General features: G+C 31.3%; 8 protein-coding genes and 2 long non-coding RNA genes across 10 annotated transcripts; 6 read left to right on the top strand and 4 right to left on the bottom strand.

The window, feature by feature from the left end:
- Positions 1–1,049: 1,049 nt before the first annotated feature.
- LOC136987021 (uncharacterized) lies at positions 1,050–5,013 on the bottom strand. The gene is made up of 2 exons (XR_010882571.1): positions 4,955–5,013; positions 1,050–1,198 (listed from the first exon to the last, which is right to left on the bottom strand). It is a non-coding gene; the product is annotated as an uncharacterized lncRNA (long non-coding RNA).
- Positions 5,014–10,617: 5,604 nt separating this feature from the next.
- Positions 10,618–13,330, top strand: LOC136987037 (uncharacterized). The gene is made up of 2 exons (XM_067284674.1): positions 10,618–10,875; positions 12,180–13,330. Exons 1-2 carry the CDS (start codon positions 10,673–10,675, stop codon positions 13,225–13,227), a joined length of 1,251 nt encoding a protein of 416 aa, XP_067140775.1. The 5' UTR covers positions 10,618–10,672; the 3' UTR covers positions 13,228–13,330.
- Positions 13,331–18,372: 5,042 nt separating this feature from the next.
- Positions 18,373–19,320, bottom strand: LOC136987068 (sulfotransferase 1C3-like). The gene has a single exon (XM_067284705.1). It carries the CDS (start codon positions 19,318–19,320, stop codon positions 18,373–18,375), a length of 948 nt encoding a protein of 315 aa, XP_067140806.1.
- A 1,693-nt stretch (positions 19,321–21,013) lies between these two features.
- LOC136987067 (sulfotransferase 1B1-like) lies at positions 21,014–21,979 on the bottom strand. The gene has a single exon (XM_067284704.1). The coding sequence runs from the start codon at positions 21,977–21,979 to the stop codon at positions 21,014–21,016; it is 966 nt and encodes a 321-aa protein (XP_067140805.1).
- A 3,052-nt stretch (positions 21,980–25,031) lies between these two features.
- On the bottom strand, positions 25,032–27,999 carry LOC136987030 (uncharacterized). Its single transcript, XM_067284666.1, has 11 exons — positions 27,795–27,999; positions 27,603–27,686; positions 27,482–27,526; positions 27,380–27,397; positions 27,253–27,270; positions 27,125–27,145; positions 26,942–26,962; positions 25,557–25,577; positions 25,444–25,473; positions 25,309–25,359; positions 25,032–25,195 (listed from the first exon to the last, which is right to left on the bottom strand). The coding sequence occupies exons 1-11, from the start codon at positions 27,861–27,863 to the stop codon at positions 25,094–25,096; spliced, it is 480 nt and encodes a 159-aa protein (XP_067140767.1). The 5' UTR covers positions 27,864–27,999; the 3' UTR covers positions 25,032–25,093.
- A 3,832-nt stretch (positions 28,000–31,831) lies between these two features.
- Positions 31,832–33,409, top strand: LOC136987022 (uncharacterized). The gene is made up of 8 exons (XM_067284655.1): positions 31,832–31,953; positions 32,038–32,108; positions 32,204–32,263; positions 32,343–32,372; positions 32,457–32,522; positions 32,905–32,937; positions 33,026–33,064; positions 33,223–33,409. The coding sequence occupies exons 1-8, from the start codon at positions 31,893–31,895 to the stop codon at positions 33,301–33,303; spliced, it is 441 nt and encodes a 146-aa protein (XP_067140756.1). The 5' UTR covers positions 31,832–31,892; the 3' UTR covers positions 33,304–33,409.
- Positions 33,410–41,966: 8,557 nt separating this feature from the next.
- On the top strand, positions 41,967–43,224 carry LOC136987112 (uncharacterized). The gene is made up of 8 exons (XM_067284780.1): positions 41,967–42,027; positions 42,097–42,161; positions 42,251–42,319; positions 42,460–42,486; positions 42,595–42,663; positions 42,748–42,777; positions 42,860–42,901; positions 43,052–43,224. The coding sequence occupies exons 1-8, from the start codon at positions 41,979–41,981 to the stop codon at positions 43,139–43,141; spliced, it is 441 nt and encodes a 146-aa protein (XP_067140881.1). The 5' UTR covers positions 41,967–41,978; the 3' UTR covers positions 43,142–43,224.
- Positions 43,225–47,373: 4,149 nt separating this feature from the next.
- LOC136987036 (uncharacterized) lies at positions 47,374–49,621 on the top strand. Its single transcript, XR_010882574.1, has 4 exons — positions 47,374–47,442; positions 48,148–48,174; positions 49,443–49,508; positions 49,592–49,621. It is a non-coding gene; the product is annotated as an uncharacterized lncRNA (long non-coding RNA).
- Positions 49,622–64,409: 14,788 nt separating this feature from the next.
- Positions 64,410–65,339, top strand: LOC136987066 (sulfotransferase 1B1-like). Its single transcript, XM_067284703.1, has one exon. The coding sequence runs from the start codon at positions 64,410–64,412 to the stop codon at positions 65,337–65,339; it is 930 nt and encodes a 309-aa protein (XP_067140804.1).
- Positions 65,340–67,081: 1,742 nt separating this feature from the next.
- LOC136987065 (sulfotransferase 1C3-like) lies at positions 67,082–68,130 on the top strand. The gene is made up of 2 exons (XM_067284702.1): positions 67,082–67,132; positions 67,220–68,130. The coding sequence occupies exon 2, from the start codon at positions 67,222–67,224 to the stop codon at positions 68,128–68,130; it is 909 nt and encodes a 302-aa protein (XP_067140803.1). The 5' UTR covers positions 67,082–67,132; positions 67,220–67,221.
- Positions 68,131–69,416: the final 1,286 nt, after the last annotated feature.

Genomic DNA, 69,416 nt, shown 5'->3' with positions numbered 1-69,416 from the left:
GACTACACTAAGGATGTACCGATAAGCCAAATGGCCGATTACTGATTAATCGGTCACGCATTATTGGCAGATACTAATTAATCAGCCAATTAGTGTTAATAATTTATTGTATTAACAGATAATTAAATTATGATTATTATTGCATAAAATTATATATTCTTAATAAAAATATAAAATTTCATGCAATAAAAATAATTTTATAACAATTTGTTATAAAAATAATTTTCAATATGAAGCTTTTTTTTTTTTTCTTTTACTGTAGAAGCCAGCAACCGAGAAACCACCTCATCTTCAATAATTCACACAATACAGACTCTGAAGTTATTCTTATCATCAAAAACAAAGAGCAGTAGTTCCTTTAGTGGCATTAATAGGACTAGAAAATTAAATAAAAAAAAGATTTTCAGCATATATAGAAAACAACTCTATGCTTGTCATCTTTATTACATTCAAGATTCAAAATAAAATTTCAAAAAGAAAAAAGAAAAAATATGGTAGAGGAAATAGAAAGATGGACAATTCATAGCTTAGATAATGTTGATAATTCAAAATCTCAAGAATTAAATCCTGAAGCTTCTATTTCTGGAGATGATCAAGATGGGAGGAGGATCTCCAAGTTTTTCTAATTTATTTCATGAATTAGCCTCTGGTAAATGAAAAAATGAATAAGAGCATGTTTTTAAAAAGGAAGAAAATACGAAACAAACGAACAAACGTTTCGATCAAGAATTAGAAAAATATTTACATTTACCTCTTATACAAAGTGACCCATTTTTGTGGTGAAGTTCAAAAGAACTCTTTCCTAATTTTAGCAAAATAGCTATGAAATATCTAAGTGCCCCAGCATCTTTCATTGAAAGTGCAAGAATTTTCAGACACTGGAGGTAAAGGGCGTCGCCAGGGCAGAATGGCAGCTGCTCCTCCTCCTAGAAATTCGAAAAAATTATTTTAAATGCTAAGTTTTAATTTAAAAATAATCTTCTTAGGCTTCTTGTAAGTTAAAAAAAAAATATCTTAATTAAAACATTTCTTTTCTGGTACACAGTAAATGATTAAAACTTTATGAATCGTTTTTATTTTACCTACATACAATTCATATCCTCTATCAATTTACATCATCTTGCCCCCCTGGCCCATTGGCTGGCGTTGTCCTTGACTGGAAGTAACATTTATGAGCCGGCAAGAAACAGGCTATGCCCTGAAAATGATGAAATTCACATGTTTTTGCATCACAATTTAAGGGTTCTAAAGTTTGAATATTTAAATATATAAAACCAATAAAAATTTAAGTTTAAGCTTTAAATAAGAGAGATAGCTTTGAATAGGTTCTATTATTACCTTATAATATGTATTGATAAAAGAAATAACTTAAATTTTTTTTAATATTCAGTTTGTCATGTGATATATAATAAATATATAACAGAAATTTATTAATTTTTATTACTAGCCTTATACGTGACATTCTAACAAAAATATTAAAATGCAAAATTGGCCGATTATTTAAACCAATTGATCAGTGAAATGGCCGATACCAATTAATCGGAGAAATGGCCGATTACCGATTACTTACCAATTAATTGGTGCATCCTTAGACTACACTATTTAAGACAGTCAATACAGATCTATATTTCTAGAGCTACATGGTCGCATAGTACCCGGATCCAATAGGTGCGAGGCCCGATTGAATTTTTTTTGCGGGGCCCCTCAAACTTTAGAATAACAAAATTAATTAACTGTTAATTTACATATTGAAATATGTTTTGGGTTTTTTTTTAATAATAATATACCTAGATATTTATTTTTGTAACATGTACTATTTTTAAATATATAAGATTTTGACGTGGATGCAGGGCCCCTTCAAACGCGGGGCCCGATTGGCACCAATCGCTCCAATCGCGCTTGAAATGCCGGCCCTGGCCACCCTCGCCCGATTATGTGAATCACGAGCAGACTAGATCAACGGCGGGCAACCCGCGGGTCCAGCTACGGCTGGCGAAAAGTTTCTATCCGGCCCGCGAGATCTTTAATAGATTATTAAATTGGAAAAATAACTAATTAATAGTTATTTTTCCAATTCTTTGTAATTTTCGAAAACGATAAGAGAAATAAATGTAGTAATTAACTTTTTATTTATTTATTTCATATTTGCAGACTAAAAAAATTACGAGTCACAAGAAGGCGTCAATTAACTACTCACGGACGCGGAAAAAAACGTAAAATTTATTCTGGCCCGTGTTATAAAAAGGGTTGCCCACCCTAGACTAGATTTATAACAACCCAACCGATAGGAGTTTACTGGCACGTTTTTATCGATAGTTCTGTATAGTTGACAGGAGTTTAAAAAAACTCCATTAAAATATTTTGATATATTTATTCCTGCGTTTATTCCGCTTCTCCCATCTTATATTACTTACGGATTTCAATGTTAAACCGGTGAATATTACGATTTAGTATGTCCCATCTGTAAGGGGATGCAGAAAAAACATGTACAATTCTAGTACAGTGTTAAAAAATTAACTGTTACTTTGGCAGCATCATTTACAACCAAATTTAATGAATGAGACAGTACAGTACATACAATGGTACAAAAAAAAAGCTCTAGAATTTATTTTCCTTAAATTTACGATTTATATATCCGTTGTCATAAAAAATTTGTCTTTCCACTGTTTTTCCGAAGACTGCAGATATTCAGGTACAAAGTAACTGGTTTCGACTTATTTCTACTTAAGAAGTGACTAAATAATTAAGAGATTAGGGAATGGGGACATAAATAAAACCCTGTTGAAAGAGCCAGAATTTTACTTCAACAAAAGCTTAACAGAACCAATCACTGGCTCAGTACAGTGGGAAACTGATTTCCGTGTACACCTGGTATTAAAACGAATTAGTTAGAAAACGAATGACTATTAAGTTTAACATAGTTAGATTTTTACAGCTACGGTGAGAAACGTTTAAAATTTACAACAGCCCTGTGGCGTCCTTTGAGATATACTAGTGATGCGACAAAAGAGGCATTCTGACATCGACCGGTATCGGCACCCTCGGGATTTGGCACGCACACACTCACTACACACCTACCTGGACCGGCACTAGTTCCATCCATTAGCTACTCGTATCAAGATATTTGACTAAGTGGATTGTTTTAAGATTTAAAAAGTAAAGAATATTTTATGTTATTTTTTATGTACGTTTCTTTACAAAGCTATATTTTAATTATAATTTTCTTTAAAAGTATATTAATACAATCGAACAATACATTGTACCAGGTATGTATATCCATCGCACATTTTATTTCACCGAGTAAGTTTTTATAATTTATTTTTAATTTTAGCCCTTATATCGTGGCTAGCGATTCAGGAATGTAATTGTGATATTAAAAATACATTTAGAGAAGTCTACAGTTTTTACTGGCTTATCGAACAAATGAATACGAATGGACCCTAGACCAGTGATTCGTAACAGGGGGCCGCGGTCCCTGGGGGTCCATAAGAAGTTTGCCGGGCTGCCAAATTATGCAAAATTTCCTTCGGAATAAAGAAAATTGATGTATAATCCGAATATCGTATTGAAAAGTGAAATAAGAAAGATAAAGTTTTCCTATTTAGTTTTTATTTATTTATTTTGTATTTCTTCCTACATACAACTTTGTTAGTACAGAAGAAATAAATGTAAATATGCTACTTACACCGCAGTATTTGCTTCTTTTATTCCAAAGCAATTTTAAGAAACTATTAATGCTTGGAATTTTAAAAATAATTAGGAAAAATAGTAGGCTTTGAAAATTTAAATATTTTTGCAAAAGTTATGCAAAATCCTTACGACAAGTGGGCGTTTTAGTTTTAGTTTAGTTTTAGCATCGACATTGGATCGATTTATCGACATGTTTCTTATTTTATTTTCTGTTAAAAATTAATGAGTTTTCGTGTTTTTGTGAAGTTTGAATGTTATTTAAATAGATAATGAAATAATAAAGTTATGATTTACATTTATTATATAAAAAATAAAGCAATAATAAAAAAATCAATTTATTATAGATAAATTATCAAATTATAAATTATTTATTAAAAATGGGGTCACAAAAAATTATGAAATATTTGGTGGACCGCGAGTATAAAAAGGTTAAGAACCACTGCCCTAGACCATCACTGACGAGCAATTAATTGATTGCCCCTGGAAGTCGGCTTCTTACAGGAACACAGCTTCCCTGCCATCAAATGTCACGGCACGCCACTGGTTACCATACTTTTTTAATGCTCTCATGAAGATGGCACCATAGTTGCTAGTACTGCCATCTTTGCGGTAAAGTCTGCAAACCATGACGTCGGACTAGTCCTCTCCAGTAGGGTTAAACACGCGATACAAGAGCGGAGAGAGCGACGCAACTTCCGATCATCGCGCGATTGCTGGGAAAAAGTGATAACTTTTTTATTTTTCTCCTCCAGTCCAAAAGTAGGCTATCGTTGAACTCGTCTCAGTCCCCTGAGTTCAGATATATACTCAAAGATCCGAAATTCCATAGGTGGTAATCTATAGTATCCCCATATTTTGTTTATACCATATTTTATCGCTAATTTCCAACAAATTATAAGTGTTTTGGAAATATTCGAGTGAAATTAGTATAGATTTGATTAATTTTATGAAAGAAAACCTGTCAAATTGCCGCCGTACCCCCTAAACTGCACAAGTGCCAGAAAGGGATGAAAATATAGGCTATATTTTAATTCCCTTTACGTATCGATATATTCCTACTTTATAATGTATCGTGCTTAGAAGAGGGCTGCTGTTTACGTCATTAGATACGTCATTAGATACGTCATTATATCATTTTGACCCTACGATATCGTCTGGCTAAAAAATGTAATTCTATTAGGACACAGAGTATGGCGGCTAATGTCGTTTTTTCCCTCTTTCGTCTACATCCAAAATAACCAAGCTTAATTAAACTAACGCTTACCTTCGGTCCAGGTGAAATAATCTTCGTTCCTTCTCCGAACAGAAAATCGTCGTCCAAACTCTTCGACCGCCGACATTTTTTCCCGCGCGCAGCCGTGTAGTACCGCAGAAGACGTCAAACTCCGATAATAAACTTACGTTTATTTTTGCTTTTTTTATTATTTAATTACATAAATAATATAAAGAGTTATTTCGATAAATAATATTCCTATCTTGTTCAATAAAATTAGGTTGTCTTTTTTATCGCCGCCTGGATATGTAAATTAGCCGCGGCCACGTGGTTTCTGTTTACCTCGCACCGTGTCACGTGGTCTCTGTCGCCGTTCCGTCTAAGTAGTTAAATTGTAATAAAATCTTTAGACTTTCGTTCAAACTTTGTTTATTTTCGAGAGGAAAGCTCTATCTTACGTTGGATTCGACTCGTATATTGTTTTTGGAGGACTTTTCGAATTTTTCGTGTAATTCCTTTTGGATGTACTCCGTTCACCGGGATTTATTATAATTACCGAAAATGAAATACAAATTCTGTCTAAAGACTGTCGATATATACAGAAACTTCTCGACGTGGGATATTTGGCTTATGCGATGACCGATGCCAGTGAAACTGAAGAGCGTAGAACGACTAATGGGAATTCGAACATCTCCGTTCAACGGGAGAAGGATTAGGATTAGAATAGAAGTTTTATAATAAAACTAGTAGATAAGCCCGGCGTTACTCGGGCACAAAGTAACGATAGCAAAGATTAATATTATTACATTATAGCCGATCTTACCCGTTTTCACCGGGTGCAAGAATTAGGTTAACCCTATTCCGAAACTAATTACAGAATTTTTAGATATTTGCTTACCACACCGGAATAACGATAACTAAGATTCACTGCAACCACTAACCGGTGCGTAGTACCACCAAGTAATGAATAACGAAACCATTCTGAGTTCTTCTTCGGGTTTACTTAATTCTAAAAATAAGCTGGATCTTCCAGAGTCATTCATAAATATGAATTCGAACATAAATTCGAAGATTAAGACGAAGAGTCCGAATAAAGCGAACATATATGAATGCACTCCCCGTGTCAACTTTGAATACGATGGAGCACTAAATATCGTTGAAGGGTCTAAAAATATGTTCTATTTCTCACAAAAATGCAAAAAAAATGGCATCTAAAATAGTACAGTTTAAGCCGAGTTTTTTAGGATAAGCCTTAATCATCTCCCTCCCCAGCGGGGAGGGGAGAATTTCGAAAAATCCCTTCTTAGTTACGTTCTCGTGACGTACAGTACCTTAACTGAGTACCAAATTTCAACTTTCAACTTTTAACCGTTTGGGCTCTGTGCTTATTATTACTATCATTATTATCAACCCATCTCGATTATAAAATTAGAACCGAGATATAAACTACTCTCGCCAAAATATATCGGCAACATACTTGTACCCAACTTATACAAAGAGTGTAAAGAAACAAAAAATATAATTAAAACATGCAAGGACAAAATTCATACTTTACAATATTAAATACACAGAAGCAATCACAAAACCTTTGTGTCTTCTTTTCACGTCCTTTTCACACACTCGGGAAATAACTGTCTTTACGGCGGAGTCGACCTTCTTTTGTAGGCTGCTCTTCCGCCTCAATATGTAAAACACGGTTAAAAATTAATTTAATGATTGTGCCGAAAGCCTTGGGGATATTTTTAATCGTGTTTTACATATTGAGGCGGAAGAGCAGCCTACAAAAGAAGGTCGACTCCGCCGTAAAGAAGTTATTTCCCGAGTGTGTGAAAAGGACGTGAAAAGAAGACACAAAGGTTTTGTGATTGCTTCTGTGTATTTAATATTGTAAAGTGTAAAGAAAAATTGAAAGTTATGATCGATACAGTGAAACGTGTATCCTTAACTACCGATATGTGGACTTTCATAAATAATCAGTCATATTTAACTGTAATGTGCCTTTTTTTTTTTTTTTTTTTTTTGATATACTTACATGGTGTGTACTTGAAACGACGATAGTGGCTACTGCTCGTACATCAGAGAATATAGCAAGTTTGTTGAAAGAAGTCTTTTTGAAACGGTCTTTAGAAGGTAAAATCGTATAACTACCGATAATGCAGCCAACATGTTAGGTGCTTGCAGCATATTAAAAATCGGGAATCTATCTTGCAGTGGCGTGCCGTGACATTTGATGATAGGGAAGCTGATGCTGAAGCTGGCTCCCAACGAATGGCTAATGAATGGAATCGGAGACGGTCCAGGTAGGTGTGTGCGTGCCAAATCCCGAGGGTGCCGATACCGGTCAATGTCAAATGCCTCTTTTGTCGCATCACTAGTATATCTCAAAGGACGCCACAGGGCTGTTGTAAATTTTAAACGTTTCTCACCATAGATGTAAATATGTTAAACTTAATAGTCATTTTTTTCTAACTACTGTAATTCGTTTTAGTACCAGGTGTACACGGAAATCAGTTCCCCACTGTACTGAGCTAGTGATTGGTTCGGTTAAGCTTTTGTTTAAGTAAAATTCTGGCTTTTTCGGCAAGATTTTATTTATGTCCCCATTCCTTAATCTCTTAATTATTTAACTACTTCTTAGCAGAAATAAGTCGAAACCAGTTACTTTGTACTGTACCTGAATATCTGTAGTCTTGGGAAAACATTGGAAAGACAAATTTTTATGACAATTGATATATAAATCATAAATTTAAGGAAACTAAATTCTAGAGTTTTTTTTTTTGTACCATTGTGTGTCATTCATTAAATTTGGTTGTAAACGATGCTGCCAAAGTAACAGTTAATTTTTTAACACTGTACTAGAATTGTACACGTTTTTTCTGCATCCCCTTACAGATGGGACATACTAAATCGTAATATCACCGGTTTAACATCGAAATCCGTAAGTAATATAAGATGGGAGAGCAGGATAAACGCAGAATAAAAATATCAAATATTTTAATGGATTTTTTTTAAACTCCTGTCAACTATACAGAACTATCATAAAAATAAGCCAGTAAATTCCTATCGGTTGGGTTAAGTTATAAATCTAGTCTAGAGTGGGCAATCTTTTTTATAACGTGGGCCAGAATAAATTTTACGTTTTTTCCGCGAGCCGTAGTAATTAATTGACGCCTTCTTGTGACTCGTAATTTTTTTAGTCTGCAAATATGAAATAAATAAATAAAAAGTTCATTACTACATTTATTTCTCTTATAGTTTTCGAAAATTACAAAGAATTGGAAAAATTTTAATAATCTATTAAAGATCTCGCGGGCCGGATAGAAACTTTTCGCAGCCGTAGCTGGCCCGCGGGCCGGGGGTTGCCCGCCGTTGATCTAGTCTACTCATGATTCACATAATCGGGCGAGGGTGGCCGAATATCTAGCAGGCGACTAACAGCCCACAACCGCTCCGGGATATAAAATTGGACGCTTTACGCGTGTGTTGCTTCTAGCAGCTAAACCGTGACGTTGGTGCTCTGTAAAGCGCATGCGCCAATGCCTATAATCTGGCTGATCGGAAACTGACCCGGTTTCGACATTCCTTCCGCCACCGAATTATTCGAATATACAATAGCAATCTTATCGTTTTTTTCACATGTAGTATAGAAATTTGTAAAAGATACATAATGCAGTTATAATAAAATATTAATTTTAATTAATTCAAAGTACGTTAAAATATGAAAATTTATATTTTATAAAATACAAGGGAAGGTCATTGGAAGGTGGAAGCGGCGCTTCCATCGCTTCCAATGACGGCACGCCACTGCTACCTTGTTTTGCCCACGGCTTAAACCTCGTTGTTCGAGATGCTGTAGAAGGAGAAGAAGAATTGATAAGAATAAAGAAAAAATGTAAAGAAATTGTAACTCACTTTAAAACCTCAACCGAAGCATCTGACAAACTCCAACATATCCAATCCGAACAAGGAAAAACGCCTAAAAGAGTAACTCGTTGTAATAGTTACCTAAATATGCTAAGAAGATTATTAGGATGGAAAGATTATATAGGACTAGCTCTTATTGCATTACCAATATCTCCCTTGCCACTCACAGCCGAAGAAATTGTAGTTTTACAAGAAACTTGTAATTGTTTGAAACCCTTCCGGTATATCGAACAACCTATCGAGTCTTCGGATTCCGACCCGCTTCAATTTCGGCTCAACAACGGTCGATCATCTGAAAACAATTTATCACAAATATGGTTGTATTTGTGGTTCCTCTGTCAGCTCCGTGCGAGCCTTCTCCACAGCCAGAGACATTATCTCTGAGAAGAGAAGCCGAATAAAGCCGAGAAATGTAGACGGAGATTTTCGAGGAAAAACCATGTAATAAGTCATCTTCGCTTTCACACAGGGCAAAAGACATGAAAATTGTCTTGAAAATTCAGTTTAAATTGTCACAGGAAACACCTTTGGAATATTTATTCGTAAAACTCTTTTTCAAATCTTGAAAAAATAATTTTGTAATAGAATTCTTACAATATTCATTTTATCCAACGTTGTTTCAAACTGTCTATTTCGATTTAAATATTTGTTCTATGTAATTTATGAAAATAAAGTGTTATCGAATTGTACGATTGAGTTTTCTTATTGTAATTAAGGAATAAAGAAGGTTCGTAAGAAGAATGCAAAATGATGACAGTCATCATTGAATAACTAATGACTGAGAAGTTTTGAATTACCCTGTGAATCGTTGAATGCAAAGTTTGACCTATATTTGATCCTCAACGTTATAATCTGGAAAATACTCAGAGAATGACATTGCATTATGAATCAACAATATAAACACTAATAATATCGTTCCTTTAAATTTAAAATGTTCCATTTCTCCTCTTGAATACTATGAAAGATCTTATGGTAGAGATGGGTTTATAAAATATTGTAAATGCTAATAACGAATAAAATTTTTATTAAGTCTGGCCACATTCCAGATAAGATACGTGGTCCTCTCCCTCTCCCCACTCACTCGAGCCTCAACCACCAAAATTCAATAGCACAATTCCCCTTATATACAAGTTACTGTACTAAATTTCGTTTCTTAACCTTTACCCAGCTTGATATGTTAAGATATAGATGCCAACACACACACACACACACATTTTAACAGTGGCAGAAGCAAAAGCAACAATTAAAATAATGTGGCGAGGACCACAGATTGAATAAGTGGAAAATGAAGAAATTCATCTGGAGCAGAGCCGCTCTGTGATTTTGTACTCCAGCTGAAAACCGAATTGAATCTTCGAAATTCTGAGCTGTGCTCGGCTCATTGGTACAGCTGTATGAAGGACGATCAAGACACAATAGTTTTCCACTTAGGATTTACAGCTCACAGCGTAATATCATAATTTAAGGCAAGACTTGAAGCAACGATATAATATACAAGGTATTTCCAAAAAGTTTCTATCCGTTTATGTGGAAAGTATTAAGAAATGTATAAATTATTAAATTAAAAAAAATTTATAGAAGAAAAATCATAAAAGCTCTTTTTATAACGATAAGTTTGCTAAATTATATTCTTTATAAACGATAAGAATATTTTGTAAAAGTTAAAACTTTTAAATGATGTGAATGAGCTCATTTGCATATAAACTGTATTATCAACAACTTAGTCGTTTCTTCTGTAGTGTGAGGAAATTGTTCGATGTTTATGGTTAAACGAAACCATAGAGTGACAATTTTCGTTATTATTCCTACGAATTTCCAACAATCTTACTGTTAGAGTGAAGGAACATGTCAAACGTAGAAGTTCAAGAACGATTCAACCTCGAGGAAATAATGTTAATGAACGAGAATGGAGAATCTGTGGTCGTGTCACGAACATCCTTGATACAAAAGGGAGGATTGCTAAAACACTTCGTAATTGTACGTCCTAATAAAAGAAATTTCATTCTCAGACTACCTCTGAGGTTGGAAATACTCGAGCAATTTGCCAGGTTTGTACGAATGTATTTTTAGGAAACTTACTTAATTGGGCATGAAAATATTTGTATAAATGTTGGTGCGAGTATGTAAACTAATGTGTTATCGACGTTTTATTTTTCTACTTGAGGATAGATCAAAACTTTCTTTACATAAAAATATTTACACTGGTGCCGTGTACTGTACTTCCACAATACTCATTTCGATAAACTTAAAATAGCAAACACGCATAATTTAAGATAAATAACACAATTAAATGTTTTTATAAGTTAGAACACGAAAACGATAAATAAAATGCGTAAATAATGTATAATGAAATGAAAATTGTATTAAAACGCCATACAAACAGTAAATAAACCAACAACTAGTTACTCGTATTTCCCGGCAACATTTAACATACGGGGAGTTATCTGTTATCGTAATTAAATACATAAAATGTTTTTAAAATAAAATATTATAAAATGGCAAAAAGCTTTATTTTAAGGGATAGGATGGGTTTTATAAAAAAAATTGTAACTGCTAATAACGAATGAAATCATTATTAAGTCTGACCCTAAACGAGATACACACGACCCCCATTATCTCCCTACCCCCTGGACCTTTAACTATCAAAATTTAATACTGAAAATCCCCCTATTAAACAAACCTCTTAGCAAAATTTCAGAAATTTTCAACGAAAAACAAAGGAGTTATTAAGCTTCAAACAGTGAACAAAATCCCCATACACTAACGTCCTTCTATACATACATAAATTACCCCGAATTTTTTGCATTTCTCGACGTTTGAAGGTGTCCTGAACCCAGAAATGTAAAAATGTTGGGGGAGGGTATTGTTTTGATTGATCACCTTACTTTCCCTTTTATATATATCTTTAAATCATTCACTTCCATTTCTGTCTTAATGCCATGCAGAATGGCACGACTGGTTACAGATGTGACATTTAACGAATTGTATAAGTATAGCTTAATGGCTGAAGGTATTTTACCGATTATTTGGATTTATTTAAACATTAAAATATAAGATCTTTTTTTTTTAATTAAACCAGTCGTTAACAATCTATCTTAAAAGTAATTTTGCTTTTCTTTAAATTAAAATAGACTGAAATCTCTTAATTTAGACAGTTGTGTCGTTAGAATATACAACTTCGTGCTTTTGCTTTACAATATAATAGTTTATAGTACGCTTTTACGTGTCTGTGATTGAAGTTGATGTGTTTATCGAGAATATACATAAAATAACGTATATTTATATAACTTAAACTATTTAAATTTATTTTATTTGCTTTACATAACGTTTCTGTAATGTATTCTTGTTTCAGATTTTTGCAGAACGAAACTATGGCGTTTATTTCTGCAGATAACTGTTTTCAAATGTATTTAATCAGCAGACGTTATTTTATCGGACAATTGGAAAAAATATGCTTCGATTATCTCAGAGTGTCGATTCGCGATAGAAACGTTTGTCGTATCCACGATTTGTCTTGCAGACACTACGAAAAGCGATTGCAGTATCATTGTTGGGATGGATTCAATTGGTCTGATAGAAACTTATTCGACACCTACGACTTCCGATCGTGTGAAGAAACTACACTCTTCAAGTTGTTGACGTGTCCCGTCTACCACAAACTGCAGGAATCCGACTTGTTGCTTGGTCTTCGGGTGTGGGTCGATCGAAAATTCACTGAATTACGAAAAATAAATGACAACGTATCGAGAAGAGATGTTATGAAACCTTTCCTCCCGTTGATTAGATTTTCAATTGTAGAATCGCGGCTAATAAAGAAGGCTTGTAATAAAATTCAAAATGTTTACCTTTCGAGAAGAGAAATTCGATCCATTAAAAAATATCGTACTCAGAAAAATGTAGCAACCCTTCCGGCAACGATATCTGGTAATGTTAAACGGCGAAATATTGAGGATTATTCTTCGTTAATTGCGTTAAAAAGGGTGAAACCTCGAAATTCGAACACTAATAAGGTGATGAACGACAACTTTCGGTTCACCGCTGACATTTGGGTACCAGAAAACTGCGTTGCGAAGAAGATTGAACTGCCAATAACCCATCTTAATCCCGAAGAAATAGAGGTTCTTGTCGGTGTGAAGTCGACATATAATCAAGACTTTTTATACGAAAGAAGCATTTGCGACGAAGAGGGAAGTGTGCATTTAGAAAACTTGAAACTTTTGCCGAAGCGCAGCTTTCGTATATTTTCAGTTAAGGTACCTAAAGAAGAAATTAGGTCGAACTTTATCACGGTTAATAAACGTACGCGCCAATACGCGCCGATCTACGAGTTTTGCGATGAAGCTACAAGATTCGAAGAGGAGAAGACGAAATTTTCTTGTAAAATTTTCTTTATTTACTGAAATTTGTGGAAATGTTTCTGATTTGAATATTTCACCTATGTTATTTAACACGGGAAACTTTTCCTTTGCTTTCCAGAAAGTTTGTAAAATGACGTCAGTGGATTTTTAAAGGATACCACAAATTTTATTTTATTAGTTGGATTTTGATAATTTGATTTAAAGATCGATGATTAAGCAGGTTTAATAATGAATTAAATACAATACTCTTTGTTATCCGTCGTACCGGTACATTGGACTGCTGGGTGTAGGATTACGGCAATTGTCGAATTACTGGATTTTGTATGTACGTAAGTACTGTACAGTTGATAAAATAAACTTGGTTTATAGGTTATCTTACTGTTTTAATCACCATTATATCTGTTTTGCCGTCTCCACAGGCAATAAACAACTAGCGACTGACTATATACACGTACTATACATTAATCTTTCTTTGTCGCATACATGGACAAGGGGTAACACGAAATTTCATGTGCACCTGCAAAGTGTGGGATTACTGGTGAGTCCGGTCCAGTAATCCCATACACAGTATATATTTACGTATACAGCATTGAGACACTACAGTACACGTAAATATATTTTCTTGTGAAATATTAGCTGCACCGCTTAATTTACACTGTAATTTGTTAATGTGATGATATTAGGTCCGATAATTGTCCAAATTTTCAAAAAGAATACAAAAAAAGTGGCACCGTTTGATGATAATTTATTCTCTTGTAAACGTAGTATTTTCATGCGGTTTAAGCAACATAATTATTCATTTAAAATATGTAATTTGTACTAAATTCTCAATTATTATAAAATATTGATTGAATGACTGAAAGTTTTCGATCCATAAACAATATATTATAACAGAATAATTCTGTTCAATAAGTGACGTTATGTTGTCATAACCTGTCAGAAAAAAAATTTACCAGAAACACAGTGTATAGGGTGGTACTGATCCAAGAACAATGCTTTAATGTTGTAATTACAAATACTATTAAACCATTGAAAAACTCAAACTTCTTTAATGAAGATTACCAGATTACAGTAAAAAACATATATTATATTTACCAGTGGCGTGCCGTGACATTTAATGATAGGGAAGTTGTGTTTCTGTAAGAAGCAGACTTTCAGGGGCAATCAATTAATTGCGCGTCAGGGCCCGTTCGTATTCGTTTGTTCGATAAGCTAGTAAAAACCGTATACTTCTTTAAATGTATTTTTAATAGATTATCCGACGTACTTAATAAATAAGAAAGTTCAATATAATTACCTCCGTTATTAGATTCAATAAATTCCCTACGCCCTCTAAATGCCAATTCTCGCTTTGAGAAAAAACATATAACATCTATTAATTTAGATATATCTATTAATCGTAATTATCTCGTTATAATTTTCAATATTTATTTTATATTGTCTATCAATGTTAAATTCTATTCCGCTTTGATTTCCGAATTGCTTCAATTTTACGAAAGAATCGTCATTCGTCATAAATTTTATCGTCAAAATGTCGAAATTTTTTGTTTACGTATTTATATTTAATTTAGGCATTGGTCTTTCTCTTTTAATAATGTTTTCTTTTTCATTATACGGTCTCGAGCCAAAACTCTTTTAAATAAATTTTTGAATCACTAGCCACGATATAAGGGCTAAAATTAAAATTATCAGAAAAACTTACTTGGTAAAACAAAATGTGTGAAGAATATACATACCTAGTTCAAAAAATTCTTCAATTGTATGAATATACTTTTAATGAAACTTATAATTAAATATAACTTTGTGAAGAAACGTACATAAAAATAACAAAATATTCTTTACTTTTTAAATCTTAAGACAATCCACTTACGTTAGTGAAATACTGTAGCTCCCTACGAGTGGCTAATGAATGGAATCGGAGACGGTCCAGGTAGGTTTGTCCGTACCAAATCCCGAGGGTGCCGATACCGGTCGATGTCAAATGCCTCTTTTGTCGCGTCACTAGTATATATCAAAGGACGCGACAGGGTTGTTGTAGATTTTAAACGTTTCTCACCATAGCTGTAAAAATCTAAATATGTTAAACTTAACAGATTGTCCGTCGTTCGTTTTCTAACTAATTCGTTTTAGGATCGAGTGTTCGCGGAAATTTCCAAAATTTACAACTTTTCGGTCACTCTCATTGAACTGGAAAAATTTCTGTCTTTATTACATCTAATATTACGAAAAGATCAGACCCCACTGTACTCGGCAAGAGATTTGTTCGGTTAAGCTTCTGTTTAAGTAAAATTTCGGCTCTTTCATCGGGGTTTTATTTATGTTTCTAATTCCCTAATCGCTTAATTATTTAACTACTTCTTAAATAGAAATAAGTCGAAACCGGTTACTTTGTACTCGAATATCTGTAGTCTTGGGAAAGAAGCGGAAAGAAATTTTTATGACAACCGATACATAAATCGTAAATTTAAGGAAAATAAATTCTAGAGCTTTTTTTGTACCTTGTACGTCTCATTCATTAAATTTGGTTGTAAATGATGCAACCGAAGTAACAGTTAATTTTTTATCACTGTACTAGAATTGTATACGTTTTTTCTGCATCCCCTTACAGATGGGCCATACTAAATCGTAATATCACCGGTTTAACATTGAAATCCGTAAGTAATATAAGATGGGAGAGCAGAATAAACGCGGAATAAATGTATCAAATAATTTAATGGATTTTTTTAAAACTCCTGTCAACTATACAGAACTATCATAAAAACATGCCAGTAAATTCCTATCGGTTGGGTTAAGTTATAAATCTAGTCTACGGTGGGCAACCTTTTTTATAACGTGGGCCAGAATAAATTTTATGTTTTTTTTTTTCCGCGGGCCGTAGTAGTTAATTGACGCTTTCTTGTGACTCGTAATTTTTTTAGTCTGCAAATATGAAATAAATAAATAAAAAGTTAATTACTACATTTATTTCTCTTATCGTTTTCGAAAATTACAAAGAATTGGAAAAATAACTGTTAATTAGTTATTTTTCCAATTTAATAATCTATTAAAGATCTCGCGGGCCGGATAGAAACTTTTCGCCAGCCGTAGCTGGCCCGCGGGCCGGGGGTTGCCCGCCGTTGATCTAGTCTGCTCGTGATTCGCATAATCGGGCGAGGGTGGCCGAATATCTAGCAGGCGACTAACAGCCCACAACCGCTCCGGGATATAAAGTAGGACTCTTTATGCGTGTGTCGCTTCTACCAGCTAAATCGGGTGAGGTTGGTGCTCTGTAAACCGCGTGTGACAATGCCTATATAATCTGGCTGATTGGAAACTGACCCGGTTTCGACACTCCTTCCGCTACCGAATTATTCGAATATACAATAGCAATCTTATCGTTTTTTTCACATGTAGTATAGAAATTTGTAAAAGATACATAATGCAGTTATAATAAAATATTAATTTTAATTAATTCAAAGCACGTTAAAATATGAAAATTTATATTTTATAAAATACAAGGGAAGGTCATTGGAAGGTGGAATCGGCGCTTCCATCGCTTCCAATAACGGCACGCCACTGATATTTACCATATGCAGTTTTCACCCTTTCTATCAGATTTTACAAACTGAAGCAAATACATCGTCAGTGTTTAGGCAGTTTTATCCACAAATTTAAAATTCAACAAATATTATAACTAGAGATATAATTTAAAACAAAGCAACGACGTATCGACATTTATTTGTGACATTTACAGTAATTTACACATTTATTTTCATGATCATCAGCAATAAGCGAGGTTGAGGTCGAAGTTTTAAACGCGAAAACGTGTACGTCGGACGTTCGTCGCCGCTTTCTTGTAAGCCTAGAAGTTTGACAATGACGTTTGGAACGTGGAGCATGATTCCACTAACTTTCCAAAGGCCATTGTCAAACTTCTAGGCTTACAAGAAAGCCCGACGTACAAGTTTTCGCGTTTAAAACTTCGGCTTCAACCTCGCTATTGAAGTCATTTAGCTCTTCTGGTTTTCTTAGCCCAAAAACGGAAGAATCTTACCCCTTCTGCTGACGAAATTTTACAATTCGGTGCCTAACACCAAATCATCTAAAACGAAATTAGATTTGAAAAATCCAGTTAATTGAGATTTAAAAAAACCAAAAAAAAAAAAAAAAAAAAAAACAGAGCCAGATTCTCTCTACAAACACGTATACATTATTCACAAAGAAATCAATATGGCGACGGTATCGTCTCCAGACATTGTATTTACAGAAAAGGGTATTTTAAAATTAAAAAAAACAACATTAGTTTTGCAGAAAAGTTTGATACAATGCTTTGTGTTACAGTTTTTGATAAGACAGTAGCGATTATTAGAAATTATGCTATTCACCCTTTCGACTATACCTAACTCGTGGCTGATTTCTCGATTCTATTAATTTCTTGGACTCCTGGTCTAGAACATTAGAGCAATATAAATACGCTCGTCTAATGGGTGGACGAAAAACAGACAGTTTGTATTCATACGGGTCGTTCGAGTTAGTCGGAATGTACGTTGGTTTAATGTAGATAATAAAAAATAACTGAAAACCTTAAGCACTTTGAATAGAGATTAAATCAATTTTAATAATTTTTATTATTTCTATGTAATATTTAGTGTATAAAAATATGTACATTTTCTTCGAAATTTAATAAGATGTAATTTCTAACTATATTTCATTGAAAATTATAATATAAATTTGCGATTTATCATACGTTATACTTATTTTGACAAATTTTATTAATAGTATTAACACGTAAAAACACGTAAACAGATAATGAAAATCTTCTTTACTCGCCACGTCCAATCACCAGGAACAAACTATTCTCCACAGCAGAGACGACCTTTCTTTAGAGGCTACGCCTCTGCCAAATTATGTAAAACAGTCTAAAATGTCCACAGGTGACAATCCCTTCACGATTAAAAATATAAGATTTCTTTGTAAAATAGGGCTGGCGGAAATACAGTACTAACACGTAAAAACACGTAAAGAAGATTTTCATTATCTGTTTACGTGTTTTTACGTGTTAATACTGTATTTCCGCCAGCCCTATTTTACAAAGAAATCTTATTAAATTATATAAGATTATTATTATTATTAGAGATTAATAATAATAAACTTCTTAATAGAAATTAAAAATTTATTTTATAAATTCAATGTCTTAAAATTACATATTTAATTATTTTCAAAAATGTCTTTCCACAAATTCATGACGTCGCTGTCTTTTGTTCGTTCCTCAATTTTTTCATTTAACAATCGTAATTGCTCTTCATTAAAGTAATTTTTCCAATCGCCGACAATTCCTTTTCTAACGAGAGTCCCGCTTTCTGTATCTTTTCCTTTTTTATTTAAACTTTGTACAAGTTTTATCATCCCTGGAGGTAGATCTTTGTTTTCTAGCCACGTTTTGTCTTTTCCAAATAACACATCAACGTTCTTGTCGCTGCTTTCCTTCATATAATCGAAACTGCTGTAACGAATAACATTTTCTAATACTGTTGGATCATTCAAAATACTTTTTTCGTATTCTTCTCCCACGAATTTGGCTATTTTCAATATTTCCCCCTTAATATCTTTCTTGAGATCTTCGTACGTTACAAAATGAACGTTGTTGTCATTTTTATGTTCGTACCAGCCAAGAAGGTGATCGAAATAATCGCCGTATGGTAAATTACCTTGGAGAAATGCTTCGAGAAATTCTTGAAAACTTAATTCGACCGTAGGAAATGGATGGTATTTTATATAATGATAAAACGAAACACAACAGTCTCTAGGGTTTCTGGTAATGTAAATATATTTAGAATCTGGAGAAAAAGGAATAGCAGAAAATGGTAAATGTGTTTTCATGACTTGTGGTTTTGTCATTTCTAGGTATTCTCTTCCCATCACTTCTATAAACGGATAACCTAACAGGAAATCTAACGGATCCTCAGATGGTTGACCTTTACGAAGGATTAACGCGACTATATGATGCATCCAAGTTGTTCCACATTTCGGATAACTAACGAGAAATAAATTTCCAGGTTTCGCTTTATAATTCATTCCAGATAAAAACGCTTCTTCCAAATGATGCAGCGGCATACGTGCTCCACCAACCTCCTTATACAGTTTCATCTTTTCCATTACTATAAGTTAGTTATAGCATATTACATTAAACAAGTATTAAAACTGAATAAATATTTACTACATTTAATTTGAAGTGTTGTACTTACTGCTTTCTCGTACGCTAGTTATATCCAATGTTCACATATAGAAAGTTTAACCGAGAGTTAAGCATCAGTAATTAACGTCATTAACGAACTTTAGAAGTAAAGGTATGATTAGATAATGTGCATGCTGATCATTAGTCGAAAGCTGTATAATAAAATTGATAAATAAATTTTGATTAAGTAAGCACATACATATATATATATATAATATACACCTATATTAAATACAGAAACAGTAAAAACCTGTCTAAAACGGAACCTGAATTAAACGGAAAATATTACTAAGAGAGAAGCGATTTTCTACGTTAAATTGTACTATAAGCTGTTAAACTTCTTTTCTTTCAATATATTAAAAAGTGTATAGGATGACACAAAGACAAAAACAATTACACCTCACATCTCAAATCTGCATTGGCACATTCGTACATCACTAGGCTCGATAGATTTTATTGTGAAACCCCAAATTTTATTGCATTTATTTTATTTATTGCACATTTTATTCCAACTTGTATTCAACGGAACCCTAAGTTTCTGCGAATACAAGTTGGGAACTCGTGTCATAGAGTAAATGCCTGCTTGTAAGTTTAGATATAAAATAGTCGATATCGTTAGCTTCTATTATTTCTCGGGAATGTTTTCAAAAACACAAAATCATTTTCTTAAAGCCTTATCGTTTATTAAGGTCATTTTATAACAAATCTATGCTGAATATATCCTTTGCATATAAATTTATAAAATAGAACGAATCAGACAAGTTTTTCTTACAAATAAAATTTTCAGAACAATATATGATCTGTTATTTAAATGTATATTATATTTATTTAATTTCCTCATCACGTCATTTTGAATTTGCATAAAGAAATTTACAAAAATTTCTTACGGCGATAATTGAAAACGATCGCTTCTTAAAATAATAAGAACCAAAATGATTAAATTTAACCTTGTTTTACTTCTGATAATTAGGCGAGGCAAACATGATAATGTTTATCTCTAGACATTAACAAGTTGAATATATCAAAGGGTAGTTTTTTATATCGTAACTGTAACGATAGATAAGTTGATGACATTTAATATGCTTTGTTTAATCATTGTATACCTGAGTTTAACGCGATTACAGCTTTATAAAGAGTTTTAAAATTTATACGCCCTTTTTCATAAAAATATGGAGAAAAAAGGTTTCGTAAAGAGAAAAAGGTATAAATACATTTATTCGAACATCTTCCGACTATAACAAAACTTATCTTCGAGAATGCAAACAGTTGAAAATGTTTTAGAACCACAATCTTAAAAATTGAAATTAACTGATGAACTGTTTTTCACGTCATATTTTATAGGTAAAAGTAACTTTTGGGACAAAAGTCAAGGCTAAATGGCCATAATAGTCTCCTTTCCTCGAGGCCTGTTATTATATCGATTACGGCTGGGTTTCTGATAAAGGACGTACGATCGCACCTAGATGTAGAAACTCAGTATTGCAATTACAAGAAGTTACAAAAGCTAAACTTGTTACTTTAGTAAATGTTGACAAAATCGTCTGTCTCAAACGACTTACGGAAACTGTAAGACTCAATCCATGCTGATTTGATTAACAATAAACAAGCAATTATTTATTTTGACATCGTTACAATGCCGTTATGCAATTTTTGGATATTAACCCATAAATTCATGATATCGGTGCCACCGAATTTATTATTAATTTTATCTTGCAATCTCTTTAATTGATTTTCGTTAAAATAATGACTCCACTCATTAACAACGCCTTTCCTGATAAAAGACGATTGTGTTTCTTCATCCCCCGGCTGACTCAAAATTTTCATGGTTTTTACTAGACCAGAAGGTAAATTCTCATTATGAAAAATTTGATGACCTTTGAAGAAGTTGATCATTATGATATCGACGTGTTCCTTCATGTATTCAAAACTGCTATAGTAAACGATATTTTCCATTATTTTCGGATCTTCTACAATGGATTTTTCGTATTCTTCACCCATAAACTTGGCAATTTTAAATATTTCTTCTGTAATATTTTTTCTTAGCTTTTCGTAAGTTACAAAATAGACATTTTTATCATTCCTGTGTTTGTGCCATTCATAAAGATGTTCAAAATAATCTCCAACTCCCACTTCACCGTCTATAAATCTATCAAAGAAGTCGTCAAAACTTAGCTCATTATCTGACGTGATGAATTTTATAAAGTGATAGAAGGAAACGCAACAGTCTTTTGGATTTCTGGCTACATAAATATATTTTGCTTGTACAGAAAATGGCGTAACACAAAATGGAAAATGAGTTTTCATAACTTTAGGTTTTGCAGTTTCAATATATTCTCTTCCAACAGTTTCTATAAATGGACAACTTAAGATAAAATCGTAAGGATCTAAAAAAACTCGACCCTTTCGCAGAATCAGCAGGACTATTTGATGCATCCAAGTAGTACCACACTTAGGATAAGTGACTATAAACAAGTCTCCGGGTGTTGCTTTATAATTCATAGCCGATCGGATAACGTCTTTAGAAAATTTAGCTGGCATCCGAATTCCATCAACATCTTGATAAAACTTTCTTTTTTCCATTTCTACAAATAGAAATTTTTCATATTAGCATAAACAATTTTTATGTTATTAATTATGTAAAAAGGATTACTTTGAGAGTAGATGTGAGAAGTAAAAATAAATTGTTAATGCCAATCTCACTCGAAATATGCTACGTGTTTCCTTCATCTCTTCACTCCTTGATCATTAATCATTAAAATTTAACAGTTTGCAATGCTCGGAGCAAAAGTTGATATTATTAAAAATATCTAATTTTAACGAGCAATTGTTTATTGTGACATAGTCACAATGCCGGGTTGCAATTTTTAATTATATTTTTAATTTATCTAATTTAAAATATACGCTCTCCACCTGAAATTAGTAGTGGCTTGCCCCTGTACATCATACTTTCCTGTTAGCAATAGAATCGTGTAGGTCATCCAACACCTTTCGGGGATGGGGAATTTCGTATTGAAAAAGTAATAAATACCAATTTTTTATTTACAATAACTGATAATTTGTTAGCCTTTCTCTGATTTGTTTATGTCCTTGATTTACTCGAAGTTTTTTCGCTGTTTTCCCGAACTTGGGAGAGAAGTTGCTCCTCTTGCTCCTTAAGTCGTACGTCAATGTAGCAATTAGATAATTATAATTTTATTTCTTTTATCTATTTTTTTCCTATTTTTAAAACTTATTTATGCATCATAATCTAATATCTTTAATTATAAACGAACCCTGAACGTTTACTATTCCAGACAAGGGATCGAACGTTTTTCAACTGCGAGAAAATATGGATTAAAATATTCAAAAATCGAATAAGAATCCTTCGTGTCAATAATTGTCACCTTTCCCGATATATAGAATAGAAGATACAAAATTCTTTAATTCCACTAAATGACTTTTTCTGTCCCCTTTAATATTTTCTGCCCCTATATTTAGACGGATACATCAAATGTCTCTATTAGTGTTTTAAACGTACTTACCAACCACTTTATACAGAACTTACAACTATCGTTTCAAACGAGTGAATTTATCATGAACAGATTCTGTGTTATCAATGACGTTTAATAAGTTTAACAAACAATCAGATTTATTATCTGTATTCTGTTTTATTTTGTTTCTACGTAAAATATTTTTTAATCATAAGTTAGGGATATAAATTGCGACATTCACATTTATATGAAATTAATGAATATTTTTAAATAGAATCAACAGATGGAGCTAGCATCTTTACGCCATTTTGTAATCCTGGTACAATTCACTCTATTGTACTGTACCTAATACTTTGACACACCTAAATAAGAAATTTCATTTTTTTTCTTCTTCTTTTTAATACGCCCGGGAATGGAGGCATTTCCGGGCATTCGATTCGATTTACACATCTTCAGCAATGCATAATGTCAGAAAATCGAGGACCCCCTGTGTATATATATAAGAAAATGTGTGGTTAAAGTATTATAGAGTATTTTAATTATATAATTTCTGATACTTCCTATATTTATTATTATTTACAATTTCTTTATCTTCAGTAGATTTTTTAAATCTGATTTATCATTTACAATTTAGTATTTATTTGATTAAGCTATAATACAGGATATCAATATCGTATCAATAGCTACAGTAGGTTGCATAACGTATAATTCAGATATAATATGATAAAAGCTATACAGTAATTTACAATAAATTATATTGTTACATTATTTAAAATAAAAATTTTGGGCTAAGTTTTTCGATTTTCTTTCAGTTTTACTTTTCCGGTTCTGTTACATATAACTGAGGGAAAGAATGACGATCAGTCGGATTCGGGTGTTTGGGGGGCAAGATTTAGTTCACCCTGTTTGAAGCTTAATAACTCCTGTGCTTTTTGTCAAATATTTATGAAATTTCGCAGAGAGATTTGTGTTTTAGGGGGATTGATCTTATTAAATTTTAGTGGTTAAAGGTCGACCGGGTGGAGAGATAAAGGATGTGTTATAACTTCAGTAGGATCGGACTTAATGACGATTTTACTCGTTATTAGCATTTACAATTATTTATAAACTCCATCTCAACTCTTAAAATTAACCTTTTTTTCCATTTTTAATAATAAAATATGACAACAGATGGTACCACACAAAATTTTAAGGGTTGCCGCGAGAGTTAAGTAACTCGTTGCTGGATTTTTTTGATAAATATATTGCTTAAAATTTTAAAATGTTTACTATGAACTAACGAAAAGACAGGAAAAATTTATTGTTGTAACATTATTTAAATAATTAAAAGTTAATTAAAACAAAACATAATGATATCGATTATATTAAATTATCAATGTCAGTTTCATAACGCTGTTATCAATTTATCTGAGTTATCATTATGCTTAACTATTGATGATAAAACCACGTGTGGTCTGGCTGTTTTTTTTTTTTTTTTTTAGTTTTCTTCGGTATAATACCTAAATAGGAGTCACGTGTCTAAAAGTTCTATCGGGAGGACCCTTCTTTGGCAGATTACCCTCGTGTCGCGTTGTCTCATCGCTTAGATTCGAATGCTTGAACGACACTCGGTTAACCTACATGTATTTAATAATAACTATTCAGTTAATATTTTGATTCCTGTCTGAATTTTGTATATCTATTAATTGGTTCTTATAATTGTCTAATTTTAAACGTAAATATATGATTCGAGCAGTGTTTTTCTACTGTGTAAGCCTTTTATATTTCGTCTTGTATTCGAAGACGAAGATGGCTGACAAATGTGGTAAAACATTTATTAATTTTTCGCTGGATTAAAGGTTAATTAATGTAAATACTAATGCCCAGAATATAGACATAAAATTTATCAAAATTTAAGTATTTATAAGGTAAATTAAACAGATATTTTTTCTGTTATGACACAGTAAATTAAATGCAGGCAGTCATAAAACCCCAAGTATTTTTTTAGGGGTCGACTGTCACGAATACATAGAGCCCGTCCCCTAACAAAAGTCGCTTCTACTTGTGGGCCTGGTCGAACCCATAATGACAGAAAGGCCTTCTTAGTGCCCACAGGGCGAAAAGAATCAACGAAACTATAAAAAAAGACTATCTTCTTTAAATAAAGAAATTACTCATTAATATTTAATAAATAAAATATTTTATTGTTATATAAATAATGTAGATTTCTACACGAGATATTTACTTAAGGATGGATTAAAATTTTAGTTGTGGTGCTCCAACGTGTGACGTTCCCAGATTTCTCGTGATAATTCTTGCACGGTTTCCTTTCAATAATCTTACTCCACTGAAAAATGTTTTAAAAATAAATATTAATTAATCTACATATAAACTTAAGCTAATAAAATAAATTACTTTTTTTCTGTCACTATTAAATTAAATTAACAAAATAAATATTACCAGTCTCAGTAAGACGTTATGATAATTGCCACACTGCTTTGGTGTTTTGAACTGAAAAATGATTACAAAGAAAAATAAATAAATTTTTGATCCAATTCTTTGAATTGTCAATATTAATTTATCAATAATACTTACTGTTTTCTTTAAAAGCTTCTGATGAAGTGCCTAGAAACAAATCATTATTAATGTCATTACGTTTAAAAGTCTTTTTAACAGATATACGATATTAAATGTAATTCAATACCTACCATTTGTTGTTTCTTGATACACTAAAATAAAAAATAAATAAATAAATATTATAAGTACTTTCATACAATTTATTAAACATATTAAAAACAATTATAGTTTTGTTTAAATTATTTATATATTAATTAATTTTTTATCATACTTTTTTCAGTTTTTCTACTTTAAGTCTTAAAAATACTTTACTATTATCATTAATTTTTATGTTCCTTTAGACCCTATATTAAGGGCTTATTAAATTTATAACTTAATAAGTTAATTATCAATCTAAGTTAATAATTTATAAGCTTTTATCGCTTCATTTTTATTGCAGAAAACTAAAGTTGAGAGTTATTATTTCCTTTATAAATAGATTGTATCTCTTAAACTAGAGATTATTATTTGTTTATATATTAAACACGGTAATTTTCAATTAATTAGCGAAGGTAGGAAGGGAATTTTGAAGCTAAAAGATAGGAAACAATCTTGTGAGACAGTGTTTCCAAGTAGGACCAATAGGGAGAATACAAACATACGGGATGCCTCATATTTCTAAAATTATCGGAATCATATTAATTTTTATTTGTTCTTTTATAGATAAAGCGTAGTACTAATTAAGGAGGAACCAATTCAAGTTATTTAAGTCAGCGAGAAGTGTTTAAACAGACAGCATCCGGTCTAGTGTGTGCGATTGGTCACAAGCCTGGATGCAGATTGTCAAATTCTTCGTCTCCATTATCAAAATAACTTCGTCCTTCCTTAATCGCACCATGCTTTACACGTAAAAGAATGAATAAGCATCAACATAATTCTTATATTTGAATAAAGGATATAAATATTGAAAAATAATGTTACCGGAGTATCGATTTAATACCGGACACTCGGTACAATAATTATTGCTGATAGATAACGGAAGGAGATATTGTGTATTCTTGTCCCAATTTAAAATAATAATATTAAATTATATAAATATTTTGTTTTGGAAATTATCACCAAACAAAAACAACAATAGATGAATAGAAATTACAATAACATAGTATTATAATTTCTATTAATACGTAGTATAGTATTATAAGTAAAATGCATTTTTTGCCTATTAAAACAGCTAAAATATTCACAATACAAATAATAGAATGGGAAGGCGATTAAGGCGTCAAATTACACCTCTAGGAGAACCAAAAATCATATAAATATATAATCTATATAAAATCTATAGTATTTGTATAGCTATAATACTCTGCAAATGGGATTAGAAATGCTTTTGTTACTAATAATATTTAAACAAAACTACTGATATTGTTAATAACACTTTTTAAAATGTCATTAATTATAACTTATATTAAAAAATTGATTAATTTATAATTTAATTTAATACAATTTTAAGTAATTAAAAGAAAAACAATTAATTTACCTGTTGAGTATGTTGAACACACTACAAAAATGAAAGATAAAAAAACTTTTAAAACTTATTAAAGGTAATAAATTTTTAAAATATTAATTTTACTTATTGTTAAAATGTAAAATGTTACATAAATTAAGTAATTAATCAAATTTGATTTTTGTAATAAATAAATTTTATTAAATAAAAGCTTACTTTTTCATCCCCCTGACATTCCTATAAAATTAAAATGAATTATATTTAATTATAAGCTAATAAAGAAAAATGTGATTTAAAATTAAAATTTTAATGTAAAAGTATAATTTATTAGACTTTTTACTTACTGAAAATATGACTTTATTCTAAAAATGGAAGAAGAAATAAAAATTTGATAAATTCTCTTATAATTACATTAAATATTTAATAAAAATTTATTCTTTAAACAAATATATTATACAAAACAATACTTACTCTTAATATCTTCTCGTCCTAGAATTTAAATTAAATAAGAAAAAATAATTAAATTATTAATATTTTTACTTGAAAAAACAATAATAATAAAATAATACTCACATCTTTATACTGAAACATCTTTCTAACGAAACATTGCTTAAAACCCTAAAAATATTTTAAAAAATCACATTAAAATTAATAATTAATATTAACTATTATTATAATAAAATATTATAATTACATTATTAAAATTTCCTTTATGCAAGTTCTGTTCACAGCAATTAATTATAAAGTTTTTTTTCACGTCCCAATTGATAGGTTTTGCCTGGAGATGGAAAGTTACAGCTAAGTTACTACTGGAAATTACTTATAAATTATTTTATATATATTATTTTATCGTTAATTATAATGTAAAATGTTATTTAAAACTTACGGAATTAACCACAGTCCACAGCATAAGGCATAAGTAAAATGTAGTAGACAGGATTGTCTGTAGAGCCATTGTCTTCTGCAACAGATGAAACTTCACAATTATGAATTATTTTAAGTGTCAATTGCTTATTTATAGTAGCGAACATGCGCGTTACGATTTATTTAACTGGTTTTTTTGCTAATCTTTTACGTTACTCATTACTCATCTAGGAAGTGTAACGGTCGGGAGAAACCAAATACAGTAAAGTATTTACTCTACTGACAGGAGCGTTGACGAACTCCATTGGTCCAATTGTCTACGTGTCGAAATATAAACAAGACATTGCCGAAAAGTAAATAAATAAATCACTTCATACGTCACTTTTACTATAACTCGATTGAAAAAAATAGCAAGTAGAGAAAAAAACCCTGAAAACTGCAATGTCATTCACGATTTCTCAACTGTAAACATTGATAAAAGTTACGAAAATCCTAATCAGGCATTACTTTGGAGTTTTAATAGTCATTAAGACAGAGTAGTGAATGCCTATAATACTTAATAAGGCTTTAGTGGCATAGAGCATTAATGCCTTATTAATGCTTTATTAATCCTGTATGAGAAATGAGATTACAACGTACTGTACGTATGAAAGAACGTAAAGACTATCATAAGAATAAATATTTGCCCTTTCCTATTATTGTTTTGTATAATTTTAAATGGAAACAGGATTTAGATAAAATGTTTTCTTCATATTCATTATTCTGTTTAACTAGTATCTGTCCAACTTAATATTTCTGTAAACATTAAACAATATACATCTAACTTGCATAACAGTAATTGAAAACTTTATACAATTAAAATTCTTTATAAAAGTTCACTGTACAATAAAAATAAATATATATTTTACATAATAGAGTGTAAAAAATATAGAAAATTTATTACATTTTTAATTATAACTTAGTATATATTAGCGTACAGTCAAACTTGTGTACAGTAGATAATGTTGGGAGTGTCCTTCGTTCGGAGGTTATTTTGTTTACTATTCCTGTATGGTCGCCGTATAGAGGTGGCCGTTGTTGGGAGGTTCGACCATATTTAATTTTATTCGTTACGAGGTACAATCTTCTATAATTGTATAATTGGTAATAGTGCTAAATACTATTTTTCAAACTAACTTTTTAGTTCGAAAAATGACTTATTTATTTATTCCCTATTTAAAAACTTATAGATTTTATATTTAGAAATATTTTAAATCGGATGTATATATTATATATGTAAGAAGAGATTATATTTTTATTATAATTTATAGCAAAAATAACGAGTGCTTACCCGGATCTTTTCATTCAAATAGTGTAATAGTTAAAAAAATATATACAGTAGTAATTTTATAATATAAAACGACAATAAAAATCATCATTTTTGAACTAAATTTCTTTACAATAACTACAGGAAGACAGTTTAAAATATATTAAATAAACTATAAAAGGTTGTTTTACTTGTTAATTCTATATATAAGTTTGCAATGGGATATATTTCAAGTATATAGATTTTCTACGTTAATTTCTTCAATTAAAACACGATAATACTGTTTAGATTTTACAATATAAATTAATTTTAAGTTAATTGTTTTTAAAATAAGTATTGACTTAACTGTAAACTGCTTCGTCTAGACAAAACAATTTCCTTTGTTCTTACTTCATGTTTATGTATTAATTAGTGTATTATTAACAATAATCTAATTTAAATATATATATTTTCAGGAGAATTAACGTCACGAATATATAAATATAAACAATTATAATTAGCGTGGAAACAGAAAACAAACATTTAAAGCTTGTAGGTTTGCTTATTTACCATTTATAAAATGCAAAATTATAACACAAATAAACCATTATTTATAAGAAAATAATAATATATTCATTAACATTTATTTATTTGTGTCTTGTTAGTAGATACTTCGATTGATAAAATACTTTTTAGAACTAAATATAAATTTTCGAATACTTTTATAGACGTAAATATGCGGTCTGTGAAACGTTCGTTGTTTGTTCTGTAACTCAAGAAGAAAAAGAAATGCACACGAAGTTTAAAGGTCACTCTCCCTTTTAGAACTTTCATACTTTTGAATGAGTTTTATTTATAAATATGTGGAATTTTAATTGCTACCTTATATAGTTTCCGGATATAAAAATGATTGATGGTTTCTCACACCATCAATTAAATCTTTGAATTTATAGAGCTAAACATATTTGTAACAATCGATACACGTGTTATTTTTACACGTAAAATTAAGTATACATAAGCTGGCAATTCGGGACCGATCTAGAGGAGCAAACCATTTAAAACAATAGAAAATATATATATTTTTAATTAATTTGCAGGCATTGACTGACTTTCGTGAAATTCCTACTTCATCTCTGACTGGCGTGGTTACAATTGTGGTAATATTCATTACAGAGCATAACAATGAACATAGTCGCGGGTTGTACGAAAGGTATTTATAGGAGGGAGCAGAGGATGTAATTCATTAAAGTCGAACCTCCAACAACGGCCACCTGTAAATGGCGGCCATTTTTTTTAAAGAACGTTTCTTTTAAAGTGCGTACGAAATAACCTGCAAATAGTAGCCATGTTTTATGTTGCTGTGTATACAACAAACCTCTTAACAACGGCTGTTTTTAAAAGAAATAGTCTAAAAATATATATATACAGCGTGGTTCAAAAGTCAGTAAAGAATGCTTCGTGTTATTGATATATATTCGAGATGCATTTGTTCTTTTCCTGTTGGAAAAAAAGTTATAATTAAGCAGTACTTGAGTATTTTCTCTACAACGGTTTACTGACTTTTGGACCACCCTGTATTTATTTTATTAAGATTTATTCTTCTCTTTCAGAGCTATTTCCATCTGATTTTTATGGAAAATACAAGAAAAATTTCGTCTTCCCTGCTAGATATGTAATATTTTCTTATAAAATTTCAAATAGAAATGATTAAAACTAAAATAATTACAGGAAGAATTTATAATTAACAAATTTATTTGACCGATTTTGTTGATATTTAAGCATAAATTAACACTGAAATAAGCCCAAATTCATATCAAATTCTCTTAAAAGTAACTAGATTAATTAAAAATTTTATTTAAAATATATATATATATAATAAAATTGGAAAAAGTTTTATTGTGTATTTGTTTGAAATTTTTTACAATAAATGACCATGAAAACTTCCTTTAGGAAATGTTTTACTATTAAATTTTACTATTCTATAGACTTGTGACAAAATACTTTTTTTTTATCTCTTCCTCCTTTTGTCAATTTTTGGGAACAATTTTACATCCAATTTGAACAGGATTAAGCTTCTTATACAGTAAAACCTGTCTAAAACGGAGCCAGAATGAAAAGGAAACCTGCCTAAACGGAAAAAAATATTCGGTAGCGTGCAATTCCGGTTTATAAGGGTTTTACTGTATTTATATTTTGATTTTTTCCGTTAAAATTTAGATAAAACTGTTCTACGAAAACCGAAACTTCCTTGTTGAAACTTAAAGTATTTGTAAATAGTTACGCAAAAATTCAAATATTTTGTAAGAAAATAACGTTAAAATTATGATAAATTAAATTTATCTTGAATTGGGACCCGAATTAAACGGAAACTTGCTTATACGAGGGAATTTATTACGGTTTTACTGTATTATGAACCTGTATAAACCGGAATTCCATCATACCCGTTTTCTCTTTTATAGGCAGGTTTCCGTTTTATACAGCCTTGCATTTATAGTAATTATTGATCTAATGTATTATAAATTATTTAAAGCTACTAAACAATAGAATATTTAGGAAGGTAAATAAAGGCGATGCTTTTAGTATTTTAAATTTAAGTCATTCATGCCTTTTATATTTGCACTTTATACAGGTTGTACGATTAAAGTAGAGATTTGACGATATTAAACAGGATTTAAACTTTTAAAAACGCATTATCAAATTGGGTTTTAACCTTGACGTTTACATAAACACAGGATGGGAACACCCAATTCAGTCTTCTAATTAAATTTTCTTTCAAAAATTTACCTATATAAAGCCCATTTATTGTACAAAATCCATCGTTACTGACGTTTCCAAATGTACAGTAAAATGTACCATTTTACTTTACTCGCTTTACTCGCTTTAATATGCAATACCTGTAAGATTTAATACTCGAAATCTTTAATAATTACACGGATTATATTAAAATTTAAATCATATATTTGTTATTTTGCTCTGTTAGATGCGGATGAGGATGCTTGCTTGGATATGACAGAAAGAACTTGCCTTCAAGAAAAAATGAAAAATGTGAACGTAAGTACTTCTTTTATATAAAATTTAAATTGTTTTTATCGTTAAATAATATAATTCCGTTTAAAAAATGACGATAAAATGATTTTTTTATTTAGATAAAACAGTTAGAAAGTGACTTCGATACTTGTTGCACTGGAAATCTTGGAATCAAAATGGTAAAAAAAAAACATATTTTATGCTGTGTATAATTATTAAATCTTATGCGTAAATTTTAAATTTATTTGTTACTTTTAGTTAATGTGCTTGAAAGAAAAGAGGAACGATGTAAGTTTTATAACATAATATATCATACACATTATAACAATATTAACGTCAAACTACAATAGTAATATTGGGGTATTGTTTTAGACTTTCGGTGATTGCGTCAATATTACAGAAAAATGGGAGTGTTTTATGAAGAAAATGATGGAAAACGTAAGTATAAAGTTGTTTCTGAAAGTATATATTTAAAAAAACTTTGTGAAACTTTGCATTTCTTACCAAACTTTACAATACAATCCATTATCTAACTCTACTATCAAGTAGATCAGCCATTTTTTATCATCACCTTTCTCCTTTCTACATCGTTTATCAGTTGATCACTACTTCTACAACCAATCTTATACCTGTTAACTGTAGTCCGTACATTCTAATTAATAATTTCTGCTATAATTAGTCAGTAGAACACACTCCTTGTATCTATATTATAAATACAAGGAATCAATAAATGCAAGTGTTTAATCCATTGCTCTTCCCTCTCTTTTCTCCCTCATCCCTATTTTCTTCAAGAGTTATATATTAATTATATTAATTACAGGAAGAAATTAAAGGAATGTTAAAAGACTTAATGGTAATTAAATTTATCATACGTTTGAATAAGATTTTTACACGATTAAATACTATTAAATCTTTAAATAATACTTCGTAATTATTTACAGGACATGAAAGAATGCAAAGGCTTCAAGACGAAAATAAAGGTAAATATTAGCCTAGATTAGATCGAAAATTATACATCTTTAGCGTGAGAAAATGTATATAAAGAATGCCTAAACGTCAGTTAACCGTGTATTTTATAGGTAATTTATTAGTGAATGGAAGAAAATTCTACAATAATAATTCTACAATGTTTTTATAGGAAATGACAAAGAAAATGTGCGAGAATTCCGACGGTGATTCCGATGTAGAATTTATCTGCAACAATATGCCTAAGGAGTAGGCTGAATTTAAATTTTATATATATATATAAACATTCCGTTAAGTTTTAATTCATTTGTTAACGTCACAAATTATATAATAAATATCATGCTTCTGCACGGAAATAACTGTTTTCTGTCGTAATTTAGATAATTCGTGGGGTCAAAATATGTCTCATTTGACGTCATTTTTTTTGCCTTTGAAGGTATCATAGTCTTAATAATGACACCATTATTAAGATGAATATAAATTTTCAGATATAGGAGTGATAACTCGTAATTTGTATGAGTTTTAGTGCCTTAATGATGAGAAATCGTGCAAAAATGACGTAAAATTGTATTTCCAACAAAATTATTTTTAATAAAAAACCTTCAAATTAACTCTATCTGCCATTTTATTACACAGAAAATAAATAAACTTTGAGAATTTCTAGATAATGGCAGCTTTTTCTAGAATTTGATTGCATTGACACGTTACAGAAAGACGAAAGTGTATTTTATTTCTTAAAATACCGGCATTATCTTAACTAAAAATAAATATTGTAGAGACTTTAACGTTTTGAAATCTTCACAAAAATACAATCAAAATAAACCGAAAAATTATATTTTTCTAACCTAAAATAAGCGAAGAAAAAAAAGAGAAATGAATATTAATAAATGGCAATAATAACCGGTTATAAGGGTCTTTTAAGACGTTCTAGGTGTTCGAAACAAAAGGGCCGCATACATTAAACGATGAATTAATTAATTATATGTATTTACGTAAAGAATGTTTTTAGTTTAGATGTAATTTACCGCATCAATTCTTTGTTATAACTTAAACTTAGCTTCTCAGACATGTTTTCGTTCATACTCGGAATGAAATGTAAGCTATTTCTTTGTTCTTTGTATTATAGTGTGCCATATATAGCACATTATTATATACTGTAAACACATTTTTCAAATATATTTCATAGCGATGTAGCTACAGACAGACGGTCGCTAACTACACTTGTCACGGTGTATGATTTTATATATATAAACAATTATCTATACTGGCAAATGATTTATGAACGATAAGGGGATTAATTTTATAATTTTATTTGTAATGTTAATATTACTTTGTTACTATTTGATCGATTGTTTAAGTCGTTTATTTTAGTTTAATTTTACTCTTATTTAACCAGAATAAACGATAAATTATTGGCGAAAATAAAACTGGAAGCGACTTGAAAATAACGTTTTCACGTGTACAATATACCGGATGAAACACGTGCTCGTGTGACGAATAAAAACATTTTAGTTAATAAACAAAATATTTAAATAAAAAATTACAGATGCAAGACGCCTTATTAAGCTACAATTTGAAAAATTTTTAGACATAAATTCCTACCGTCTGTCCGTCCGTTTTTGTCTTTCCTTAATCTCGAGAAGGGGGTTAGATAGATGAAATACGATACAAGACGTGGAAACCGTATGGGCAGCAGGCCCAGATTAGATATATAAGAACTTCCATTGTAAATTAGAAGTTATGTTACTTCAATTCAAATCTTTCCCCCGAAATGTGTTAGATAGATGACAGGCACGACTCCATTGCTAACAAGAAAAGTATGATGTACAGGGGCAAGCTCGTTTGTATGCACGATTTGAACTATTAATCTTGGAACAGTTTGATTCCGAAAGTATATGCACCTAAGATGGCGCCGAAATGAGATGTTGGTTGGGTATTATTAATTAATGGCATTTAATGATTCTTAATACGGGATTTTATCAGAGATTATAAAAGTTAAGCTTTCTTATTTCAAGTTTTTAAGTGAAACGTGTATATTATGGTAGGAATTCTGTCTCAGGCAGGAGACAGAGTGTCCCTGCCTGAAAGTATAGTAAATTACAGCTAATACGTAACAGAGGGAAAGTATGGCGATCGGTCAAAAATGACACCTCCAGATTTTTACATTTTTTGGACTCGGGAAACCTCGAAACGTCCAGAATGTAAACGGGAAATTTTTGTGCTATTATATGTGGGGGAGACACGATTTTCTTCAACCTATTTGAAGCTTAATAACTCCTGTGTTTTCTGTCGAAAATTTCTGAAATTTAGCAGAGTGGTTTGTTTATTACAAAGATTGATGCCGTTATATTTTGGTGAATAAAGGTTGAGAGGGTGGGGAGATAATGGTGGTCTTGTGTATCTCCATAGGGTCGGACATAATGACGATTTTACTCGTTATTAGCATTTACATATTTTATAAAACTTATTCCCACTTTCAAAATTAAGCTTTTTGCCATTTATAATAGTTAAAAAATATAGAAATAGTTTTTAAAAAATATGATAACAGATGGCGCCACCAAATGTTGCCGGGAAAGTTAAGCAACTCGTTGCTGGATTTTTTAAATATATAATTTCGATGTTTCGCATCGCTCACAGCGTATATTATCTCTCTTGTATATTATCTTTATATATTATTTATAATTGTTTAATCCATTGTAAAAATCAAGAGAGAAAAAACCGATAATCGATGAAAATAAATCTCTATGCGTTAAAGTGGTGATAAAGTATAGGCAGATAATGCTTAAATTGTTCGATTTTCAAGCCATTTTCTTGTACTGCCATCAAGAATTAAACTTAAACTCCTTGTTGAACATAGAATATTTGGCAATTACTGGAGGTCCATGTTCTAGTAAGCCATTTACTTTTTCAGTAAAGTCTGCTTTCACCCGAAGTTTTTACGTTTGAGTCAGGCCAATATAGCTTTATAGAAATATACAAAGATATCAATATAAAGATTATTCCTGTGATAAAATGTATCTAAAAACTGTATAAATAAGTGATATATTGTGCTATTTTATGATAAAAACCGAAGATGATTATCGTGACATCATCATAATGTTATTTTGAAAATTTTTATCATATTTTAAATTTAAAAATCACGCTACTTCCGGTAGAAACCGGAAGTTCGTGTATAGTTAATCCACATTTATCTAACTCCGTTCTTGAGATTAAGGAAGGAGGACGTACAGACGGGCAAACGGACAGACGACAATGGGAATCTGTAGGTCTGCAATTTGAAGACTGCAGTCCAATTAAAGTCTGTTGTGGGGAGGAAAAAACAAAAGTATGGCATAGCAGAACATGTTTTACGAGTTTTTAATAAATTATAAAAATATTCCAATATATATAATAATATAAACGATTTTGTAAGTTAATACAATGATTGTATTTTCAGTTTTAAAAGAAAATATATAAGTACTGTATATTCATGTACTGTACTCCCAACAATGCTGCTCAAATAGAAATGCAAGGTGATGGAATTAAATAAATATAAAAAAAAATAAGTAAATAATAAAATTATATCTGAAATAATTACAAAACAGTGATATATATTATATATAATTACAAAATTTAATTTAAAAAATAATTATAATTAAGTGCATAAAATTATTTCTTAATCATGTGTCACACCATCTGTTATTAAATTCTTTTATTTTTCTATGAACATTTATTAAATGTTTAATAGAAGAAAACCGAAAACAGATATGGCAGGAGGCCTTGAATAACTACAGTCAAACCTGTTTTTATGCGGTCTTTTTTTGTGCGATTTTTTATCTTTTTTGTGCGTTTTATCGTTTTTATTTGTGCGGTATAGTTGGCGACTAGTCTCGTGCGATTTGTCATGTCTCACGTTGACTTATTATAGCTAAATAAACTTATTATAGCATAAATGCACTTATTATAGTAATATTATTGCATGAATATGCGAAAAATGAAATAATTTACTTTTTAAGTCAACAAAACACCACCTGGACAAAAATATGTAAAACAGACGATAGACCAGACGATGCAGTCAAGTGCTGACATCTGTTGTCAATAAATTCTATTTCGTACGGTTTTGAGTTATTTTCTGTGTGAGACTTTTTTTATGCGGTCCCTGTTGACCGCATAAAAATATTTTTTTAATTGTGTTGCAAAAACTATTTTTTACAGCCATTCGTGAAGTTTCGTGCGATTTTTTTATGCGTTTTATTTATGCGGTTCCTATCCACCGCATAAAAACAGGTTTGACTGTATATAAGCACTTCGTTCAGTGCTGTTGGCGAACTTTTCTACGCATTTAGCTTCACTGGAAAGACCGACTATTATTATCAATCGCCTACTTACCACTTTTTGTTTTCAAGTTAAAATTTAAAATAGTAAGAATATTTATTAATAATAATTAAAATGCAACAGTCTCCGGCAAAAGGGGGAAAACCACCACTCAATCGTACCGAACTAGAAGGAAAAAACGATTCATCTTCGTCTTCAGCTGTTCGACTCATAACTGACTACAATGCTTACGCCGAAAAATACTCTTCGGAACTGTCTTCTGCATCTACTGGATCGAACCTTGGCACAGAACTTCAAAGTACATTAAGTTCAGGTGAGCTAGTTGAACCTCTATCTTCTTTTTCCCCTAACACGACGAATACATCCGACTACAACATTATGGAGTAAACTCTCCGATTTGATTAATTCCTCCAACGAAAAAATATTTAACCAAATGTCTACCATCAAAGAAGAATTAGACATAATCCGTAATAGTGTGCAGGAAACCAAAGATCAAAATAGAAAGATGAATTGTCAAATTAATAATCTCGAACAACAAATCGCAAAATAGAAGATAGAAAACGAAAGTATGCAATTTAGAATGGACTCGCTGGTCAATGATCGTAATAATGTAATATTATACAGATATCCTAGTAAAAAAACTTTCAATAAATTAGAAGTTTTCAACTTAGTTAAGTCAATACTAAACATACAAGAATTCACAATGGAGGATCTTCTCGCTGTAATTCCAATGTCCAAATCGGGATATCCACCCATTAAGTTAACCTTTAAAAATATACAGATCCGAGATTTTTTTTTACGAATTTTATAAAAATGAAGCAGAAAAACTTATCGAACGAATGGGAAGACACTCAAATCGCCCAAGATCTAAATAAGGGATCCAGGTTACGGCGAAAAAAGCTGTTGTCGTTTCATTATGCGCTAAAGAAGGAGGGTCATCTCTCCAAACTCCGAGGAGATAGTCTGTTATTCGGTCATCACTCTTTGACCTATAGCTCCGTCTTGGAGGGATTTGATTGTGATGTGGGTACCTTACTTTACCCACATCGCAATCAAAATGACAAATTACCAATCGAAATAACCCTCATCAACAATTAAGTATGGTTTCTGATCACCCGTCAATATCTCCAACTGCCGTACACGTTAAAACAAAAGTTTCGAGTAAAAACATCTGTAGTCAAAGAAATTCCTACTTCGTTATTGTCAATTGGAACTCTCGAGGGCTTAGAAAGAAAATTTTCACCAGAGAATTTGTTTATCTATTAAAAAATACAGACATTCTAGCTATTAAGGAGACTTGGTTGACTTTTCCACCTGACTCCCAGATTCGTGGCTCAAATGGCTCAAAAATCTACGGGTCCGGGACGATCTTCAGGCGGACTTAATTTAATAATTAAAAAAAGGCTAGGCGAAATAATACTCATTCAACAAAGTAATGATTACATTATTGTTCATCTACTAATTACCAACCCAGACATCGACAATTTGAAAAATAAAATACTGATAATTATGGCGATATACATCCCGCCCGAACAGTTGCTAATTTTAAATGAAATATTTTGTCAATACGAAAATTTGAAAAACATTTTTCCGTATGCTATCATAGTGGGAAATTTTAAGGCCCGTATCGCACTATAAAGGACCGAACTTAAAAATACAAAATATCCGTAGATCTAAGGACTATAAATATAACAAATTGGGAATTCATCTTCTCGAGCTAATGAAACAAACACAATTATTCATACTCAATGGAAGAATCGAAAAAGATTTCCCCTCAGATTATACTTGCGTTACTGCTACCGGTAGTTCAATAATTGATTTAACAATCTGCTCAGAACTGCTTGCGGACTTATGTTCTGAACTCCAAGTTCTAAATTATGACCCATCGGACCATTTTCCAGTCAGATCTATATTCGAGTTAAAATCCAACCTCAATTGTAGGCAAGTATCCACATGCTACCAGACAACTGTTTATAATTACGATCGTTTTCAAACTCAAATTAGTAGTAAGATGAATTATTTACTATCTAAAAGATTGTTAGACGGAGTAGAGTATTATTCTAAATTCCAAGGCATTCTAAAAGAATTCATTCAAATCCGGAAGACCAGAAATCCGAAAATCCATGATCTTTTTGGACCATCCCCCGATCCGGATCAAATCACAACTAAATTCATTAAATTACTGCCGTCATCAGGCAAACAGGTTCTTCTTGATCTATTTAATTACTTTTATAACCACTCAAAATATCCAAAATCTTGGAGTATAGCAAAAATTCTAATGTTTTACAAAAAAGGAACCTGAACAGATCCCAAAAATTACCGTCCTATTGTTTTATTATCCGTGCTAAGGAAATGTTTTACCTCAATATTAACCTCTCGATTTCAAAGCTGGTCCTCTAAACAAGGTTTAAATTCACAATATCAGTATTCTTTTACTAAATCAAAAGGAACCGAGTCAGCTATTTTTCTACTGCTGTTAATAATTCAAATTTATCTCCATCGTAAGCGCAGAATGATTTTTACTGCCTTTATTGACATTTCCAAAGCGTATGACTCCGCGCACATTTCCGTTCTGATCGATAAGCTAAGAAGGATAGGGGCCGGTACCAAATTTTGTAATGTAATTAAGTGTTTATTTTCATCTCATACCATTAATATAGCTCATAACAACCAAGTATATCCGGATATAAAATTACACCGGGGATTACTCCAAGGCGAACCTCTGTCATCTTATCTATTTAACTTATATATCAGTGAAATTGACCATCTATTTTCCATCGAGAATGAAGAAATTTACATTAATGGCCACACTTATCATTATATCCTATATGCTGACGATCTAGTATTACTAGCTCCAATCCGAACTACTTTGCAACATAAAATCAACTTAAAACGGCTTAATTATAGTTCACTACTGATAGACAACGTATACATTGACTTCGCTAGGGAGTGTTATTGGTGCAAATCTCGGCCTTTTTCCCTATATCATATACTCACAGTGTGCTTAGCCATTGAAGATGCTCAACGTAAATTTCAAATAAAGGAAATTTAGGTTAGGTTAGGATCTACAATTTTTTCGTCTATATATCTAAAATGTTGAAAAATCAATTATAATATCTAAACAAGTAATGTGTAACTCAAGTTGTATACATATAAAAGGATGCTGTAGATGAGACCAACGTGATAAACGTTCAGAGATTTTTTTTGTATATCAAGACCTATGTAACAAATCTTCAGCGAAGTTAAAATCAATTGTAGTATTAATTATTAATTCCCCCTGTAACAAGGCAACCTTATTACAATAAAGTGATTGATTGATTGATAACTATATAAGCACTTCTGATACAAAACGGAAGTCACGTTACTTCAATTCAAATATTTTTTCCTGAAAGGAATTAGATAAATGACCGGCACGACTTTATTGCTAGCAGGAGAAGTATGATGTAAAGGGGCAAGCCACTACATAACTAGTTTGGGGTGGAGAGCATATATTTTAAATGAAATAAATTAAAAATATGATTAAAAACTGCAGCCCGACATTGTGACGATATCACAACAAATTGTTCGTTAAAAAATAACTTTTATATTATTAGTTGCTTAACTATAATACTCCGGACATTCTGTCCAGTTTCTGTAGGATCCCGTCTCTCATTTCGTCCATTGTGGGCCTGGCCAAACCAATCATGAGCATAAAAACGGCCCTATTAGTGCGTACAGAACGAAAAGAGTTAAAAATGAAAGAAATATATTTAAATATTGTTGAAATTACGAAAAAAGACAGAGTTATTTCAATTAACATTCGATATATACAATATGAATTAAATTAATATAATAAAGCTCGCCAGTAAATTAAATAAATAAATAAATGTTGTTCATAATAAGAAATAATAATAATACAATTCACGTAATTAGAATAATTAATATTTAATTACTTAATTATTGAATTCCTAAAACGAATTGAAAGTTGGTTGAATACAACAATGTTGTATTCAAACAATTATATGTATTATACCATAACAAATAATAATAATAATAAACCAATTTTTATGAATCTTGTATTCAATTAATATATTTTAGTAGAGTTTTACGAAATAGTATAAAACATTGCGTAATAAAATGTGATTATTTAGCTGTTCTGACTTAATTGAATTCCTTTGTATTCAGTATTTTTCTAACATCAAACTATTATTTGCCTTTTAAGAAAATTCGTGCGTTAGAATTTCTTTTTTCCTTGTGTAGGAGGAGGGGGAGAAAAAGATATAAATCGTAATTTTTACAATTTATAAATTTTCTCACTAATTCAACAAAAATTTATATATAAATATTCTTCTCTACGACATCAAATAAACACGAAACTTTAAAGGGAAATTAATAAAAAATAAAAATGTAACATAGAATTTTACGTTTAGTTACAGGAATTTTATTTCGTGCACGAAATTAAACAATTTTCGACCTTCATCGAATTGACTGGATTAGAAAATACGAGGTTGGCTTTCACGCAACAGATAATTTGACATCCTTCCAAATCCTATAGAATTTTTTCACACAGTTTTCCTATATAAACTCTCTATACTTGCTGCAGGTTTACACTGATCCCGAGCACTCAGCCATAAAATGAAGTATTTAGCAATTTTAGCTTTCGTCGCATTATTTTATGCCTGCAGTAAGTATTTGCGATATTTTATTTTTTATAATGTAATATGATTAAAATTGATCTTTCTTTAAACGTTAGATTGCGAAGTGTGTTTCAATACAACAACTCAAAATTGTATTAAAGGAAAACTTGAAAAGTTGACTGTGAGTTAAAGGATTTTCTTTTAATTATGTAGGATATATTTAAATGTATATAGAAAGTGAATTTATTATTATTATTATTATTATTATAGGCGGAACAAAAACAAGGAATTAAAGATAAAACTGTAAAGTGTTGCGGTAATAATAAGGAGGAAAAAAGAGTAAACAACAATTATTTAAATTTATTTTAAAATAAATTAATTATTTATTAAGATATGACATATTTCAACTACTTTCAATCGTAATTTATATTTTGTAAATGACTTTTTTAAGAATATTTATAAATTACTTTATTTTTTAGATTGGATGCATTATAGAACAGTTTAAGGTAAGAATATTCTTTTTTCGAAATTCTAAATTCCTTTATTTGATATAAATAAATCATTAAAATAATACGTGATACAGTAATAACGACCAATTAATAATTCAATTTCAGGAGACTGAAATTTTTCACTGTGTTAAGGGAAAACCGGTAGGCTGCTTAATAGGCAAATTCAGAGACAATGTAAATAAGTTTAATAATTTAATACGAACTTTTCATCGAGGCATCAATTGTTAATTTTTAATATATATATTTTTTTCTTTTTAGGAAATTATTAAGAAATTCGTGAACGCTTACGTAATTAAAACTATTAAATATCACATTTAAAATAAATATACGCAACTTTAAAATTAAGTAAAATTAATAACTTTTTTTCCAGAAAAATGCCGATAATTGCGATACTGTGTACGAGCAAATAAAGGTATTTTATTTAAAAGTTTGTTTTACATAAATCTAACTCGTTTATATAATTTATTTAAGGGTTTGATTATTGCAAAAGATCCTATTTCGCAGCAAGAGATCATTTAAGTCGTATATAATTTTAAAATATAAATTACTTTCTGTTTTATAGGAAAAAATAAATAAAGTGTGTTCGGAATACGAAGGTGATGATAAAGATGTCGAATTCATGTGCGAATGCAAAAACATGTTTTACCAATAGTGAAAGTAATACAGAATCATTGTTAAGTTTCTGTTTGAAAGTTGTAATTATATAAAATGTTTATTAAAATATAAGAAGCATTATCTAATTGCTGTTATTGATTAAAAACTATTGCCGGTCGGATGTCGAAGCGATTAAAACATCATCTTTCCGCTCTGGGGAGAAGATGGGATTGAATCCGGACGGATCAAATCCCCCAGGAATTTATCGGGAATAGTCCTACTGGATATACGAAGGCTGTTTCTTTTTCAAGCTCCGATGGTCCATAAAACAAAGACAAGTGTAAATAACAAAATGAATTTATTACCAAAAGTTAGGTACAAACATGGTTACTTTTCGACGTAATCACCGTGAAGATTGAGGCCTTTGTCTATCTGTGGACGAACTTTGAAATCCCCTCTTCATAGAATGTTGCCGCCAATGACTTGAGATGGGCTCTAACGTTGTTTTGAACCTCTCGAACCTCTGCCCTCCTAGCCACGTTTTCAGTTCGAAAAAAGAAGTGGAAGTCGTTCAATGCTAAATCGGGGCTATACTCTGGGTGAGTAAAAAGTTCCAAGCTGGGTTGAAGTCTTCACACCTTTATAATTTATGTATAGGAAATAGATGGAAGACTTCCACTTATTTCCTATATATAAATTATAGAAAAAATAGAAAAGCCATTAGTTTGAATTAACATTAAACTGACTTTTTAGTGTCGACCCCTGTTAACAGCGCAAGTAAAATAAGTCCTTTTCCAATAAAACTGAGTTTTACGCTATCGATAACATCGTAAATATATAAAATAATAACCGATCGTATGAAACAAATAAATTCATTAAAGTACCATATTAAAATACGTGATATGAAAAAATAAAATAAATTTTAAAAAATTTTAAATGTATTTTTTAAATCTTTAAAATGTTCTAGAAAACTTTTAATTTATTTTAATTAAGTTAATTTTTTCGGCTGTTATACGTCAGGGCTGTCCATGATCCGTGCTTATTTTTATTATTTGCATGGAACCTCTTTTTCGCCACATTACAGCTGACGGTATCATCAAAGGATACCGCCTCCCAAACAATCCTGACAGCGAGATCAAATACACTGCTTGTGCGGACGACATAACGTTGATCCTCACTGATATAAGCAGTATTAAAATGTTGAGCTTAGTTTTTGAGAAATTTAAAAATATCTCCGGTACGAAAATGAATCCACAAAAATGCAAAGGACTTTGGGTTGAAGCCTGAGAAAATCTCCCATCAAACTACTTACGATTTAACTGGTCCAAGGCCAATATCAAAAGCTTCCTAATCCTAATAGGTAAGAATAGCAACGAGCAATGGAACAAAAACATCGACAAGGTGAGAAAAGCTTCTTACATGTGGAGAGGAAAAAATATCTCGATTACAGGAAAAGTTAAATTAGCAAATGCCAAACTGCTGAGCCCCTTTTGGGCGCCACCTTCATCTGCGGCTCAAACTCCGCACCGATAAGAAGAACGACGTTATATAATAGTTTAGAACAGGGATGGGCAACTTTTTTCTATGTAAGGGCCGCATTTCAAGACTTTTGAACTGACGTGGGCCGCATACAAGAGAAAAGGAAAAAAAATGTCGGTAAATCACAATTATTTATTCATACATAATTATAAATTAGCATAGGTATACTTAATTTAGCTTCTGGAACTGATGTAAACGTTTTTACCAAATTCATTGCAGAAAAACAATTCACATACATCAGTTGTAGAAAATAACGTTTGAATTTTTGCTGCATACTTCCATAAGCTGAGAAATTGATATATTTACTCATATTTTATGCGACGAAGGCCGCAAAAAATATTAATGCGGCTCGAGGGTTCAGGTTGCTCATCCCTGGTTTAGAAAACGGAGGAGATGGCTTATTGGAAGTCTCCCTGAAAACTTTAGTTCAGAGAGTCAAATTGATAAATAACCTGCACAAATACCGTATCTGAACAAGTTTAGCAAAAGCATTTCTCCAACCTCACATATCAAACATAATCATAACTACTGAGAAGATACACAGACTCAGGCCACCAACAATACTGCTTGAAATTGTACGATGCTACAGAACAATGAAAGAATACTTTTCCGACGAAATCAGCTTTTCGTCAACGCCAAAGGAACTCTATTATAAAGTAATAGAAAAATTTATTCCGAAACCCCAGAACCGTACAAATCAAATCAGTCTGAAAAGTAAAAATATAATTAAAATCATTTCAAAATTAAATATTCCTAGTAAAGCGAAAACTATCTTTTGTAAACTTCATCATAACTGCCTACAGTCAAACGTAAAATTAAAAATTATAAGCATAATTTTGGAAAATTCTTGATAACAACCTGTTTCCCTTACGTCATTTTCTCGATTATTGCTGTAATTTTCCTGGCAACATTACTCGCAATAAATGAGGTTTCCGCGTACTGTACTTTCAAAAGTACTTCCGTTATATATCTTGAATTATGTGTAATAAATATCACGCATTCTAAAAACGTTTATGGATAAATTCTTTTATAAAAATCCTACATTAAATATACATTCTGAGTTTAATAAGCTGAATCAGACCATTCTTTACGATTTGAAGAATGTCTGGTTGCAGCCTGTTAAACTTTTCGGTAATTTCGAGTGCCAATTGCTAGTGTCTATTATCAAAATTATCTCGTAATTTCGCATCATGCTTTATTTATAAAAGAAAAACAAAATTAACACAACTCCTATAGTTCCAGACTTACAAGAATTAAATACAGTAGACTTTTGCTAATCCGGCCATTCCGTGAGCAGAAGAATGCCGGATTACTGAGCGTACAGGATTAGAAGCAATGAAAGACATGGCCCTTCCGTACTGATTCTTTTTGGAGCCGTATTTTCTTATTTCGAAATTATGCACAGGGGTACAGTAATTGCAACTTTAATTCTTTATTTTAAAGTTAATGTTACAATGTTTACTGTATGTATTTTTTAAAAAAATAATAGACATCAATAAGAGAAAGATATTTTAATGGAGTATACCTGATAATTGAGAGACCGGACTAGCAAAAAGTCTATGTAGGCCCTATATAAATAAATAAACTATAGTGAAGTAATTATGATTTTGACGAGCAAAGAAATTATAATAGAAAATTATTTTACATTAAAAACAAGTATTAAAGAAAAGAATAAATATATAAATCGTGTGATTTATTAAATGCTTAATCAAACTTGTATAATATCCAGCATTCGAAGCATATTTTATTAAATATAAAAAGCTAAATGTATGTGTTGGGGAATTGATTATTTAGCTGTTTCTCTTAACGGTCCCTGATAAAATACAGTTATTTTGATTTCTCTATTCTAGATATTTTTCTAACGTCAAACTATTATTTAAATTTTAAGAGAATAGAATTTCCTATTTCCGTGTTTATAATTCCAAGAATATAGAATAAAAGTTGCAGTCAGTTTATATGATAATAAATTATAATTTCATGTATACATTATTTTAAAATACATAAACGTATGACTGAATAAAACTTATATAAAATATTTTTCTATTATTTCATAAGCAGTAATTGATCCAGAAGTAACCAAAGGGGTCTAACACCTTAAAATATTTGAATAATTATAAGTATCTTTTAATAATATGTGCATGAAGATTATATATTGATAACCCGTATTTGCCATTATAAATTTTTTAAAGACAACGTTTCGAAGAAATAAATTTCGATATTTTCTTCTGTCAACAGGAAAAGCTGAAGCCACTGTTCCCTCCCCTTCATCCGCCGTCGCTGGCGAGTATAAACAGCTTATTTGCATACTCATTATTTAAAACTTGCCATCTGCACAAGTTATATAAAAATTTGCATACGATTTTCCTATATAAACTTTCTTAACCGACACCAAGTTACTATATTGGTTAACGTGTTAGCCGTCGACTTCTTATCGTAAGCTCGGTAATAAATCTTCGAATTCGGAATGATGATGATGATGATATCTTTCGTATTGACTGTCGTAGTTTTCTCCGGAAGTAAATAATTATTTAAGATTTTACGTTTCAAAATTGTATACGAATGACTTTTGACATAACTCTATCCGTTTTCAGTAATAGCTACAAAAGATAAAGATGAAAAACAATTCGAAAATTGCCTGAGTGAAAAAGATTGTAAATGCATTGACGAAGTCATTGAAAATACAAATGTAAGTAAAAAAAACGTTTCCGGTCATAAAAAGGATTATGTAACAATTGATTTTTCTTATTACAGAATGAACAAGACCAGAATCTCAAACAAAATATGATAAATTGCTGTAATAATAATGAAAAGAATGAAAGAGTAAGTAATATTATTTTTAAATTAGCTTTATACTGAATGACCGAAAATACCTACCAAGTTTAATGCTATGTTACGCACTGGTAACATAGCATTAAACTAAAGTAAGATAGAAACTAAATAAGTAAAATTTATTTAAGTCCATTGGGAAACTAATCTAAGTCATTACTGAATATTGCGGAAGGTTTTATACGCCTAAGCATTCAAATTACTTTCTTAGGACAAACGTACTGTGTACTAGAGGTGGGTAGTTCCGATGGGAACCGTTCCGGGCTCGGATCAGTTCCAACAGTTCCAGTTCTAGCAGCGGAACTGAATCTCCCGCTTTTAAAGTGTACGTAATGATATTTCTGTAAAGCTGGATTTAAGTTCTTGCATTGACGTTGTTTACTACACGCAAGAACGTAAATTTAGTTTAAATATCACTATTTCTTAACTGCCAGCCTGCTTAGAATTTTTAGCGCCGAACGAATATTTTACTACTTTTTACGTTAGATTACATGAAGCTTGATCTAAGAAATAATAAGAAATTAGGGATGAAAATGGATATATTTTTAATGGCCAAACTCTTATATATTTTGACAAATATTCAGAGAATAACTACGTTCAATCGACTCTTCGTCTTTTAAATTTTAGTACATATTTAGTCTAAAATATGATAAGATAATTATATTTTAAGCTATACTAAAATTCTTATTACTTTTCTAGGTTGTTTGCGTCGTGAGGAAACTTCAAGTAAGAATATAATTTAATAGTTTCGTATCGCATTGATTAGAATGTAAATTTAGCACAGATCGTGGCAAAGTGTTAATAGTTTTGTATTATTTATAACTAATATCTAGCAGATCAACAATAATAAATCATTATTAATATATTATCACCGCCTAATTGGTAACTTTTTTCTTGAGGCACCCATATACATTGTACTGTACGTATATTTATAATACGTGTACAATGAATATACAATAAGTTTTAATAATATGTAATATGTGTAGAAGACTTATGGTGCTGCTCTTCACTATACTTTGCCTTTGCCTCTGGCTGATAGAGGAGGCTATTACTTTTCGCTTATACTCCGGAAGAACAGGAGGATGATCGCTCAGCGACCGAAGAGTCGGCCTTATAGAAGACAGCCAATCCGAGAAAACAGATGACAGGTCACGGATGCGACCAAAGTCGGCCTTATCGGAGACGGCCACCGCGAGAAGGGGAGATAGGAATGCCTTCCGGGAGGACTTGGGGGAAAGCTGGCCCCTATTCAGGAGTCATTGGCAAGGAGGAAAACCCGGAAAAAACTCCCGCTGCCAGCTCGTCCGAGTGAGGCCCGAACCCCCGATCGAACTCCGGTGTTTAGGATCTGGTCACCGCCAGTATGAGCGGAGACGGAGTCCACTCGTCGACCGGTGGGCCTTCACTATACTTCCTGGTAGCCTAGTGTGTCCCAGAAGACCGGTTGAAAAATTTAACTACATTTTATGGCCATCTACTTTTAGTTCGATTATTTAAATCTATTTTTCGTTCTTAAAAATAATTTTAGGCATTTTTATTCTAGAATTTCTCAAACGACACTTTTACAGGATGCATACATGTAAAGGGATAACAACTCGTGGCTGCAGCCTTAAGGATTTCTTCGTATTTAAGAATTGATATTTTAAAACAAACTTTCTTATAAAACTGTTCAAAATGGCGGATATTTCGGTGATACTCAGTGAGAAAACAGTTAAAAAATCGACTCGCTATTCGATAACAAAGACGTTTAAAATTGATACCATTTAATCACTAATATTCATAATATTTATTCCGAAATGTCCGTGGCCATCCATTTTATCTGATTTTTCAGTTATTTAATGCACAGGTATGCAAAATAATTGCATCACGTTGGCCGCACAGAATTATTTTGGTGCATGTATAATCTCTGCTCTAGAAAAGATTATTTAAGCATTAATTTTTAATAAAATTTTAAAATCACAAGTATTTAAATAATTCGATTAATTTAATTTTAGGATTTAGAAATTTGGAAGTGTATTAAGAACAATTACCAATGCATTTTAAATAAACTGAAGATGAATGTAATCATTTTAACACTTTATTAACGTAAATTTTTATTTGTAAAGAAGTAATGAATAATCTACTTTTCCTCTCTTATTTTCAGCCTGAAGTAAAGGAATTAATCACAGAATTTGTAAGTCAAAACTTATAATTTTGTTAATTATATTAGAATTTATTAATGTATATATTTTTATTTGTAGAAGGAGACAGAAAAATGTGATGAATTTATGAATAATCTAAAGGTACATAAATAGTTGTATAATTTAGATTTACTCGTTTCAAATAAAATATTTATTTTGGACAAGAATATACATATTTTATTATTATTATGGCTAGAGCTAACAGAAATAACAGAAATAAATGAAACAAAAAAAATTGATATATACTTAAAAGAACTCTCTGACATGATGTACTTAAGTTCAATTAGTATTGTATTCTAATGGAAACGTCAGTTATATTAGCAAAAAATATGAAAACTCAAGTATTTTAGACCCTATGAAACGGTAAAGTATGATATTCGACGTTTCATAATCTCTTAAGGCAATTAAATTAAGAGTTAGCTGCTTATTTTTTACTTGTTGGGCTGCAATTTGAAGAAATTGTAGACCTATAAATTCCGTATTTTTGTCTGTCCTTCCTTAATATCGAGAAGACAGTTATATAAACAAATTCCTAGAAAAGATTTGGAAACCGTAAGGGCAGGGAGGTCCGATTAAGTATACGCCAACGTGGTAGAAACCGGAAGTCACGTTATTTCAATTTAAAAATTTCTCATGAATGGAGTTACATGACCGGCACGATTCGATTGCTAAAGGAAAAGTATGATGTACAGGAGCAAGACACTACTAATTTGAGATGGAGAGCATATATTTTATGTGAAATAAATTTAAAAATATGATTAAATTTGCAACTCGGCATTATGAGGCTTGCTTACTTAGCTTCATTGTTAGGGCTTCATATGAATCCCAGCAATTTGAAATAATTGAAAATGATAAAATACTAATCTATGTATTTATTCTACTTTTTTACAGGATAATTTTCAAGAAAGATTTTGCAAAACTTATGAAACCAACGACAGTGATCTGAAATATGTCTGTTCACAGCCGAATTTATTCGCTTAGAAGCTTGCGAATAAATTCGCTTATTCTCAACATACTCAAAAATATTGTTAAAATTTTTTTTAAAATTTCTGATAATTTAGATATGTCTATTATTAAAATTTGAGTTGCATTAACAATGTGTTATGTCTGATAAATAACAATGCAGTTACATACACAAATGGTTCTTCCAAAGATTGAATTCTCATTAGGCGCTTTCAATTGTAAAATTTATTCTTCTTCATCGAGTGATATGATATTAGAAAACAATCAAGTGTATTGAAAACATATAAATGCAATTAATTTATACGATGGTCGAATAGTAATTTTACAAATTTAACTAATTTATCGTTACATTTTTTTTTTCTTTCCGTGGGCACTAAGAGGGTAAGAGGGTCTTTTTAATCATATCCATCATGGGTTCGACCAGGCACATAATCGGGGTAAGGGACAGAACCACACATAGAAACGGACTATTTCACGAAAAAATCCTGGAGTTTTTCGACTGTCCGGATTCTATTTCCGGTTTCTCAGAAAATTAGGCTAAGGATTTTACAGTGTCACTCTTATCATTCTATATATAGTAGGTTAGATGACATTGAGTAATAATTTTTTTCTTGAATTCCGTCAATAATTTCACATATTACTTAATCCCTTCTGTGTTTCTATATTTTACAAAAAATAATTTTAATATTCATTACATCGATGAGAAATCATTTATGATAGTGATAGAGCGTGGAAGAATATAGAAAGTTACTACAGTCGAACACAATGTCATCTGCCGCAACACGCCGGTTATTGTAAAATAAATTTTTACCGTCTGCCAACCCCCATATGTAAATGGACTTTTTTCCTGTTAATGTCACTTCGCCAATTAGCAAAAATTTGTTAATGTCGAGATATTTTGTGTACGGTGGATCTAAACATTTCGATTAATATTATAAAGTTCGCAGCTATAAACAGCTTAGCAAAGTCTGATCGACACAGTCTATTAACATATTTTTAATTTATAACAACAAGCAAGGCCGTAGGAACAGGGGACCTATTCTGAGCTCTTCCGATAACTCAACGAGAGCGATACACGGGATATTCGATAAGTCTCCTTAGCGAAAGGCGGTTAACGAACCTTAGACAAATCGCTATTCTGTGCTCCACGTTAAGTGGGTTTCGCTACGGGTAGTCGGTCCAGATGCGTTTGGGTTCCACGCTATCGATAGCTATTACGCTTTAACCAATCACAGTTTAGTTAGCATTGTATTTTTGTGACGTGACTGCAACCCGCCGTTTTCTAAGCGAAGCACGTGGTTTTAGCTTTGTCGTGTATCAGCGCTAGTGAAATAGTTTTGTTTAAAAATGTCGAAGAAAGGACAACGAAGCCAGCGAACTACAAGTCGCCAGTACGAGATGCTCGTTAATTTTATGGAAGACAACCCGAAAGTAATGTCAGGGAAGTTAGATGCTTCCTTTACCGTAAAAGATCGCCAGAAATTGTGGCAAGAAATAGCCAACCGTCTGAACTGCGATGGAGTCGGCTCACAAAAACATCCAGAAAGATGGGGAAAAGTAACTGATAGTCATATATTTATATATTTATATTCAAAGCTATCATTTTAATTTATACATATGCGAATAAAACCTATTTCAGAAATAATGTTCATGCTATTCGCATTTTTCACCGGATGCTCGCCCTCTGGTGTTTAAAAACAAAACTATTCTATCTGGGTCGTTTGCTTAATTTTTGTGTATTATCAGTAGTAAAGATAAATAGAAAAAGCAAAGCTTTCTGTTGCGTTCCAAATTACAATTTCAAAGACTTACGGGAGCCTAATATAAGTTTTCGTCTATTCCCGCACGAAAAACAGATGATTATTCAGAAATCGGTCGGTTATATTTGAGCTTCTCCGAATTCTGAAACAGTGGATTACTGTTAAGAATTGGCGGTTTCCCGATTGTCCAACTTTACACGAACAAGTTATGCTGTCAATTTTAAAAGATATTTTCTTAAAGTTAAAATGCCAGTAATTTTGTGTGGGACAAAGGATCGGATTTAAGCATTTCGAAGCCCTAAGCTGAACTCTAAGTCCCCTTACCAACCCTTCACAATTTTAGAAGTCAATCATAAAAAGAAAAGAATTAAATCAGATTATGTCTCCGATTTATACGGATATTGGAAGAAAAAGATGAGGTTTCACTAGTCTTGTTTTATAACTGAATTTAATTAAATTTTTATACTCATTCCATTAAAAATCTATTTTAAAATTCGTTTTATCAATTTTTTTTAAAAAAAAAGACCTTATGTTAATTCTTAAAAAAAATTAATAAAATACGACACAAAATAAAAAGTAAAGCATATATTGTTGGTTCGTAAAAAAATGTTTATTACAAAATTCGACTTTAATTTTTTTTTTTTTTTACAAATGTTTGAGGCCCCTTGAAAGTCGAAGCCCTAAGCAACAATTTAAATAGCTTTTTACTTGTAAATCCAGTCCTGATAGGACAATGTCGAAGCTGATGCTCTTAACACAAAGGGCACAAATATGTATAGAACGATCTCTCACTTGTTTCGATACCACATAAAGACGTGTCCCGCTAGCAATAATTGTTCTACTATAAAATTTCTCGATAAGCAGCTACAAGCAGCATATCATTATATCGGACAATAATATATGATTAATTTTACAATACTAGTTACAAGCGACCCAGATGAAGTAGCCATTTTGTGGAAAATGCAGCGCCCTCTATAGTTCATGAAAAACGCGATATATTATTCATACAATATTCGTAAACAGTTAAAGTAATTATTTTTAAGCAATACAATAAGCTTATTTATTCTGTCTCCAAATGCTCGTGAAGTAAAATCATTCTTACACCAAAAGACGCCATGTTCTTTTCACTTTCGTTACGTTCCTAACGGCAGCTCGAGTGTGACCGATAACAAAACCTTAGTTATCGCACGTGGCTATCGGAACCGAAAACGAAACGTACGGCTCGGAATAGCATTTTCACGATTAATTAAACGCAAATCACGTAGTTCCGATAGAAACTGGTTTTTATCGTATTCGTTAGCTTAACGATACTACTCAGAATAGGTCCCCACGTTCTATTGACAACGTCACAAATATGATTCTAGTTTCAAATCATCCCCTAGAGTGCAAAACTGTCAGAACAAAATAAACATTGTCTTAGAGCGAAAGGCTGATCCATGCTTATTTTTATTATTTGCATGGAATTTTTTTTTTCGCCACATTACAGCTGACGGTAACATCAAAGGAGACCGCCTCCCAAACAATCCTGACAGCGAGATCAAATACACTGCTTGTGCGGACGACATAACGTTGATCCTCACTGATATAAGCAGTATTAAAATGTTGAGCTTAGTTTTTGAGAAATTTAAAAATATCTCCGGTACGAAAATAAATCCACAAAAATGCAAAGGACTTTGTGTTGGAGCCTGAGAAAATCTCCCATCAAACTACTTACGATTTAACTGGTCCAAGGCCAATATCAAAAGCTTCCTAATCCTAATAGGTAAGAATAGCAACGAGCAATGGAACAAAAACATCGACAAGGTGAGAAAAGCTTCTTACATGTGGAGAGAACGAAATATCTCGATTACAGGAAAAGTTAAATTAGCAAATGCCAAACTGCCGAGCCCCTTTTGGGCGCCACCTTCATCTGCGGCTCAAACTCCGCACCGATAAGAAGAACGACGTTATATAATAGTTTAGAACAAAGATGGGCAACTTTTTTCTATGTAACGGCCGCATTTCAAGACTTTTGAACTGACGCGGACCGCATACAAGAGAAAAGGGAAAAAAATGTCGGTAAATCACAATTATTTATTCATATATAATTATAAATTAGCATAGGTATACTTAATTTAGCTTCTGGAACTGATGTAAACGTTTTTACCAAATTCATTGCAGAAAAACAATTCACATACGTCAGTTGTAGAAAATAACGTTTGAATTTTTGCTGCATACTTCCATAAGCTGAGAAATTGATATATTTATTCATATTTTATGCGACGAAGGCCGCAAAAAATATTAATGCGTCCCGAGGGTTCAGGTTGCTCATCCCTGGTTTAGAAAACAGAGGAGATGGCTTATTGGAAGTCTCCCTGACAACTTTAGTTCAGAGAGTCAAATTGATAAATAACCTACACAAATACCGTACTGGACAAGTTTAGCAAAAGCATTTCTCCAACCTCACATACCAAACATAATCATAACTACTGAGAAGATACACAGACTCAGGCCACCAACAATACTGCTTGAAATTGTACGATGCTACAGAACAATGAAAGAATACTTTTCCGACGAAATCAGCTTTTCGTCAACGCCAAAGGAACTCTATTATAAAGTAATAGAAAAATTTATTCCGAAACCCCAAAACCGTACAAATCAAATCAGTCTGAAAAGTAAAAATATAATTAAAATCATTTCAAAACTAAATATTCCTAGTAAAGCGAAAACTATCTTTTGTAAACTTCATCATAACTGCCTACAGTCAAACGAATGGAGAAAGCAGAAATAAGCTAACAAATTGTACAGACTGCCTTATATGCTACAACAGGGAAATCGCGAACACGCCATCGTAGAGTGCGACACACACACCAACCTAGTCTGGACAACATAATGTTCTCTAACACGAACTCGCAATATAGAAGACATCAAACGGCCTTGTGAGTATACAGAGACTAGACATCAACTAATCATCCTAATAACGCAATCTAGACAAGCAGAAATTTATCCTATTACAAAAAACCAACGAACAAATAACCTTTTCTATTTTTAAAAACCTAATGGAAAACTAATAACTGCTAGAGTACCTGAATAGGGGTCAGTTACCCTTAAATCTCCCGAAAGGCATCCCCTAGGAAAATCGCCCAATTGTTGCGTTGCCGTAACTTAACAAAACAAACAAACTGTACAGTATATTAAATAAGTGATGTAATATTTAAAATTTTAAGCATAATTTTGGAAAATTCTTGATAACGACCTGTTTCCCTTACGTCATTTTTCTCGATTATTCCTGTAATTTTCCTGGCAACATTACTCGCAATAAATGAGGTTTCCGCGTACTGTACTTTCAAAAGTACTTCCGTTATATATCTTGAATTATGTGTAATAAATATCACGCATTCTGAAAACGTTTATGGATGAATTCTTTTATAAAAATCCTACATTAAATATACATTCTGAGTTTAATAAGCCGAATCAGACCATTCTTTACGATTTGAAGAATGTCTGGTTGCCGCCTGTTAAACTTTTCGGCAATTTCGAGTGCCAACTGCTAGTGTTTATTATTATCAAAATTACCTCGTAATTCCGCACCATGCTTTATCTATAAAAGAAAAACAAATTAACACAACAACTATGGTTCCAGACTTAAAACCCTGTACAGTACATTCTAATTAACATTTTAACAAGTATGCGTTCTAATACATGGATCGTTTTATTCAAAAATGATTTTTTTTAATTATTCTATAATCGAATTATTATAAATTTTTTCAATTAAATACAGTAGACTTTTGCTCATCCGGCCATTCCTTGAGCAGAAGAATGCCGGATTACTGAGCGTACAGGATTAAAAGCAATAAAAGACATGGCCCTTCCGTACTGATTCTTTTTAGAGCCGTATTTTCTTATTTCGAAATTATGCACAGGAGTACAGTAATTGCAACTTTAATTCTTTATTTTAAAGTTAATGTTACAAAGTTTACTGTATGTATTTTTTAAATAATAATAGATATGAATAAGAGAAAGATATTTTAATGGAGTATACCTGATAATTGAGAGGCCGGACTAGCAAAAATTCTATGTATATAAATAAATAAACTATAGTGAAGTAATTATGATTTTGACGAGCAAAGAAATTATAATAGAAAGTAATTTTACATTAAAAACAAGTATTAAAGAAAAGAATAAATATATAAATCGTGTGATTTATTAAATGCTTAATCAAACTTGTATAATATCCAGCATTAGAAGCATATTTTATTAAATATAAAAAGCTAAATGTATGTGTTGGGGAATTGATTATTTAGCTGTTTCTCTTAACGGTCCCTGATAAAATACAGTTATTTTGATTTCTCTATTCTAGATATTTTTCTAACGTCAAACTATTATTTAAATTTTAAGAGAATAGAATTTCCTATTTCCGTGTTTATAATTCCAAGAATATAGAATAAAAGTTGCAGTCAGTTTATATGATAATAAATTATAATTTCATGTATACATTATTTTAAAATACATAAACGTATGACTGAATAAAACTTATATAAAATATTTTTCTATTATTTCATAAGCAGTAATTGATCCAGAAGTAACCAAAGGGGTCTAACACCTTAAAATATTTGAATAATTATAAGTATCTTTTAATAATATGTGCATGAAGATTATATATTGATAACCCGTATTTGCCATTATAAATTTTTTAAAGACAACGTTTCGAAGAAATAAATTTCGATATTTTCTTCTGTCAACAGGAAAAGCTGAAGCCACTGTTCCCTCCCCTTCATCCGCCGTCGCTGGCGAGTATAAACAGCTTATTTGCATACTCATTATTTAAAACTTGCCATCTGCACAAGTTATATAAAAATTTGCATACGATTTTCCTATATAAACTTTCTTAACCGACACCAAGTTACTATATTGGTTAACGTGTTAGCCGTCGACTTCTTATCGTAAGCTCGGTAATAAATCTTCGAATTCGGAATGAAGACGATGATATCTTTCGTATTGACTGCCGTATTTTTCTCCGGAAGTAAATAATTATTTAAGATTTTACGTTTCAAAATTGTATACGAATGACTTTTGACATAACTCTATCCGTTTTCAGTAATAGCTACAAAAGATAAAGATGAAAAACAATTCGAAAATTGCCTGAGTGAAAAAGATTGTAAATGCATTGACGAAGTCATTGAAAATACAAATGTAAGTAAAAACAAACGTTTCCGGTCATAAAAGTGATTATGTAACAATTGATTTTTCTTATTACAGAATGAAACATACCAGAATCTCAGACAAAATATGATAAATTGCTGTAATAATAATGAAAAAAATGAAAGAGTAAGTAATATTATTTTTAAATTAGCTTTATACTGAATGACCGAAAATACCTACCAAGTTTAATGCTATGTTACGCACTGGTAACATAGCATTAAACTAAAGTAAGATAGAAACTAAATAAGTAAAATTTATTTAAGTCCATTGGGAAACTAATCTAAGTCATTACTGAATATTGCGGAAGGTTTTATACGCCTAAGCATTCAAATTACTTTCTTGGGACAAACGTACTGTGTACTAGAGGTGGGTAGTTCCGATGGGAACCGTTCCGGGCTCGGATCAGTTCCAACAGTTCCAGTTCTAGCAGCGGAACTGAATCTCCCGCTTTTAAAGTGTACGTAATGATATTTCTGTAAAGCTGGATTTAAGTTCTTGCATTGACGTTGTTTACTACACGCAAGAACGTAAATTTAGTTTAAATATCACTATTTCTTAACTGCCAGCCTGCTTAGAATTTTTAGCGCCGAACGAATATTTTACTACTTTTTACGTTAGATTACATGAAGCTTGATCTAAGAAATAATAAGAAATTAGGGATGAAAATGGATATATTTTTAATGGCCAAACTCTTATATATTTTGACAAATATTCAGAGAATGACAACGGTCAATCGACTCTTCGTCTTTTAAATTTTAGTACATATTTAGTCTAAAATATGATAAGATAATTATATTTTAAGCTATACTAAAAATCTTATTACTTTTCTAGGTTGTTTGCTTCCTGAGGAAAATTCAAGTAAGAATATAATTTAATAGTTTCGTATCGCATCGATTAGAATGTAAATTTAGCACAGATCGTGGCAAAGTATTAACAGTTTTGTGTTATTTATAACTAATATCTAGCAGATCAACAATAATAAATCATTATTAGTATATTGTCAACGCCTAATTGGTAACTTTTTTTTGCGGCACCCATATACATTGTACTGTACGTATATTTATAATACGTGTACAATGAATATACAATAAGTTTTAATAATATGTGTAGAAGACTTATGGTGCTGCTCTTCACTATACTTCCTGGTAGCCTAGTGTGTCCCAGAAGACCGGTTGAAAAATTTAAGTACATTTTATGGCCATCTACTTTTAATTCGATTATTTAAATCTATTTTTCGTTCTTAAAAATAATTTTAATTTAAAATAAATTTAAATTTTAGGCATTTTTATTCTAGAATCAGAGTCCTCAAACGACCCTTTTACAGGATGCATACATGTAAAGGGATAACAACTCGTGGCTGCAGCCTTAAGGATTTCTTTGTATTTAAGAACTGATATTTTAAAACAAACTTTCTTTAAAAAACTGTTCAAAATGGCGGATATTTCGGTGATACTCAGTGAGAAAGCAGTTAAAAAATCGGCTCGCTATTGGATAACAAAGAGGTTTAAAATTGATACCTTGTAATCATTAATATTCATAATATTTATTCCGAAATGTCCGTGGCCATCTATTTTATCTGATTTTTCAGTTATTTAATGCACAGGTATGCAAAATAATTGCATCACGTTGGCCGCACAGAATTATTTTGGTGCATGTATAATCTCTGCTCTAGAAAAGATTATTTAAGCATTAATTTGTAATAAAATTTTAAAATGACAAGTATTTAAATAATTCGATTAATTTAATTTTAGGAGTTTGAAATTTGGAAGTGTGTTCAGAAAAATTACCAATGCATTTTAAATAAACTGGAGATGAATGTAATCATTTTAACACTTTATTAACGTAAATTTTTATTTGTGAAAAAGTAATGAATAATTTACTTTTCCTCTCTTGTTTTCAGCCTGAATTAAAGGAATTCTACACAGAATTTGTAAGTCAAAACTTATAATTTTGTTAATTATATTAGAATTTATTAATGTATATATTTTTATTTGTAGAAGGAGACAGAACAAATGTGATGAATTTATGAATAATCTAAAGGTACATAAATAGTTGTATAATTTAGATTTACTCGTTTCAAATAAAATATTTATTTTGGACAAAAATATACATATTTTATTATTATTATGGCTAGAGCTAAAAGAAATAACGGGAATAAATGAAACAAAAAAATTGATATATACTTAAAAAAACTCTCTGACATGATGTGCTTAAGTTTAATTCAGTTTAATTAGTACTGTATTCTAATGGGAACGTCAGTTATATTAGCAAAAAATATGAAAACTCAAGTATTTTAGACCCTATGAAACGGTAAAGTTCTTCTCTTAAGGCAATTAAATTAAGAGTTAGCTGCTTATTTTTCACTTGTTGGGCTGTAATTTGAAGAAATTGTAGACCTATAAATTCCGTATTTCTGTCTGTCCTTCCTTAATATCGAGAACACAGTTATATAAACAAATTCCGAGAAAAGATATGGAAACCGTAAGGGCAGGGGGTCCGATTAAGTATACGCCAACGTGGTAGAAATTGGAAGTCACATTATTTCAATTTAAAAATTTCTCCTGAAAAAAGTTACATGATTGGCACGATTCGATTGCTAAAGGAAAAGTATGATGTATAGGAGCAAGACACTACTAATTTCAGATGAAGAGCATATATTTTATGTGAAATAAATTTTAAAATATGATTAAAAATTGTAAACTCGGCATTATGAGGCTTGCTTACTTAGCTTCATTGTTAGGGCTTCATATGAATCCCAGCAATTTGAAATAATTGAAAATGATAAAATACTAATCTATGTATTTATTCTACTTTTTTACAGGATAATTTTCAAGAAAGATTTTGCAAAACTTATGAAACCAACGACAGTGATCTGAAATATGTCTGTTCACAGCCGAATTTATTCGCTTAGAAGCTTGCGAATAAATTCGCTTATTCTCAACATACTCAAAAATATTGTTAAAATTTTTTTTAAAATTTCTGATAATTTAGATATGTCTATTATTAAAATTTGAGTTGCATTAACAATGTGTTATGTCTGATAAATAACAATGCAGTTACATACACAAATGGTTCTTCCAAAGATTGAATTCTCATTAGGCGCTTTCAATTGTAAAATTTATTCTTCTTCATCGAGTGATATGATATTAGAAAACAATCAAGTGTATTGAAAACATATAAATGCAATTAATTTATACGATGGTCGAATAGTAATTTTACAAATTTAACTAATTTATCGTTACATTTTTTTTTTTCTTTCCGTGGGCACTAAGAGGGTAAGAGGGTCTTTTTAATCATATCCATCATGGGTTCGACCAGGCACATAATCGGGGTAAGGGACAGAACCACACATAGAAACGGACTATTTCACGAAAAAATCCTGGAGTTTTTCGACTGTCCGGATTCTATTTCCGGTTTCTCAGAAAATTAGGCTAAGGATTTTACAGTGTCACTCTTATCATTCTATATATAGTAGGTTAGATGACATTGAGTAATAATTTTTTTCTTGAATTCCGTCAATAATTTCACATATTACTTAATCCCTTCTGTGTTTCTATATTTTACAAAAAATAATTTTAATATTCATTACATCGATGAGAAATCATTTATGATAGTGATAGAGCGTGGAAGAATATAGAAAGTTACTACAGTCGAACACAATGTCATCTGCCGCAACACGCCGGTTATTGTAAAATAAATTTTTACCGTCTGCCAACCCCCATAAGTAAATGGACTTTTTTCCTGTTAATGTCACTTCGCCAATTAGCAAAAATTTGTTAATGTCGAGATATTTTGTGTACGGTGGATCTAAACATTTCGATTAATATTATAAAGTTCGCAGCTATAAACAGCTTAGCAACATGGTCTATTAACATATTTTTAATTTATAACAACAAGCAGGCCGTAGGAACAGGTTCTATTGACAACGTCACAAATAAAATTCTAGTTTCAAATCATCCCCTAGAGTGCAAAACTGTCAGAACAAAATAAACATTGTCTTAGAGCGAAAGGCTCTAACAAAAAGCGCGATATCATTTCTCCTTCTCAGGCAACGCACAAATTTCTATCGAGAGAGATTTAGAAATTATAAACGTTAAACTAATTATATTAGTATTAAAAATGAAATATTTAATAACTAGAAGACATAGAAAATCGTGGCAATTTCTCTCTATTCTTGGATCAAAACAATTTTTTCCCTTTCCAGCCTTCCTACCTGGGAATTATTACTTTTCAACACACATTATTGGTGATGTTTAAGTATTATCCAAAATGTGCTTTTAGCAGCTGTAGAGTTGGAAAACTAATTACACTGTTCTTCGTTAGGTCATTCTTATCAAGTAGAGAAGAATGTAAATAAACTGAAGTGCCAAAAAATCAGAGACTGCACACATCCAATGTTGCTACTTTCTACCCAGTGTTGTTCGTATATAACGGAGCAGAGGAAGATAAAAAATAGGATAAATAAGGTAAAAATACTTAAGAGAGGAAACGGAATATCTGAAAATTAAAGGAATGATGCTATTAGTGCTTTCATTAATGATCCACAAATGTAATGTGATGTCATCCTCTCTGTTTTCCACATCATACCTTTGGGAGTGAAATGTAGGTGAAACTCTAAATTCAACGATTCAATGGGTAAATCGAAAATTCTGTCATTATTCATTCAAAGATGACAGTCATTATGACTGCCATCATTGAATAATTTACTTTATTTCTTAATTACAATAAGAAAACTCAATCTTACAATCCACAACACTTTATTTTCATAACTACACAAACTACATAGAACAAATATTTAAATCGAAGTAGACAGTTTGAAACAACGTTGGATAAAATGAATATTGTAAGAATTCTATTAGAAAATTATTATTTCAAGATTTTATTCGAAAGGTGTTTCCCGTAACAATTTCAACTGAATTTTCAAGATAATTTTCATGTCTTTTCTCCCGTGTGAATGCGAACATGTTTTACAAGTTAGTGGATGTTGTTTTTCTGTAACGCTCTGTTTGCAATGGTTGCAGGTAAAAGGTTTCTCTCTAGAATGAATCCTAACGTGCTGTCGTAAATTGCACTTTTGAGTGAATCTTTGAGCGCAGAAATGACAAGAGAATGGCTTTTCTCCAGTGTGAATCCTCCTGTGACGTTCTAATTTGCTCTTCCAACGAAATGCTTTTCCACAATCTTAACAGCGTTTCTTTCCGTTTAAATTTATTGTAAATTACTGTATAGCTTTTATCATATTATATCTGAATTATACGTTATGCAACCTACTGTAGCTATTGATACGATATTGATATCCTGTATTATAGCTTAATCAAATAAATACTAAATTGTAAATGATAAATCAGATTTAAAAAATCTACTGAAGATAAAGAAATTGTAAATAATAATAAATATAGGAAGTATCAGAAATTATATAATTAAAATACTCTATAATACTTTAACCACACATTTTCTTATATATATACACAGGGGGTCCTCGATTTTCTGACATTATGCATTGCTGAAGATGTGTAAATCGAATCGAATGCCCGGAAATGCCTCCATTTCCGGGCGTATTAAAAAGAAGAAGAAAAAAAATGAAATTTCTTATTTAGGTGTGTCAAAGTATTAGGTACAGTACAATAGAGTGAATTGTACCAGGATTACAAAATGGCGTAAAGATGCTAGCTCCATCTGTTGATTCTATTTAAAAATATTCATTAATTTCATATAAATGTGAATGTCGCAATTTATATCCCTAACTTATGATTAAAAAATATTTTACGTAGAAACAAAATAAAACAGAATACAGATAATAAATCTGATTGTTTGTTAAACTTATTAAACGTCATTGATAACACAGAATCTGTTCATGATAAATTCACTCGTTTGAAACGATAGTTGTAAGTTCTGTATAAAGTGGTTGGTAAGTACGTTTAAAACACTAATAGAGACATTTGATGTATCCGTCTAAATATAGGGGCAGAAAATATTAAAGGGGACAGAAAAAGTCATTTAGTGGAATTAAAGAATTTTGTATCTTCTATTCTATATATCGGGAAAGGTGACAATTATTGACACGAAGGATTCTTATTCGATTTTTGAATATTTTAATCCATATTTTCTCGCAGTTGAAAAACGTTCGATCCCTTGTCTGGAATAGTAAACGTTCAGGGTTCGTTTATAATTAAAGATATTAGATTATGATGCATAAATAAGTTTTAAAAATAGGAAAAAAATAGATAAAAGAAATAAAATTATAATTATCTAATTGCTACATTGACGTACGACTTAAGGAGCAAGAGGAGCAACTTCTCTCCCAAGTTCGGGAAAACAGCGAAAAAACTTCGAGTAAATCAAGGACATAAACAAATCAGAGAAAGGCTAACAAATTATCAGTTATTGTAAATAAAAAATTGGTATTTATTACTTTTTCAATACGAAATTCCCCATCCCCGAAAGGTGTTGGATGACCTACACGATTCTATTGCTAACAGGTAGTATGATGTACAGGGGCAAGCCACTACTAATTTCAGGTGGAGAGCGTATATTTTAAATTAGATAAATTAAAAATATAATTAAAAATTGCAACCCGGCATTGTGACTATGTCACAATAAACAATTGCTCGTTAAAATTAGATATTTTTAATAATATCAACTTTTGCTCCGAGCATTGCAAACTGTTAAATTTTAATGATTAATGGTCAAGGAGTGAAGAGATGAAGGAAACACGTAGCATATTTCGAGTGAGATCAGATTAAATAATAATAATAATATCGTATTGGCATTCACAATTTATTTTTACTTCTCACATCTACTCTCAAAGTAATCCTTTTTACATAATTAATAACATAAAAATTGTTTATGCTAATATGAAAAATTTCTATTTGTAGAAATGGAAAAAAGAAAGTTTTATCAAGATGTTGATGGAATTCGGATGCCAGCTAAATTTTCTAAAGACGTTATCCGATCGGCTATGAATTATAAAGCAACACCCGGAGACTTGTTTATAGTCACTTATCCTAAGTGTGGTACTACTTGGATGCATCAAATAGTCCTGCTGATTCTGCGAAAGGGTCGAGTTTTTTTAGATCCTTACGATTTTATCTTAAGTTGTCCATTTATAGAAACTGTTGGAAGAGAATATATTGAAACTGCAAAACCTAAAGTTATGAAAACTCATTTTCCATTTTGTGTTACGCCATTTTCTGTACAAGCAAAATATATTTATGTAGCCAGAAATCCAAAAGACTGTTGCGTTTCCTTCTATCACTTTATAAAATTCATCACGTCAGATAATGATCTAAGTTTTGACGACTTCTTTGATAGATTTATAGACGGTGAAGTGGGAGTTGGAGATTATTTTGAACATCTTTATGAATGGCACAAACACAGGAATGATAAAAATGTCTATTTTGTAACTTACGAAAAGCTAAGAAAAACTATTACAGAAGAAATATTAAAAATTGCCAAGTTTATGGGTGAAGAATACGAAAAATCCATTGTAGAAGATCCGAAAATAATGGAAAATATCGTTTACTATAGCAGTTTTGAATACATGAAGGAACACGTCGATATCATAATGATCAACTTCTTCAAAGGTCATCAAATTTTTCATAATGAGAATTTACCTTCTGGTCTAGTAAAAACTATGAAAATTTTGAGTCAGCCGGGGGATGAAGAAACACAATCCTCTTTTATCAGGAAAGGCGTTGTTAATGAGTGGAGTCATTATTTTAACGAAAATCAATTAAAGAGATTGCAAGATAAAATTAATAATAAATTCGGTGGCACCGATATCATGAATTTATGGGTTAATATTTGAAGTCAAAGTTTATAATTGAAATTGTCTAACGAGAAAAACATGATATACAGGGGGGAGACACTACTAAAAAAGACTAAAAAAGTTAAGAACACAGTGACCAAAAATTGCATAACGGCATTGTAACGATGTCAAAATAAATAATTGCTTGTTTATTGTTAATCAAATCAGCATGGATTGAGTCTTACAGTTTCCGTAAGTCGTTTGAGACAGACGATTTTGTCAACGTTTACTAAAGTAACAAGTTTAGCTTTTGTAACTTCTTGTAATTGCAATACTGAGTTTCTACATCTAGGTGAGATCGTACAGTACGTCCTTTATCAGAAACCCAGCCGTAATCGATATAATAACACGCCTCGAGGAAAGGAGACTATTATGGCCATTTAGCCTTGGCTTTGGTCCCAGAAGTTACTTTTACCTATAAAATATGACGTGAAAAACAGTTCATCAGTTAATTTCAATTTTTAAGATTGTGGTTCTAAAACATTTTCAACTGTTTGCATTCTCGAAGATAAGTTTTGTTATAGTCGGAAGATGTTCGAATAAATGTATTTATACCTTTTTCTCTTTACGAAACCTTTTTTCTCCATATTTTTATGAAAAAGGGCGTATAAATTTTAAAACTCTTTATAAAGCTGTAATCGCGTTAAACTCAGGTATACAATGATTAAACAAAGCATATTAAATGTCATCAACTTATCTATCGTTACAGTTACGATATAAAAAACTACCCTTTGATATATTCCACTTGTTAATGTCTAGAGATAAACATTATCATGTTTGCCACGCCTAATTATCAGAAGTAAAACAAGGTTAAATTTAATCATTTTGGTTCTTATTATTTTAAGAAGCGATCGTTTTCAATTATCGCCGTAAGAAATTTTTGTAAATTTCTTTATGCAAATTCAAAATGACGTGATGAGGAAATTAAATAAATATAATATACATTTAAATAACAGATCATATATTGTTCTGAAAATTTTATTTGTAAGAAAAACTTGTCTGATTCGTTCTATTTTATAAATTTATATGCAAAGGATATATTCAGCATAGATTTGTTATAAAATGACCTTAATAAACGATAAGGCTTTAAGAAAATGATTTTGTGTTTTTGAAAACATTCCTGAGAAATAATAGAAGCTAACGATATCGACTATTTTATATCTAAACTTACAAGCAGGCATTTACTCCATGACACGAGTTCCCAACTTGTATTCGCAGAAACTTAGGGTTCCGTTGAATACAAGTTGGAATAAAATGTGCAATAAATAAAATAAATGCAATAAAATTTGGGGTTTCACAATAAAATCTATCGAGCCTAGTGATGTACGAATGTGCCAATGCAGATTTGAGATGTGAGGTGTAATTGTTTTTGTCTTTGTGTCATCCTATACACTTTTTAATATATTGAAAGAAAAGAAGTTTAACAGCTTATAGTACAATTTAACGTAGAAAATCGCTTCTCTCTTAGTAATATTTTCCGTTTAATTCAGGTTCCGTTTTAGACAGGTTTTTACTGTTTTTGTATTTAATATAGGTGTATATTATATATATGTATATGTGTGTGTGTATAAACACAATAAACGTTTATATACGAAAGCAAAAAGGAATGTGCTTACTTAATCAAAATTTATTTATCAGTTTTATTATATAGCTTTCGACTAATGATCAGCATGCACATTATCTAATCATACCTTTACTTCTAAAGTTCGTTAATGACGTTAATTACTGATGCTTAACTCTCGGTTAAACTTTCTATATGTGAACATTGGATATAACTAGCGTACGAGAAAGCAGTAAGTACAACACTTCAAATTAAATGTAGTAAATATTTATTCAGTTTTAATACTTGTTTAATGTAATATGCTATAACTAACTTATAGTAATGGAGAAGATGAAACTGTATAAGGAAGTGGGTGGAGCACGTATGCCGCTGCATCATTTGGAAGAAGCGTTTTTATCTGGAATGAATTATAAAGCGAAACCTGGAAATTTATTTCTCGTTAGTTATCCGAAATGTGGAACAACTTGGATGCATCATATAGTCGCGTTAATCCTTCGTAAAGGTCAACCATCTGAGGATCCGTTAGATTTCCTGTTAGGTTATCCGTTTATAGAAGTGATGGGAAGAGAATACCTAGAAATGACAAAACCACAAGTCATGAAAACACATTTACCATTTTCTGCTATTCCTTTTTCTCCAGATTCTAAATATATTTACATTACCAGAAACCCTAGAGACTGTTGTGTTTCGTTTTATCATTATATAAAATACCATCCATTTCCTACGGTCGAATTAAGTTTTCAAGAATTTCTCGAAGCATTTCTCCAAGGTAATTTACCATACGGCGATTATTTCGATCACCTTCTTGGCTGGTACGAACATAAAAATGACAACAACGTTCATTTTGTAACGTACGAAGATCTCAAGAAAGATATTAAAGGGGAAATATTGAAAATAGCCAAATTCGTGGGAGAAGAATACGAAAAAAGTATTTTGAATGATCCAACAATATTAGAAAATGTTATTCGTTACAGCAGTTTCGATTATATGAAGGAAAGCAGCGACAAGAACGTTGATGTGTTTTTTGGAAAAGACAAAACATGGCTAGAAAACAAAGATCTACCTCCAGGGATGATGAAAGCTTTACAAAGTTTAAATAAAACAGGAAAAGATACAGAAAGCGGGACTCTCGTTAGAAAAGGAATTGTCGGCGAAGGAAAGAAAAGGAATGTTATCGTACTTTTTCGGCGATCGCGCGATGATCGGGAGTCGCGTCGCTCTCTCCGCTAAGCCTATCTCGTGTTTAACAGGCAGTCCGGCAAGTCGGCCATATATACCTTCAACAGTGGCAGATGTTGATCCACGAGCACACTGATCGTCTACAGTTTGAGTTAAGTCTTTTTCGCACATCCTCGCTAGTCGATCTCGGGGGCTACGGCCCCTCAGTCTCGCTATCGCTTACGGTCGGCTAGTACTACGAGCCGACCGCGCTATCGCAATCGGGAATCGCGATGCTTGAACAAAAGGAAAAAAAGGAACTGGCGTTCGACTGTTCGTGCTCCCGACAGACTCCCCCGAGAAAGGGAGCCGCCGGCAGGCCGCCGATTGTTTAACGTCACTAGTTATTGATTCACGGTAGTTCTTGAACGAAAGAAAAAAAAGGAAATGGCGTTCGACTCTTCGTGCAATTTCTTGCCTTTCAGCGTGTTTTTTTTAATTTGTTTGCAGACTTTACCGCGAGATGGCAGCACTAGCTACTGCGGTGCCGTCTGTATGAAAGCGTTAAAAAGATAACGTTATATAATTACAGAAGAATTTTCAAAAGAACTTTTTCTTACAATATAAACTTGCTACTCTCTATAAATTGTAACAATTATTCGTGGTAAAGATGATAATGTTTATCTATACATTATAAAAAGATATAAATTTAGATGTTAATTTAAATCAATATTATCACATTAACAAATAGAATTTATCAAAGGTTAGGCTTTTAGATCGCATCTGTAACAATGGACTAATTGTTAACATTCATATACATTGTTTAATCTTTTTATTACTTTGTTTGAAATCACTGATTATGAAGAGTTTTAAATTTTAAAATTTATAATGCTCTTTATTGCATAAAAATAATAAAGAATTTATAAAGAGAAAAACATATAAATTCATTTATTTAAACATTTTCGGATTATATTAAAATGTTTACCTACAGCTCAGACTTTAATTTCAAATAGCGATGGGGCGATACTAAAATTTTTTCTACGCTTCTTTCAATGGGTATGTCTTGTAAATGATTAAATTCCATAGTATTTAATACTTAGTGAAGTTTGTTAAATGATGCAACCAGCCGAACAAATATTAACGTCACGAGTTAACCGATTTTTGAATTCATTCACTCGAGCCATAAATGTTTTTAGACTCGATTCGCTCTGTGAAAAAGAATCAATGTTTTAAAAGCCCATTATGCGTTCCCATCACATGGTGCGAACGGGTGGTTTTTATTCAGAATTGCACGAATCTATTCGAAAATGTAACGTATTACACACATCTGTCAATCATCATAAAAGCTTTCATAATTA

Source organism: Centruroides vittatus, unplaced genomic scaffold, assembly GCF_030686945.1.
Source record: "Centruroides vittatus isolate TY-2023 unplaced genomic scaffold, ASM3068694v2 scaffold_1444, whole genome shotgun sequence".
NCBI lineage: Eukaryota > Metazoa > Arthropoda > Arachnida > Scorpiones > Buthidae > Centruroides > Centruroides vittatus.
The sequence above is the reverse complement of the archived record's forward strand: the minus strand, read 5'-3'. Positions and strand labels throughout refer to the sequence as shown.

Bases quoted from the DNA above. Each gene is read 5' to 3' on its own strand.
- LOC136987037 (XM_067284674.1), top strand. From the start codon at position 10,673: ATGTCAAACGTAGAAGTTCAAGAACGATTCAACCTCGAGGAAATAATG. The intron at 10,876-12,179 runs GTTTGTACGAAT...TTCTTGTTTCAG, and splicing joins ATACTCGAGCAATTTGCCAG to ATTTTTGCAGAACGAAACTA.
- LOC136987068 (XM_067284705.1), bottom strand. From the start codon at position 19,320: ATGGAAAAGATGAAACTGTATAAGGAGGTTGGTGGAGCACGTATGCCG.
- LOC136987067 (XM_067284704.1), bottom strand. From the start codon at position 21,979: ATGGAAAAAAGAAAGTTTTATCAAGATGTTGATGGAATTCGGATGCCA.
- LOC136987030 (XM_067284666.1), bottom strand. From the start codon at position 27,863: ATGGCTCTACAGACAATCCTGTCTACTACATTTTACTTATGCCTTATG. The intron at 27,527-27,602 runs GTAATTATAATA...AAATATTTTTAG, and splicing joins ATAAAGGAAATTTTAATAAT to GGTTTTAAGCAATGTTTCGT. The intron at 25,360-25,443 runs GTAAGTATTATT...ATCATTTTTCAG, and splicing joins AGAAGCTTTTAAAGAAAACA to TTCAAAACACCAAAGCAGTG.
- LOC136987022 (XM_067284655.1), top strand. From the start codon at position 31,893: ATGTACAGTAAAATGTACCATTTTACTTTACTCGCTTTACTCGCTTTA. The intron at 31,954-32,037 runs GTAAGATTTAAT...TTGCTCTGTTAG, and splicing joins CGCTTTAATATGCAATACCT to ATGCGGATGAGGATGCTTGC. The intron at 32,264-32,342 runs GTAAAAAAAAAA...TGTTACTTTTAG, and splicing joins GAAATCTTGGAATCAAAATG to TTAATGTGCTTGAAAGAAAA.
- LOC136987112 (XM_067284780.1), top strand. From the start codon at position 41,979: ATGAAGTATTTAGCAATTTTAGCTTTCGTCGCATTATTTTATGCCTGC. The intron at 42,028-42,096 runs GTAAGTATTTGC...TTTAAACGTTAG, and splicing joins CGCATTATTTTATGCCTGCA to ATTGCGAAGTGTGTTTCAAT. The intron at 42,778-42,859 runs GTAATTAAAACT...CTTTTTTTCCAG, and splicing joins AGAAATTCGTGAACGCTTAC to AAAAATGCCGATAATTGCGA.
- LOC136987066 (XM_067284703.1), top strand. From the start codon at position 64,410: ATGGAAAAAAGAAAGTTTTATCAAGATGTTGATGGAATTCGGATGCCA.
- LOC136987065 (XM_067284702.1), top strand. From the start codon at position 67,222: ATGGAGAAGATGAAACTGTATAAGGAAGTGGGTGGAGCACGTATGCCG.